The following is a 70,902-nucleotide window of genomic DNA, read 5'->3' on the forward strand; positions in this document are numbered from 1 at the left end:
GGCAGAATTTATGCAGTGAAGATTATACAGAAATTATAGTAGAAATTCCTCATCACCCATTGCCCATTGCCCCTCTGAACTCACCATTTCTATTGAACCACTGCTATTGCTTCCCCCTCTTCAATTATTGCCCCAAACCCCACATCCTCACTTTTTGTGCCCTTTTTTCATTTCACCCTCCACACAGCAAAAACACCTCTGCTGAAGCCCTGAAGGGTCAATATAGCTGACCATTTTGGCTTCAGATCCCTGTGAAGAAATGAGGTCTCCAAGTTGGAGGGAGGAGGGAACACAGGCCTGAGGAAGAAAGCTCAAGGCCACAAAAAAAGACAAAGAACCCCAGAAAGGGGGCCAAGCTGCTAGCCTGTGAAGGAGAAAAAAGGACCCTCACTACAAGAGATTCACTGGGTCTCAGGGAACAGGTGCAGGAACTGATGAGGATTTATTATCTATATGCACAGACTTTCATAGCTATTACAGCTGAGGGAGATGGTTGTGGGCAGAAGGTGGACATGTACATTCATTGAGGAGGGAGAAAAAGAGTGACAGAGATGTGAAAGTGAGAGAAATGGAAACCTGGGCAGTTGCAGTTTCAACACCCTGTTCAGGATTGGATGTGTTGTGTCGAGAGAAAAACCCATGAGTCTACATTGCTCCTCCCTGACCGCCTCTTCAGCACTCCATACTCCAAAAGTGGAGTTTGTACACCCCAACTCTCAACACCCCCCCTCAAACTCCACACAACTAACAACAAGATTCTAAAAAACATGATATAAAAGAAAAAAAACATAACAGAAGATAATTGGAGTTGGTAAAAAGATGAAAGAAAACATAGACAAGTGAGGGAACAAAGTCGGAAGATTACGGAAACAATTTTTTCATTGAGTTTGAGTGAATTGTTGCCTTGACCGGTTTTGTTAAGAAATCCGCGATGTTGATGTCGGTAGAAACCCAGTCAAGCTTGATGTGATGTTTGCGGACAGTGTTGTTAACAAAGAAAAAATTACGTTCAAGGCTTTTCATTCTTCCCTTCGATGCGTTATCATCTGAGATTAAGACTGCCGCTCTGTTGTTGCATTTTATCGATAATTTGGGGTCGATATCAAGAGATTTGATGATTGGTAATAAAAAAAGAAGAAAATCCACTGATTGACCTAGAGATATGAATTCAGCTGCGCATGTCGATGTTGCCACCACCTTTTGCCTCCGGGAGCCCCAGGCCACCGGAGCACCGAACAAAGTGATTACGAAACCCAATGTCAATCGTTGAAACTCTCCACCCCAGTTCGCATCCACCCAAGTCGTCATTTCATCTCCCGATGCCGATAGCTTCAAACGTTTCGATTGTGTCGTGTAGATATATTGTACGAGATGTGACAAAGCCTCCCAGTGTGAGCCGTTAGGATTCGTACTGAACCTGGCAAGGTAATTAACCGCGAAGCTTATGTCTGGTCTAGTTCCCAACGCCAGGTAATTTATCGAGCCTATTAGTGATTGATATAGTGTTGCTGAAACCGGTTCCCCCCACGAAGTTGTAAGATTGTTGCCAGTCAGCGGGGTATGAGTAGTTATCAAGAGTTTTTTCACTTCCTTCCTGTACTTTTCTACTAGCTGGTCGATAAGCATGTGTTGACTGAGAAATATCGCATCATCTTCGTACTCAAGTCAAATGCCAACGAGTTTTTCAGGCTTTGAATCCCACTTGAGGCGCAGGCTTCGGTCCATGTTCTGTCTTAGAAGTTCAATATCCGGTTCGTTGTTGCCAAACACAATCCCATCATCCACATGAATCCATACTATAATGATGGAGTTACCCTTCTTGTACCTGTACAGACACTCCTCCACTTCGTTGCATTCAAATCCCCAGCCGTGGAGTAAACTCTTGAAATGTTTCCACCAGCAACGGCTGGCCTGACAAGTGCCGTATAGAGCCTTCTTGAGTTTGAGTACCTTCCCATTCAGATGAGGAAATAGCTCGACGGGTGGATCGACGTAAATAGTCTCTTCGATTGGACTGTGGACAAAAGCCCCGGTAATGTCAAAAGAATTGATTATCCAATTATTCCTTACCGCCAGAGTGAGCAGTATTTGTAATGTCGATAAAGAAGCTGTTGGAGCAAACGTTGAACGAACGTCCTTTCCAAGACGTTGTTTGAAACCTCGTACAACGAAACAGGCCTTCAGTTTGTTGATTGAGCCATCCGTGTTACGCTTGATGTCAAAAACAAAACAAGTGCCGATGGAGTGTCGATTTTCTTTTTCCATGATGTTAGAGATGGCAAACGGGTACCTGCGCGGTGGTACCCGGCACCCGCCGGCGGGTACTCATCAGGGTGGCGGGTACCGCCGCCGCGGGTGCCAAGTACGGGTACGGGTGTCCGTTTTTGTGCAATTTTTAGGCGGGTACCCGGGTACCGCCGTTTGATACCCGCCATGTGGATTTCCCCGCCCCCCTGTCCTATGTGATATCCCCGTGGCCAAGAGAGTTCCCTCTTGGAGAGCTGGTGCATGTATATCAGCCCAGCCTCTTGGCGAGCTGGTAAATACATGTACACATGCTTGCCAAGAGGGAAAACTGGTATGCACACACCAGCTCGCCGAGAGGGATTCCTCTCGGCGAGCAGCCTCTTGGCGAGCAGGTATTCACACACCAGCTCGCCGGGAGGAATCCCTCTCGGCGAGCAGGTATACACACACCAGCTCGCCGAGAGGGATTCCTCTCGGCGAGCAGGTATACATATACCAGCCCAAGAGGGATCCCTCTCGGCGAGCAGGTATACATATACCAGCTCGCAGCCCCCGAGAGGAATCCCTCTGGGCAAGCTAGTGAATGTACCTGCTCGCCAAGAGGGATCCCTCTTGGGCACCGGCGAGCTGGTATATGTATACCTGCTCGCCAAGAGGAATCCCTCTCGGCGAGCTGGTGTGTGTATACCTGCTTGCCGAGAGGAATCCCTCTTGGCGAGCTGGTGTGTGTATACCAGTGCTCGCCGAGAGGAATCCCTCTTGGCGAACCGGTGTTGTGTATACCAGTGCTCGCCGAGAGGAATCTCTCTTGGCGAGCTGGTATGTATACTTGCTCACCGAGATGAATCCCCTCTCGGCGGCAGGTATACGGATACCAGCTCGCCGAGGCCCAAGAGAGATTCCTCTCGGTGAGCAGGTACATACCTACAAAAAATAACTTGGCAGGTACCGCCGGTACCCGCCAAAAATACCCGGGTACCGCCGCCGCGGGTGCCAAGTACGGGTACGGGTATCTGTTTTGGGCCAAAAAAGCAGGCGGTACCCGGACACGCGGCGGGTACCCGGGTACCGATTGTCATCTCTACATGATGTCAAATGTGTCGATTTCCGTTAATTGATCCCATTCTTTGATGCACGCTTTACGCCACTCGACCCCTGCCGGCGAGCTTAGAGCCTGTCGTAGGGTGGATGGAATATCTGCGTCGGACGTAGCTTGTGAAAGATTGAGTTGATTATCTTGTTCCTCACATATTTCCGCTGTTCGTTCTTGTCCCAAAGTCAGAACTCTACGGGCAATCGGGTTATCAGCCAAAGACGTGGGAGAAGGAAAGAGAATTTTCCCTTGGAAATCCAGAAAAAAGGCACACTCAGAGTTTATTACTTTCTGAGTAATGGGATTCCAGAATAGCCATCCCCTCTCATCATCCTGGTAGCCAACTAAATATCCCGTCCAGCCGCGTTGATCGAGTTTACGGCGCCGGTCTTTTGGAATGTGAACGCTGGCACGAGAACCGAAAGGATAGAACGTGTCGGCACAAGGTTGACGACCGGACCATAGTTCCAACGGAGTTGATTTACAGCGCTGGTTGGGAATTCTGTTGACGAGGTAGCATGCGCATCGGTAAGCGTACGACCAGAGTTTCGAAGGTAGCTCAGAGTGGGCTAATGTTGTTTGGGCAATGTCCCCCAATGTGCGATTTAGACGTTCAGCTTCCCCATTCTGCTCTGGTGTGTAAGGGGATGTAAAGATTATCTGTGATCCAACAGATTCGAGGTAGTCCGAAAGAGGTTTTACACCATATTCTTTGGCATTGTCGGAACGAATGAACTTTGGCGCCATCTTGAAGTGATTGACCATTTTCTTGACAAGAGATATTAGAATTTGAGGGACCTCAGACCGAGATTTCATGGGAAAAACAAAACTGTAGGTAGTTGCATGATCGCGGATTGTGAGAAGAAATCGATTACCGGAGACATCGGGATCGAAAGGACCCATGACGTCGGTGACAAGGAGATCAAGTCGATTTTCCCGGGGAATTACCTCGGGTAGAGAATGGCGGCGTCTTTTGCTTTTAGTCTGTTTACAAGTTTCACAGATGAAAGGAGTCCAATTTTTCAAGTCAAAAGACGGTACGAAACGTTTCAGGAAATCTTTCACAATCGTGTCGGAGATGTGGCCCAATCTACAATGCCACTCATACGCCGGAGATATGGATTGACTGGAAGATCGAGTCGAGACAGCGCGAATGTCGGAAGTAAAAAATTTGAAAGAACCCGGAGTGATAACCCAGGACCAATGAATGAATTTAGCGGTGATAGAAGCGAAGTTTGAAATTAAATGAATGTCGTGGTTGGGGAGAAAAAATGGTTTGAAGCCGGATTCAATCAACTGGCCAAGACTAAGGAGTGTGCCGGTCATCTCCGGACTGTACAATACTTTCGGGATTGTGAGGGTACCATCCCCATTGACCATCTTGAGGTATCCACTATGTGTCGCCAACATAGATCCGTCGGACGAAGCCAGCTTCAGCTTCATGGGCGGGATAATCGGAGATAGAGAGAAAAAGGATTGGAAAGAGCCGCTCACGTGGTGGGTCGCCCCTGAATCCAAAACCGTGCCATCGCCGGTAGCACCCTTCGCATCCACGCCCACAGCCAATCGAACCGCCACATTTGGATCCTGTCCTGTGGGTGGGTCGTTTGGGGGTGCCACCTGGCGGGCGAAACCGGAGACGGGGCAACCATTGATGGGGGTATCAGGGGGCGGCAGGTTGGCATCCCTGCGGAGTGTCGGACACGACAACCTCCAATGCCCCGACGCCCTGCAGTACGAGCAAGGTTTACCGTCAAAAACTGCCGGATTGCTCGGGCTGGTGTTGCCCTTTCGGATGTTATTGATAGCAGCTGATATGTCGTCGACCGTGGGATGTCCGGGCCGTCCCACATTTTGTTGTCTTTGCTGATTGGGAAAGTTGGTCTGGTTTCTCGGTTGGCCTGGCAGCCCGCTCCGAGGGCTAGATCGACCAAGCTGATTTCCTGGGTTGTTCCAGACTGGTTGTGATGAATTACCCCACGCCAAACTTCTGGGAGCTGACAAGTTCGGGAACGTTCGGAAGACTGAAACATTGGGATGTTGATCGGAATCGAACCGTACGCTCTCGCCGTACGCGGAAGTAATGATTGTTTGTATGTCTCTGGCAGTAACGTCCTTTTTGGAGCCGAGTTGCAGTGATATATTCTGGAAGAGTTGAGAACGGGACATTGAGGGAGGGGTAGGGGCGATGGCCTGTAGAACAAGGCTTTCGACGAGGGAAGGTAGACCTGCTCCCACCTTCTTAAGATCTGAAAAAATATCAAAGGTTTTGTTGAAAAGACCCTGGAGTTGTGACGGTTCAGTCGCTGGGCCGGTAATCCGTAGTTCCAAAAGTTTATCGACCAGTTCGATCTGTCGAAAACGAACCGTTCCTTGGAAGTTCGCCTGAACTGCCTCATACGCGTCTGTCCCTGAAGTACACCGATCGACCAAAGACGATAGCTCATCGTGGACCGTAATTTGGATGAAATACAGAAGGCTGTTGTTCTCTTGTACCAATAATTTCTTGTAGTTTTCTTGATCGTCGAAGAAGCTAGAATGCCCGAGTGTAAGTAGGATAACCCTGGTGAGTCCCCGCTTCCATTTGGTGAAGTTGCTGCCGTCGGCGGCCAACGGTTCGACATCTTGTTTATAGATGCTTGGCTGTTGAAGGAATTTGTTCTTAGGGGAGACGTCGGTTGTGCTGGCTTGTGACATGTAGAAAATGGGAGATTCTGGTATCGAAATGTTCTCGGGGGAAGTCGGTGACGTGTCAGAAGAAGTTTGGGGTGTGAATCGTTCTTGAGGTATGTTGATAAGTGGGCGGTATTCGGGTGTTGGGATTACAATTGCGATGGGTAAGCCGAAAGGTTGTACGACGATTCGTTTGCCTGATGAAATCGGGGCCGATGGTGATTTGTTGATGTGCCGGGTGATAACTTTAGAAAAGATATAAGATACTTCCGAGATGAATGGTGAAGGGGGTCGATCTTCTTCCAAAGGGTTTGGTTTTTCTTCAACGGGAGACGGTGGTAAAGGGGGAAGTGCGAGTAAAGCCTTGTACGCTTTTGTTTGTTTCGGCCGTTTTGCTCGAGTTGGCGGCGGCAGTGGTCCAGAGATCTGAGGTTTTTCACGTCGAGTACTGACCATGCACCTATTAGAGCCTGGAGAGATTCCTGGTCGTATCGGCTATCAAGATGTTGAGCAATTGAGTCTTAATCTGTTGTGTCGAGAGAAAAACCCATGAGTCTACATTGCTCCTCCCCGACCGCCTCTTCAGCACTCCATACTCCAAAAGTGGAGTTTGTACACCCCAACTCTCAACAGGATGCATAAGCTGGATTGGACAAGGCATATTAGCCAGAGCTCAGAGAGCTTGGATCCTGTGGAGTTGAATTGAATGAGCATACTGTTTTCCAAGGTCAGTTCAAACTTCAATCCACAGCACATGTCATACAGCCCAGAATACCCCAAAAACCATAAGTTTGGAGGGTCATGTGAGGAGAATGCTTGGACTTCCAGAGATGTGTCACTGCCAGCATATTTGGCTGGGATGATATCATCCCAGTTCAACTTGGATAAATTTAACCCAGCTAATTATGCTGGCAGTGTGTGTGGCGGCAAAAGACAGGGAAGAGTGGGACAAGTCTCATGGTCCAAAAGGCATGTGCAGGGCCCTTTGGAAACACAGTCAAAATTGGAAAGGCACAACATCTCCAGCAAAATGTTTTGGAAGATTGGAATCTCTCAGGCCAACATGTGGACATCGTTGGTCGCGCTTCGCGCGAGGGCGCTTTGCGCCAGCCCAGGATGTACCAGGGCCCTCCGAAGTGGGGGACTTGTGTTAAGTTAGGGCAAACCCTCGGATGGCAAACACCAGACAAACTCAATCATACCTAAAATTGATGAGAAAAGCAAGACGAAGGCCAATGTCATCATGGTTTCCATGCCATCAAAAGTTATTCGACTGTTTAAGTTTCCCCTACCAAAATTGAAAAACCTGTCACGGCCAAAAATTCATAACGTTTCACAAGTGCCTTCTTTGGAGGCGGGCTCTTCGCGCCCAGGGGGGACAGCTACATAGGCTTGGTGTTCAGCAGGTTGGTTGGGGTTGGGTGGTGACTGGTGGACGATGGTAGAAGGAAGTAGTTATGGTTTTATCCTGCTGCGAGTTTTCGAAGAAACTCACACGGTTTATGGCTTTGTCGAATATTTCCATCAACAAATTGATTGGGGTGGCGGATAAATCCATAACTTCTTCCAAATCCCCCAACCGTTATGTAGGGAGGAGGATTGAATGTACACCATAGGGGTTATTGTCAATCACTCGCTTGTTTAGCTGTTCTCAAATATCTCATTGCTGTTTCATTATCTTCAAGTATCTATACTCTCTCACTTGGTTCCCAATCAAGGAGATCAAAAAGGAAAGATGCCCTACACTTCCGACCGCCCAGAAGATTTCAGCAATCTTGCGAACGGTCTCAGTGGTATGAATTCCAATCATGAGGAACTCGAGTTCAAGCAAGACCACTCCAAAGTTCAAGAGTTTATCGGTTAGTTTTTTTTTGCTTGCTTCAGGAAGGACTCTTCTAGCTTCCTGTATCTTCTCCGAAACCAATTCCATCATGTTTGAGTGTTTTGAGAGATTGGTTTCATTTTCGACTAACACATTTAACCGTCTTCCATCCAATACTCAGGTGGGAACGCCATAGATGTTGCTGCTCCTTCACCTGTGACAGATTTCGTTCGAAGAAAGGGTGGGCATACCGTCATCACTAAGGTAAGTTCGATCTCCTCCAGACTCAACCGGCGCATCACTTTGAAGCTAAAAAGCGTTTCTCTCAAATTCCCGCTTTCGTAGATCTTGATCGCGAACAACGGTATTGCAGCCGTCAAAGAAATCCGATCAGTTCGAAAATGGGCCTACGAAACGTTTGGCCGGGAAAGGGTAATCGACTTCGTGGTCATGGCTACCCCCGAAGACTTAAAGGTCAATGCCGATTACATTCGAATGGCTGATCGATACGTCGAAGTACCCGGTGGCTCTAACAACAACAATTACGCCAACGTCGATGTTATCGTTGACGTTGCGGAACGTGCGGGTGTCCATGCTGTTTGGGCTGGATGGTGGGTGCTATTTTCACTCCCCTCTTCCTATTATCGTCCGAAAGTATTGCTTTGGCAGCTTGATTGTAAACTGACTTATCCTTGTCGATTGTGCCATGATTCAGGGGACATGCATCTGAGAACCCAAGACTCCCGGACGCCTTGGCGGCTTCGAAGCAAAAAATCATTTTCATCGGTCCTCCCGGCTCAGCGATGCGATCCTTAGGTGACAAGATTTCCTCCACAATTGTTGCCCAATCTGCCCAGGTTCCCACAATGGCATGGTCCGGTTCGTCACTCTCGGAAACCGAAACTTCTGCTCAAGGTTATCTCACCGTCGCCGACGAAGTCTACAAAAAAGCCTGTGTGACTGATGTCGAGGTCGGTTTGAGGATGGCGGAAGAAATCGGATATCCCGTGATGATTAAGGCCTCTGAAGGTGGCGGTGGCAAAGGTATCCGAAAAGTCGAAAAGGCCGAGAATTTCACCATGTCTTTCAACGCGGTTCTCGGTGAGGTCCCCGGCTCACCCATTTTCATCATGAAGCTCGCAGGCGCCGCCCGTCATTTGGAGGTCCAGGTCTTGGCCGATCAGTACGGCAATGCGATTAGTCTTTTCGGGCGCGACTGCTCTGTTCAACGTCGTCACCAGAAGATCATCGAGGAGGCTCCTGTGACCATCGCTCGCCCTGAAACCTTTGAAAAGATGGAAAAAGCAGCTGTTAGGCTGGCCAAGCTGGTTGGTTATGTCTCGGCAGGCACGACCGAGTTTCTTTATGAAGCCTCAACCGATTGTTTCTACTTTCTAGAACTTAATCCCCGACTTCAGGTCAGAAACACTTCTCACAATCTATCTATCCCGTTTCTGGTTTCTGACATTTCTCAAACATACTCCCTAGGTTGAGCATCCCACCACCGAAATGGTATCCGGTGTCAATCTCCCTGCCGCCCAGCTCCAAATCGCCATGGGAATCCCACTTCATCAAATCCGGGACATCCGAACTCTCTACGGCACCAACCCCCACGGAAACTCGCAAATCGACTTTGATTTCAACCTGCCGCAATCATCAGATACCCAGCGGAAACCCATGCCCAAGGGACATGTCGTTGCTGTCCGAATCACTGCTGAAAATCCTGACCAAGGATTCAAGCCATCCTCTGGTACTCTCCAGGAGTTGAACTTCAGAAGTAGTACCAACGTGTGGGGTTATTTCTCCGTGGGGACAGCCGGTGGTCTTCATGAGTTTGCAGATTCCCAAGTAAGTGTTTTCCTATAGGGGTTCTGCTCTGCTCTAGCCAACAGCTTTCAAACAGAGTCTAGAGTAACTCAGTTCTAATCATCGCGACGATCATCCGCAATGATTTGTTCTTGAACAGTTCGGTCATATTTTTGCGTACGGTGCTGATCGTAGCGAAAGTCGAAAGGCCATGATTGTGGCGCTCAAAGAGTTGTCTATCCGTGGAGATTTCCGAACAACTGTCGAATATCTGATCAAGTGAGTATTTCCTTCAGCAGCGATTTGTGCAACAGCGCTCATTCCTGGTTTTTGCGCGACTTCTCTCTTAGGCTGCTTGAGACCGAGGCATTCGAGTCGAATACGATTACTACAGGCTGGCTCGATACCCTTATCTCGGCTAATATGACTGCTGAGCGGCCGGACAACACCCTCGCTGTGATCTGTGGGGCTGTGACCAAAGCTCACTTACAGGCTGTAGCCGCGTCTGATGAGTACAAGCGAATCCTCGACAAAGGTCAGGTCCCCGACAAGAACTTGTTGAGGACAGCATTCACACTTGATTTCATCTACGAGAACATCAAGTACCAAGTTCTTGCAACCCGCTCTGCCGCCGGTCTCTACACCCTGTTCTGTAACGGTGGAAAGGTCAGCGTGGGATTGCGCACGTTAGCTGATGGTGGCCTACTCGTATTGCTCGATGGCCGATCTCACACTGTTTATTGGCGTGAGGAGGTTGGGTCAGTGCTCCTTGGAAACTGATCAATCAGGAATATAGACTTAACTTACCTGTCTTCCATCGATGTCCGATTGTCTAGTGCTCTTCGTCTGATGGTCAATTCCAAGACGTGTTTGATCGAGCAAGAGAGCGATCCAACCCAATTGAGGTCGCCCAGCCCCGGGAAATTGGTGAGATTTTTGGTCGAGAGTGGCGATCATGTTAAAGCGGGTCAAGCTTACGCTGAAATCGAGGTGTAAGCGCAAGAAAACATTTTTCTGTTGCGTGCGAGCACATTCCTGACTTTGCAACTATCCAACGCCCGCCAACAGCATGAAAATGTACATGCCCTTGGTAGCTTCTGAAGATGGGGTACCACAATTTGTCAAACAGCCTGGAACGAGTCTAGAAGCCGGTGACATATTGGGTGTATTGACTTTGGATGACCCCAGCCGTGTCAAACATGCCCAACCTTTTGCAGGCCAATTGCCACCGATGGGACTACCCAGCATCGTTGGCTCCAAACCTCACCAGCAGTACGACAGCCTTCTGAAGATTCTCTACGACATTCTTGACGGCTATGACAACGTTTCCGTTATGCAAAGTACACTGAAAGATCTCATGATAGTCCTCCAAGATCCCGAACTTCCTTACGGACGTGCGACCGCCATTCTGTCCACACTGTCGGGCAGAATGCCTGCAAAACTTGAAGCATCTATCCGAACAACGTTAGACGCTGCTCACAGCAAAGGCTCTGAATTCCCATCCCCTCGCTTGAGGAAAGTTATCGACTCGTTCTTAGATGACGGAGTTCGCCCGCAAGATCGCCAAACCGTTCTCAATACTTTAGCACCGTTGTCGGATGTGATCAACCGATTCAAGGGTGGTCTTAAGTCGCATGGCTATTTGACTCTGTCTGAGCTGATGGGAGCTTACCACGGCGTCGAGAGCATCTTCAGCTCCAACCAGGAGGACGACATCATACTGCAACTTAGGGATCAAAATAGAGACTCGTTGGACGAAGTTGTTAGATTGGTCTTGTCACACTCTAAGTGCAGCTCCAAGAACCAATTGATTCTTGCTGTCCTAGATATCGTTAGTAAGACCGCTTCCCAAGCAGCAGTCGAAACGACTTTCCACGATAGTTTGAGCCAGTTGGCTCAGTTGGATTCCAAGGCCGCCTCCAAAGTTGCTCTTAAGGCCAAAGAGGTCTTGATTCACTGTCAGCTGCCCTCGCTGGAAGAAAGACTAGGACAAATGGAATCGATTCTCAAGACGTCTCTCCAACCAACCGTTTACGGTGAGGCCAACCGTGGCCAGCCTCAACCTTCCTATGACGTCCTTCGTGAACTCGTCGACTCTAAATACACCGTCTTTGATGTACTCCCGACCTTTTACGATCATCCGGATCCGTGGGTAGCCTTGGCCGCCTTGGAAGTCTACGTTCGCCGCGCCTACCGATCCTACTCAATCGTCAATTTTGAATATGAAGAAGGGGACGTTAATGAGAATGAGCCGGTTATGGTTTCGTGGTTGTTCCGAATTCGCAAAGGGGCTTCACCACCTTCGACCCCGCGCAAAGGACTGACAGGCCGTTTGGCCTCTTTCTCAGACCTGACCTATGTTGTCAAGCATTTGCAAGATGAACCAATGCGATCAGGCGTCATGTTTAGCATCAAGAACCTCGAAGATCTCGATAAATTCATGCCGAACGTACTCATGAAGTTCCCGGATGTTCAACCAAAGCTACTCAATCCTGACCCCGAAGGAGAACCTCATCACAACGTGCTCAACATTGCTTACAGGCTGGATGACTTGAAGTCCGACCAAACAGATGCCGAGTGGCACGTCAAGTTTCAAAACGTGTGCGAGAAGTTTGACCAAAGTTTGACCAAACGTGGAGTTACCAGAGTGACTTTCAAAATTTGTCGAAAGGAACAATACCCATCATACTTCACTCTCAGGAAGGACGCCGAAACCAAGAACTGGGAAGAAGTAGTTGCCATCAGAGACATTGAGCCGGCCTTAGCATTCCAATTGGAATTATCTCGATTGTCCAACTTCCACGTTACTCCCTGCCCCACTGAAAATAGGCAGATTCACATTTACTATGCCGAAGGTAAAGAAAACTCGGCCGATTCGAGATTTTTCGTGAGAACCATGTCAGTTGTATTCTTTTCTATTATTCGTCTCTTTAAACACATGGTCTGCTTTTGAGTGAGGATCAAACAAGCTGACTCTCGGCTCCATTTCATCGCTTGGTGTTGTCTCACAGTGTTCGGCCTGGACGCATCAAAGGTTCGATCAAAGTGGCCGATTATCTGGTTGCTGAAGCGGAAAGACTTTTGAATGATGCCCTGAATGCGTTAGAAGTCGTTTCAGCAACTAGAAGGGGTGTGGATGTCAATCATGTGACCCTGAACTTCGTCTATGGAATCCCGATCGGATTTGAAGAGCTACAGGCGGCGTTGGCTGGGTTCCTTGAGCGTCATGTTGGTCCATTCTTCGCGCATATGTCAATATTTTCTTTCGCCTGCTAACCCCGCCCGACACTCCCATGTAACAGGGTAAACGCTTGTGGAGGTTGCGTGTCACTGCTGCCGAAGTCCGTCTGGTCATTGAAGATGAAAGTGGCTCCCCTCAAGCCATCCGAGTGATGATCGATAACTTATCCGGTTTCGTCGTCAAATTCGAAGCATACAAGGAAGTCACGACTGAAAAAGGCAAAACGATCTTGAAGTCCATCGGTCCGGTTGGTGCTTACCACCTCCAACCTGTCAATTTCCCTTACCCAACAAAGGAATGGCTCCAACCTAAACGATTCAAGGCTCACGTAGTTGGAACAACGTACTGTTACGACTTCCCCGATCTATTCAGACAAGCAGCCCGTCGTGAATGGAAACGTCGATCCGAAGAAATTCCTTTCCTGAAGCCACCAACTGATCCTCTCGTCGCCACCGAGCTTGTCCAAGACGAATACGGAACTCCTCAGGAAGTATCGAGACCTCCAGGCAGGAACACAGTTGGAATGGTTGCCTGGATGTTTGTCATCAAAACCCCTCAGTTCCCCAACGGCAGGCGAATGATCGTGATTGCTAACGATATCACCTTCAAGATCGGATCGTTTGGTCCAGCCGAAGACGACTTTTTCTACCGGGTAACTGAGCTTGCCCAGAAGCTAGGTGTTCCGCGTATCTACCTTTCCGCTAACTCTGGTGCTAGACTGGGAATTGCGGATGAAGTCACCGATCAGTTCTGTGCCGCTTGGAACGAGCCTGAGAATCCAAGTAAGGGATTCAAATTCCTATACCTGACTCAAGATTCCGTCAAGAGACTCAAGGAGAAGGGTGAAGAGAATGTGGTGACGGAAGAGGTTGAGCATGAGGGTCAAATCGTCCATCAGATCAAAGCTGTCATTGGCTCGCAGGACGGTCTCGGAGTCGAATCCTTGCGGGGTTCCGGCTTGATTGCCGGTGGCACTTCTCGTGCATACAACGATATTTTTACAATCACTCTTGTTACCGCTCGGTCAGTGGGAATAGGTGCATACCTGGTTCGATTAGGTCAACGTGCTGTTCAAGTCGAAGGCCAGCCGATTATCCTCACCGGAGCCAGCGCTTTGAACAAAGTTCTGGGCAGAGAGGTTTACTCTTCGAACTTGCAACTCGGCGGGACTCAAATTATGCACAGAAATGGAGTCTCTCATCTAACGGCCAGTAACGACCTCGAAGGCGTTTCGCACATTTTGGACTGGATGTCATACATCCCCGAATGCCGTGGTGGACCATTGCCAATCACAAGTGCTAAAGATTCTTGGGACCGGGCGATCGATTATGTTCCCATCAAAGGTTCCTACGATCCCAGGTGGTTCCTCGCCGGCAAAGAGGACATCACTGAAGATGCCGGGACCGGTGAATCTCGATTCCTCTCCGGATTCTTTGACAAAGGATCGTTTCAAGAGACTCTATCTGGATGGGCTCAGACCGTTGTTGTCGGCCGAGCACGACTAGGCGGGATTCCAATGGGCTGTATTGCCGTTGAAACCCGCACAATCGAAAAAGTCATACCGGCCGACCCAGCCAACCCTTCATCTGTTGAACAAAAAATTATGGAGGCTGGCCAGGTTAGTCGTCGAGTCTCATCAATCGCTCCACGAACCGTCTGAAATTGATCTCGTACATTAACATTCCTCACAGGTTTGGTACCCTAACTCATCACATAAGACGGCCCAGGCCATCGAGGACTTCAACCGAGAAGAACTGCCTCTCATTATCTTTGCCAACTGGCGTGGATTCTCTGGTGGTCAACAGGATATGTTTGATGAAGTTTTGAAACGGTCAGTATCAAATTCTCTGGATTAGATTTCTTCCTGTACAAATTCCTACAGCGTTGAAGACTAATTAACTGTTTATTATGATTCAGTGGGTCTATGATTGTGGATGGATTATCGAGCTACAAACAGCCCGTGTTTGTTTACATCATCCCCAACGGTGAACTTCGTGGAGGAGCATGGGTTGTATTAGATCCTTCCATTAACCCTAATGGAATGATGGAAATGTAAGTTGCAAATTTCGCAAACGGAGTCCGATGAATGAACCATGGCTGTTTGCTTAATTACACGACTGACCAGGTACGCCGACAAGACTTCTCGTGCTGGTGTACTGGAGCCAGAAGGTATTGTGGAAATCAAATTCAGAAAGGCTAAAATCCTCGAGATGATGAATCGCTTGGATCCCCGATATGCCGAGCTGAAGACCGCCACTTCCGACATGTCCAAAACCTCGGAGGAACTGAGTGCGATCAAGAATGAATTGGCCGCTCGTGAAAAACAGTTGAGCGGAACCTACACAGCCATGGCTCTCCAATTCGCAGACCTACACGACCGAACTGAGCGAATGAAGGCCAAGGGCACGATCCGAGAGGCTTTAGACTGGAGCGAAAGTCGAAGATACTTTTACTGGAGACTCAGGAGAAGGTTGCTCGAGGAAGAGATCTTGAAGAAACTTGACAAGGCCGAACAGATCTTACCATCCGTCGTTGACCGAGCTTCAAATCGGGTGGAAAGAATGAAGATTATCGAAGAACGGTTTCTACATGATCTGAGCTTGGAAGAAATCCAAACAAATGATCAAGCAGTTTGCTCGAAGATCGAGGAGAGGAAAAAACTCGTCGATGCCTTGATCACTGAGACTGAGAGGGCTAGTTTGGAAAGTCAAATCCAGGGCCTGATTAACACCAAATCGAACTTGGTCTTCGAGTCGATTAAGAAAGTGTTGGGTGACCGATTGAGTTCGGATGAGATCTCGGTATGTTCCTACATCTCAAGATTTTTCTTCTTCTTTTGTTTCAATTCTATCTGATTAGTCCGAACTCACTAGCTTATTGACGCGCTCTCTTTCGCTACTTGCTTGAATTAACATTAGGTTTTATCTAAACTCAGCAAGAACAATTGAACAAGGAAAACCTACTGATGAGAAAAAAGGTCGAGTGTTTCCGGTAGTTTTAGTAATCTTGTAGTCTTCTAGGATGTAGGATTTTGTCTCGTGTCTCTGATTGTTGGCTTGACTGATGGGATTAAGATGGACCAACAACTTCTTATTTATTATTATGTCTTGCTGCTCCACCTCACTTCTCTTTTTCTTCTTGAATACTACCCTTGCAAAAATTTGAATGAATGTATATTTCTTTTTGCTCTCTTTTCTCCAAAGGAGCTTGTGCACTTGACTCTGAGGACAAGCCAGATAACACTGTTTTTGAGACAATACTCCAGGAAAAACAATGGTCACTTCCTGATAAGTGACATTGGGACTTCAGTCGACTCGAACTTGTGGAAGTCCTTCTGCAGGGGGGGGGCCTGGTCGCGGAGCGACCCCTCCCATGGAGGACTCGAGTCTAACACCAACTTACAACTGCGTCACGGTTGGCCAGTTTTGGTGTAGCCGACTTTTGGATGGCTACACGGCACCTCCTTCACATCCACCTCCCCACAGTTAAAAGATTGGGTAGGACTTGGTTCAAGACGAGTATGGATGTACCTTTAACGGCTTTCAGCACAGGTCCACCGTCTCAATTAGCGGCAGCAGCCCCAACCTCACACGCGTGTTGTTTGGTGCTGTGTTTCTGAGGATCTTGGCTTGCATGAAGTGCGCGTGGTAGCAGAGGAGGAGACTTGAAGCTCCTCTAAATCATCCGCTTTTCAGCATCAATCATCCTACTCGAATAAAAACCCTCCCTCCACACACAAACACACACACCAAAAAAAAAAAAAAAAAAAAAAAAAAAAAAAAGACCAAAGAAGAAAGAAAAGCGGGGTTTATTTCTTGCGCCGGGAAGGTTGATTCGACCTGATTTTTCTGCGCTCCTTGAGATCCCTCGACTTGCGGATCTGGTCGACGGATTTCAAGCCGGCAGAAGAGTTACTACTGTTCTTGTGCTTTTTCTTCGCCGCCGGATGGGCGGAGTTTTTGTGGTGGTTGTTGTGTCTTGGATTGCCCGAGAAGGAGGATTTGGAGGAGGAGGAGCCTCGGGTGACGGTATGGGAAGGGCCGAGGAACTTCTTCTGCCCGTCGATTGTCTTCCCGAACGTTTTCTGGCCTTTCCTCGGATGCTCTCCGCCAGGCTTGTGACGTTGGTGGGGCTCGCGGGAATGGGGGCCGGTAGGGGCCCCGCTGGAGTGGCGGAACTTGCGGTGGAGGTGGTTGAATGCATTCGAGTGCTCGAGCTCCTGCTCGCCGACATTCGGGATCCGGATCTTCTGGGCCTTCTTCCAGGTGTCGAAAGAGCCCGTCTTGAACGAGGCCGGGAGCTTGACACCGCTCTCGGTCTTCACCAGCTTGATGTTGTCCTGGCCCATCTGGCCCACCTTGACAAACTTCTTCGTCTTCCGGTCCCACTTCACCTGCGAGGCTTTCTGCGTGTTCGACAGACTCGACAGCTTGCCCTCGTCGTTCGTGCCCAAATCAAAAAGTGCCGCTTTACTCTGCGTCACGAACTCCGCCGACGTGCCTTCGTTCAGATTGTACCCCTTCTCCTCTGCTGCCCCACTCTGCTCATACGTCAGGTATGCTTCCGGATCCCGGAAAGCTTCCTTGACTTTGGGCTTCTTGCGCGGCATCTCGAATGTTTCCTAAGTGTGACAAACAGTAAGTTAAAGGAAAATAAAAAAAATATGTGTGCTAATGAAGATATCTTTATTTACCTCCAGTTCTCCTTCGGTAGCAGCGATCACGGGTTCAGAAGTCTGAGTGCGTTTGACGCGAGATGTGGTGGGATCAAAGGTCTGTTCTTCTGCACGTTGTTTGTCCTCTCGGAGTTTAGCGGCCTCCTTGGATCCAGCGATCTTCTTTCCCATCGACTTCCGCCGGTCTCTCATCAGCTGTGCAGCGAGGCCTTTGCCGCGTGTACCGATCTCAAAGACGGTCTCGTTGGGCGTGAACTGGTTGACTTTGGCCAACAGCTGGTCTCTCAATTGGTTCGCCTGCGCATCCTTCTTGGCCCGCTTGACGCTCCGTTGAGCCGAGGGCATTCCGACGGGCTCTCCTTGTTGTTTCCGATCGCTGAAGATGAGATGGATCGATGCCTCCTCGTTCTTGGCCCCACTGAACCCTTTGCCGTTCAGCACAAATTCTTTAGCCCGGCGATGGCTCTCATTACTCGCCGTACTCTGGCTCTTCTCGTACATCTTCTGGGCCCGCTTGACGACGCCGGCGAGGGCGATGAGGGCCGAGTTGGGCGAGACTAGTGTTTCGCGAACGTATTCGGTCTCGGCGTCAAGTAGTTCCCGAGGGATCGTTCCGATCACCAAGCTGGATGAGAAATCAACCTGGCTCGGGTCCTCGGTGGCTGGTGTGGGACAGGCGAGTAGGGGTCGGGAAAGGAAGAGTTGGAGGTCCATGAGGAAGGGCAGTTCGGATTGGGTGACCAGTGAGTACGCCCAGCCCTTCCGGCCGGCCCGAGCGGTCCGTCCGACTCGGTGGACAAACGCACGGGCAGAGCTTGGGAAGTCATAGTTGATGACGTTCTCGAGGATCGGGATATCGATCCCACGGGCGGCCAGATCGGTGACGACGAGGATGTTGGTCTGGCCGAGTCGGAAGGAGTCAAGCTGTTCCCGACGGGCCGTCTGGTCGAGTGCTCCGTAGATTAACGATACTCGGTAGCCAGCGGCAATCAGCAGTCCACCGAGGTACTCGACGTGATGTTTGGTGGCGGTGAAGACGATGGTCTGGTGGGCTGCCAGTTCCTGAGTGGGTTTGCTTCTGGGCTTGGATAGGTTCGATCCGGATCCTCGTGAGAAGTTAGACTCGATTGATTGTTGGTTGATGTCGGGCTTGGGTACGTTGAGGATGTTGGAGATCAAGACCAGCAGGGCGGCCTCCTTTTCGATCGGCTTGACGCTCAGGAAGGCCATCTGTAAGTCCGAGCTGATCTTGGATTCGCTGTCCAGTCGGATCAGTTTTGGGTTCTGTAGGCCAGCCTTGGCAAACTCGACCAGCGTCTTGGGTAAGGTGGCTGAAAAGAGCAGGGTTTGTCTGTTGGCTGGCAGTCGATGGAGGGTTTCTTCTAGTTGGGTGGCAAAGCCCATCTCGAATAATCTGTCGGCTTCGTCAAAGACCACAAAGGAGACCGATTTGAGGTCGAGGTTCATCTCGACTACCAGATGAAGCAAACGGCCTGGAGTGGCGATGATTCTATGTATGGTGTGAGGTAGGATAGCAGGTCAACGATCTTTTCTTCTTCTTCTTCTTTTTTTTGGTAAGATGATATGCTCACACGTCGGGATTGGTAGAGAACATTGTAAACTGATCCTCGAGTGAGTCTCCGCCGACGATGAGGCCCCATCTGAGGCCTTCAGCTTTGCTATGGGGCTGATCGGCAGTGGATGAAGATTTGTTGCGGTGATCGCCTTGGATGAAGCCCTTTGCGAGATCTTTGCCGACTTTGAGGACCTGGAGGGCGAGTTCACGGGTGGGTACGAGGATGAGGGCTCTGATTCCGAACTGGACGGAGTGTATGCCTCCAAGCGCTTGGATGAGTGGGATGAGGTAGGCGAGGGTCTTTCCGGATCCGGTGCGGGCCATGCCGACGACATCGCGTGGGGGGCTGGCGAGGATGTGGGGCAGGGCTGCGCGTTGGATGGGGGTTGGCGAGTTGAATCCGCGGAGGAGGATGGCGCGGAGGAGGGATGGGTGGAGTCCGAGTGACTGGAAGGATCCTCCGCCGGTGATGTTCTTCTTGCTGCTGGTCGCCGTCGACTTGAGCAGTTTTGCGCCTGCCTTGAAGTTGGCCCTGCGAGCGGATGTTCTGATGAACTGGTCCTCCTCGTCGTCGTCGTCATCGGATGTGGCCAGGTTTGCTGTGGCGTTTGCTTTGCTTGGGATGGTTGCGAGTGTCTCTGTGAGGTCGATTTCGTTTTCTGAGTGGCCATCGGAGTCGTCCATCGTGGATGTTTAGTTGGAAATAGTTTGTTTGGAGTCAAGTGCTTGTCCAGTGGTGGGCAGTCAGATTGCATATATGCATGCACTCGCCAGCCACACTGCGGACTGCGCATAACATCACAGCACATCACACCACATCACACCACACCCTACCCCACCCCACCCCACCCCACCACACTATGTATTAGAGGAAGCACGATCGCACGGCCATGGTCCATCGATTCGACCCAGAAACCACCCAGACAGTTGGTAAGCAAGCAGCACAACCATCCAGCAGAGGAGAACTAACAAACTGAAGTCGGAATCCACAGATGTCGTCGTCGATGCCCTCCACAGCTTGGCCTGCAAGCTCACCCGCACATACTCCAACAAGGCCGCCGAGTACAGCCAGGGAGGGATATCCCCCGAGGAATCCGCCAGGCGCAAGACGGCACTCGTCGAGATATCCACGAACCTCCTCCCCTGTCTGCGCCAGCAGCTGACCGACCTGCTGGCCTCACTAGACATCGCCGATCTCGAAAGAGTCCCTAACCCAAGACTGCTGGCTACCCTCCACATCCTCAAAAAAGCCGGCGTCACCCTCGACCAAATCAGCCATGCAACGCGCTCCGTCACCCTCTCCCCTCCCCCCGCACCATCCCGCTTCGAAGACCACGACTGCGGGATCCTCAAATCCTACCGGTCGGCTCTTCTCAAATCGGCAATCAGCGAGCTCATCGACACTCATCTCTGCTCATTATTCAACCAGACCGTCCTGTTCCTTGAGCACTGGAAATCCGCCAACAACCCCGGCTTATCCGCCGATCCCCCTCCAGCGGAACACGACGCGATCGAACAACGAAAAAAGATCATCTCCCTCATCGCCCTATCCAACAAGTCAATCGAACACCTCATCGCATGGCTCCAGCTAGGAAATGACTCGGAGGTCCTTCGATACATCTATAAACCCCAAATCGGACAGCTCAACTCCAACCTCGCCGAACTAACCCAACGAATCGGTCTGCCTCTACCCCCTGTACCCAAGAAAAAACGGAACTCGGGCGATTCGGATGATGATTCTCAGTCTGATGATGATCATGCTCCCTCAGATCACCAATCCAAAAATCAAAACAACTCCTCTCAATCCAAACCCGATCAAGCTGAAAGAGGCAGTGGTGGTGGCGGCGGTGGTCCTGATGATGATGAGGAGGAGGAGGAGGAGGAGGAGGATGATGATGATGAGAGCGAGTTTGACAGTGATTATTCTGAAAGTAATACGTCGAGTGGCCAGTCCGAGGACATGCCCGTCAGACGGGCGACCGTCGAACTGGCCAAGGAGTCCTTGCCGATGATCAAACTGATCCGGATCTTCTTCAACAAAATCCTCCGTACACGATCCAACAAGGCCCCGTTCGTGCTGGACGAGCGGATCAGCTCGGGCGAGCTGCAGGCCCTGATGGACAGACTGCTGACCCTGATCGAGACCCTCAACGAGTTCGTCAGCATACTGCTATCGATCTACGATGAGGACGATCTCGGCGAGGAGGAGTTCGACCGGCTCTGGAGAAAGAGCAGCTCGCTCCCCGACGCCGTCGATACCTCCTTACTCCACCTCGCCTTCCATCTCGTCCCCGTAGATGATCAGCATCTGACCGCCCAGGACCCACTCGCGCCTAATCCGTTCAACACCTGCTTCTTCGAACTCAGAGAACGCCTCGGCTGTGCGGCTGCAAGCATCAGATGGGGGCTAAGCTTCTTCAGTCAAACTGTCTTCGACTAATACCTACATACATACACAGGCATATACCCTACAGACCCAACATACCTACACTTTTCTTTTTTGGACAATCTATCTTGCATGTATCCACACGTGTACTCCTTAGTAATCCCAGATAATACATAAAGAAAATACCTCCTTCTGGCTCTTCACTTTCTTGACTATCCTCCCTGAACAAACTTGTGCTTCCTACATCATGGCCCGAACTCCACACACACACACAAAACAAGTAATCTTGAAAAGAATTTTTTATTATTCACTGTGAGGATGTCCTGGAAAGTTTTTACGTGTGACGACATTTTAAAAAGACGAGCATGGTACATAAGTAAAGCCATCATACTGACCACAAGATAGCCTCGAGAGTGTGGATACACAGTGTCAGAAGACGAATAATTCTGATCGAAGACGCAGGAAAAAGTGTCTGCCTTGTGCGCCAGGACCCCCCTCCGGGGAACTTGAAGGTGGAGTGCTTTAACCTGGTTTACCCGTGAACTCAAAGGGAACAAAAGAAAGCGCGAGCAAGCCATCAAAACAAAATTCGCCGGGTATCGAGTCGTGCTCGAGCTGTTTATGGCAAGTTGAGAAGAGCCAGAGACGGTTGAAGGCAACACTTTCGGGTTGGTGCATGATCCAGATAAATTTCAATGTCCCCCCGAGCCGAGTGATCCTAACCCGGGTGCCCTCGTCCGAAAACTGGAGTGGAATGAGATCTTGTTTGCTTGATCGTCTTTTGATGTTATATGTTTCTCTTTGTTTTAGCCTTCTGAGTGTTGACTAAACGCGGCGAGGAGCTGTGAGCTCCGCCTCTTGCATCCCCCCCTCTTGCTTATTGTTCTCACTCAAGTATAACAAAGAATCGGCCTTGCACACAGTTTGCCTCGGCAAGCAACAAAAATTGAGGCCACAACTGAGTGCTTCCGGAATCAAGCATTCCAAACCCGGGGTGAAATCGCCGATAACCTGGTTTAAATTCACTTTTAGGAGATGGCCAGAGGACCCACACCCCACTCTTATCACCCATTTAACTTTTCTCAGTCATCCAATCATCGCCGCAATTCTTTTTGAGACTTATTCTATCTCAGCAAATCCACCCCACCAACCGAGCTACCCCTACCTACAGCTTGCGGCAAATACTAGTCCAAGTTCTTGCATACCTATCTTTCTGCTACTATGTCGACTGAAACAACCGGTACATCAGTACTTTTCGTCCTCTTCAGAGTCAGACGCGCTTCGTAAACTCACATTCTCCTGACTCAAAATTTGTTTGTTTTTACATTTAGGCCTTATTGCTGAGCAGTTTGAAAGCTTGCTCGGAAGATGCTTGCTAATAGATCATGACCAGATGCACAAGCGGGCCGCCAGAAGTTTGACAGCTGATCAAATCGATGTTGGCACAAATCTCCTGGCAGAACTACAAACCAGTTTTCTGCCCTCACTGCGACAGCAGCTCGCTGGTATATTGGCATCCCTAGACCTGGGCGCTTTGGAGAAGGATCCCAGGCCGAAATTCACCGACACCCAAGAGATCGCTGGCCAACTCGATAACACCTTGAGTCAAATCAGCACATCCATCAATTCACTCGCTCCGCTGATTCCCCATCAATCCCTATACTCCCGTGACCGGCATTATGGCATCATGAAAGGATTCAGATCCCGTCATATTCTGAATCAAATTGTAGGTTTGATGAGCAGGGAGCTCCGGCTATTATTTGACCATCATGCCCTATTCATCCGGTGTTGGACGTTCTCAGATGATAATCGACCAACGATCGATGGAGAAGAATCCTACGCCCTCACACTCAAGAACAAGTTAACTGAGCTGACAGCTCTATCATACCAGGCTATCGATAACATATCTCGATGGTGCCAGCGATCTGACTTCGATCTTCTCCAAGACACATGGATTGCACAAGTAAATTATCTCAGTGGTAATCTTACGAGATTAACCCGAAGAATCAACTTGACAGTGCACTGGAACCACGAAGAACGTAGCCTAATCGCTGGGGAGCCATCCGGGTCTGGCCCTGCAGGTACACCCGACAACAACACTGGCGAAAATCAGGCTGACGGCGATAATGGATCCCAGGGTAGCGTCTCCAGTCATGACGAACATGGCCTGCCAAGAGATGGCACTCCTGGCGGATCATCACTAAACACCCCTTTTACCCCATATCAACTTGAACTTGCCCAGCGGATGATCCCGATTATCAAGTTGGGCAGGATATTCTTTAACAAGCTCATTAGCACTGGAAAAAGCAAACCGCCATTTACGCTCGGCAGTGGAATGAATTCCGCTGACATCGAGTGCTTACAAGAGGAGATGCTGCAAACTTCAAACGGGATCGCCGAAATCCTCAGCCTCTTCCACAACACTGACAGCGACATGAGCCATGGTTTGCGCTGGTTACAGGAACTGTCGGGCCACTTCGACTCTTCTCTGCTCTTGCTGGGCTTCTATCTCATGCCCATAACCTCTCGGCTTGATCCTCCTCCACAGGAAAACTGTTTCAAAACGTGGTTCTTTGAATTGCGCTTTCAATTCCGTGTGGCTCTGAACAACCTTAGAAGATCTATTTATGGGATGAGATTGGATTAGCTGATTGAAGCTCCTGTTGAGTTGTCTATCTTGCTGTTGTCTTTTGTTGAGTATTGTATACCTCTCAGCTTTCATATCATATTAGTGTCACCTTCTTGTACATACTTTACCTGGGTCAGAAGCGGTGGAAGTTCTCATCTCCTCATCCTACCACCGCATCATACCTTCTGTTCCCAGCCTCAGGCTCAGGTATGTCACTCTCTTCTCTGCATTCTTGTAATTTTCTCGATCCTTTTTCTGTTTCATCCTGCATTCTCACGCGTGATGCAATGATCAACAAATATTCTAGTAGCTTATGAATTTATTTAGACCTTAATTGGCAGAAGAATCAAAATTCGGTGCCATCCAGGCTAGGATTATAATGTGTATGCGCATTGTGGTAGTACATCCTTATTTCTGTGTTTGTACCCAGCTGGAATAGTAAAAAATTAGCTTTTATTCTATGTAAAACACGTGAAATAGTGTTCAAGCTCAAGTCAGAACTTGCCTCCATGGTTCTCACCCATGGGTACATCTTACAGCAAATGCTGCAAAGTCTGTTCATGAAGGACCACGCTCAGCCACTGGCCTCAGGCTCAAGGTATAGAAGAGTCCCACTCTTTTCTCAAAAAAGAAATCAAAATGGCGCTACTGACTTTTAGATATGCGAGCTCTGCAGAATCAATCTAGAGTGGCTAGATTTCCCTGCAAAACTTTTGACTAATTGGTCTCAATCAGCATCTGTCATGGCTGCGGATGAGTGTGAAGTGTTTCAGGTCTGGGGTGTTTCACAAATCATTTTGAAGGCAATTTGAAGGTCTTTGCATCTTATATTTGGCAAGATGTACCGACGTCGATTAAATTTGGGGCGGGCGATTCCCGCGATGCATATGTAGATGATATGCATTATGTATTTAGATATCAAACCCATGAAACGGCCATGGCGATGCTATCGACTCCCAAGAATCATGCTGGAGCCAGTAGACGACCTTGTCCTCCCCGCTGAGAGCGATACCGTGGAAGGCGAAGCCGTAGAAAGTGAGGCCGAGGATGATGACGAAAGTGAGGACGATGGCGAATCGGGCTCCGAAACGGAATCGAGCGAAGACGAGACGCCGAGTGGCCCAAGTGGTATGTACGCCTTGCTGATCAGGATGTTGTGAAAGGGCGAACATGCTAAATCAAGCTGCTCAAGGCTAACACCCGCAAGCCCTTGATCATCCACAGGTGTCGCAATCAAGGCCTTCAGCAAGTTGACGCGAAGATATGCCTTCTCCTTGAATCAGGTATTCTGCAGCTCTCAGACGGATTTGACAATCGGTGAACTCGAAGAGAAAGCAGAGCTCGTCAATGGCCTCCGAACCAGACTCTTACCTTCGATGAGAACCCAGCTTTCCGCGCTTCTGCAATCGCTAGATCTCTCCGAATACCCGATACATCCATGTCCAAACCCAGAATCAACCGCCGAAATCCTATCAGCACTCGGTGATCTCCTCAAGGAAACTCAAGACGCCGTCGAGGAGATCGCCCTCGAACCTCCTCTGCCGTCCGCTGAGCATGACCATCACCTGAAAGATTTAAAAATATTCAGGTCAAATCACCTCCTATGGAAAACTAAAGACATCATCCAAAACCATTTATGCGAAATATTAAGCATCTGTGATCAATACATCGTAATGTGGGAGGCTGAAGGAATTGATCGCGAAGACTCGGATCATCAAGCGAGACTATCAAACTGCAGAAAAGAAATCGTGGAGATGTCAGCCACCTGCAAGGATCTAATGGATGACCTAATTGAATGGATCAGCCTATCTGATTTCGGCATGCTTCAAAAAGACTGGCGGGTGTCCTCAAAAAAGCTAGATAGGCTGCTGGCCGCCTTAGTTGAGATGAACAATGGGACGTTTGGGAAACCGGAGCGAGGAGATACTCAGACTGACGGCGAAGATATTCGAGCGGCGGACGAGGAGAACAGGGCACGCTCGATTCAACTGGCTCGCTCGGCGATGCCAATCATAAAACTAGGTCGAATATTTTATGACAAGCTATCTAAAACGACGGGCAAGAAGATACCGTTCAAGCTGAATGCCGGGATTTGTTCGAAGGAGATCGATGCTCTGCGCAACAAGATGGATTCGCTTGACACGCAGATCGATCATATCCTGGGTCTTGTATGTGCAATCTATCAAACCGATGAACACATTGGATCAAGGATCAAGTCCCTCAAGAGCGTGACTTTTCAGGCTTGGCGCTGCCTCCAAGCGGCCTTGCTCACATTAGCTTTTCACCTCCAACCTTCCGATCCGGACGGCCGGAATGATGATGCTCATAATAACTTCAAGACTTGGTTTCTTGTTCTCGAAAACCAGTTCCGCTTGGCTGGTTCCAATCTGAAGGACACTGTCGACTCCTGCTTTGGAGAGCACGAAGAGGAGGACGAGAGTGATCGTGATTAGGGCTAGTCGCGGTAGATCAAGATGTGGTCCAACTACTAGCAATCAGCTTATCAAGTCCGATTCATCCATCTACATTTCTGTCTATCCACAAGATACCCACAAACACATTATTGTCACCCTCTGTTTTCGTCACTCATATTATCGTTTTCGGATACTTCAAATAGCTTGTATAAAACCGGCGATATTTCTGTGAACACCTGTTTATGACATTATAATTATACAGTGTATAAAGATACCATAATTTCTTTCCATTTCTAGACCAAGCAGCGGTGTCGTAGAAGTCCTAGCATGGCTTGTGCCAAGTAAGCCCTATGTCATTATGCAATGCGGATATTGTACCAGGTCAGTTATACCATTCTGATGGAACAAAAAGAAAACCAGTGGGAGTGCGCATCATGACGTCCGGTGCCGTTTGGCGGGTTGGAGGAGGTTGCATGAAGATGGACTTGAGTCCCTCCTTGCGGCCCAATGCGGGCTCCGCTGACAGATGAGAGCCGGCATTGTGGCTATACAAGACGCAGTCCCTCGCGGCTGTCCCGACTGAGCCCAAGTCCCGGCTCTCCTGGAGACGCTTTGTTCAGCTCGGCGGCGACTGGGCCGATGGCTTGGCCGGCGTTCCAATACCGCAGGGAAGCCATCGGCGTGTGCCTTGGGTCAAGGTCAAGAACCTGCTCGTCGGTGCGCGCACAGGATCGGTCATCTCGGGACAAGAGCGACAGCCAGACGAGCACAAAAAAGCACCGCACACTCAGCTGAGCGTCAAAGGATGCTTTCCGGGGCACGGGCGACTCCGGGATGGAAGATGCCCCAATCCGGCGGAGAACCCTTGAGCCGAAACAAGAACCCTATGAGCGAAGCCTGTCCTCTTTGTCTAGTTTTTTTTTTTTTTTTTTGCTATACCCGGAGCTTGCCAGCCCCGCTGGCTCGTGCATTTCCTGCTCATTGTCTCCTTACCGGTATTGTTCGAAGCCTGGCTCGCCGATGCTTTTGAGTACAAAGGCCATCGAGCCTGGCCGAGCCACCAGCTCTCCCTCAGCTTCCTTGCCCAAACTCATTCTGAATCCACCACCATAGGTCGTCCCTCAGTCATACCATCCCCCGTAGATTCTATAAGTAGCCGTCCCTCTCAGTCGTTTGGGCTGGATTTCTATCTTCTATACATATATATATATTGCCGTTCATATTCTTACATTCACCGCTTCAGGAACTCGTGCGCTCCAGAGTTATAAGCCACCAGTTTCCTGCAAACAGAATTAGAAACGCTCCTTCGTAACAAACCCCGACAAGAAAGAATGCCCAGGGAAAGCACAGCTGGTAAATTGGTTTCGTTTTCATCGAGTGCCCACGAGATTTGTCTAAACTCGACTTGCTTGGTTCTTTTTAGATCTCCTCGCCGACGCGTTTCGAGGCCTGGCAGACGAGCGCTGGAGGACGGTGGGGGCGGATATCATCGAGGGGCCGAAGGATGAGAAGGTGCTGACGGCGGAAGAGATCGGGGCCAGACAGGCGCACCTGGCGGGGCTCCAGACCGGTCTGCTGCCCTCGCTGGGCCAGCAGCTGGGCGAGCTGATGGGGATATTGGACATCGAAGCGCTGGGGAAGGACCCGGGGCCGAGGCCGAGGCTCGCGGAGGCCGTGGAACTCGTAGCGAAGCTTGGCCGGACCCTAGACCAGCTCAACATCTCCGCCCACGCCCTCGCCCCTCTCTCGCTCGAAGCCATGGCTGCGCCGAGCAGGATCGACCATGATTACGGGGCGCTGAAGTCGTTCCGATGCCGGCCCCTGCTGGGCAAGATCCAGGGGATGGTGATCAGCAAGGTGCGCGGCTTGGCGCGCCACTACGGCCGTCTTCTCGAGACGTGGAGGGTCTTCGAGGCGCCTCTTCCGGCCACCCCAGGGCCCAGCGATAGTGATAGTGATGAGGATGATGATCACTGCTTCGCACTGCAAATCCGAGACAAGATCGTCGACGGCACTGCGGCGGTCTCTGGAAACATCGCCGACATCATCCGCTGGTCCCAGCGCTCGGACTTTGCGCTTCTTCAGGACGAGTGGCAGGCGCAGGTGGGCCTGCTCACGTTCACGCTCGACCGACTGGCCGCGCGGATCGATGCGACTGTCCGGCCGAGGGAAGAGGGCGAGGGAAGCCGGCGGGATAGTGGAGGTGAGGTGGCTGGAGATGATGGGGCTGCTGCTGCTGCTGAAGATGATCAGGTGTCGGTTGGTGTAGAGTTCGGATATTCGTCCCGACCGGTGCCGGTGAGCCGGGAGCTCCTCCCGCTGAGCCAGCGGACGGTTGCGCTGGTGAAGCTGGGGCGGATCTTCCTTTGCAAGCTGGTGGGCCGGCCGGCGTTCGAGCTGGATGGGCGGCTGAGCTCGGCGGAGCTTGCGGGGCTGGAGGGTGCGACGGGCAGCATCGACGGCTGTCTGCTGAGCATCGCCGAGTGCGTGGCCGACGCCGCCGGGCCCGCCGAGCTGCGCGCCCAGCTGGCCGATGTCCTCCGCTGGGCCGACGAGCTCGCCGGGCGCCTCGACTCCGCCGTCCTCCTCCTCGCCTTCCACCTCGTCCCCCGACCCACCCGCCCTCTCCACCATCTGTTCCGGGAGTGGTTCTTTGATCTGCGCTCCCAGTTCCGCATGGCTCTGGACAGCTTCATTGTGCATCTTAGTAGTGTTTAGCCTTCTTTGCAGCTGTTTTGTAAATATATGTAAATATCTTCTCGAGCGAGTTGTTTGGATGGGTGTGTGTTGTCTGGTTCCTGATTCGGAATCCAGTGAGTGTGTTTGGACCCTGCGCTGGGCTCTGGGTTTATTTTTTTTATTTTTTATTTTTTTTATTTTTTTTATTTTTTCTATTATTTTCTGGGCACAACCACGATGGTGGCCGGCAGCAGCAGCACCAGCCTCAAGAAGCCGCTCAAGCAGGCACCCTCGAGCTCCACCCTCGCCCACCCAGAACTCGAAGACTCGCTGCTCGAGGAGCGCCTCCGCATCGCAAACTTCGTCCTCCCCGAAGACAACCTCGAAGACCTCCTCAGGCAAGCAGCACCCAACCCACTCACCCAGCTCAACTGCCGGCTCCCAGCTGACCAGCCCTCCCCTCCCCCTCCCCCCCTCCCAGGCTGCCCATCGCCCCAGAACTCATCTCGAGGAAACTCAGGCAGCACCAGCTGCTCAAGCACCACCACCCACCTCCCGAGCAGGAAGCCATACCCCCACCAACACCCGCCCCGCGCCCGCCACCCGCAAAGTCCACCATACCGGTCTCCGCCAAGCCCAAAGCACCCCATGCCCAGCGCTCCTTCTCCTCCCAGACCGCCGCCCAACGGCACCGCGAACGCTCCAAGTCCACCGCCAACCAGCTCTCGATCCCCCCCACCACCAAAGCCATCCTCCGCCGGCCCATCCTCGCCGCCGAGGCCCCCCGGCACACCGCCATGAAGGACAAGGCCACCACCGTCCCCGCCCGCAACGCCCACCCCAAGGGCTTCAAGCTCCGGCCCCGGAGCATGTCCGCCAGCTCCCTGCGCGACCCCGGGCCCTCCATCCCCGGCGCACTCCCCCCATGGACCACAGACCCGTCCCCGCGGATCTACAGGGTCGACCCGGCGGCCAACAACTCCCCCCTCAACGGCTCAGACTTCAAGCCCCCCAGCCACGACGACCTCATCCTGCCCACCGTCGCCCGGCAGATCGAGAAACAGACCAAGCTGCTCACACCCACCGACCACCCCACCTTCTCCTCCGTCTCCTCCAACTTCTCCCAGTGGGAGGCCCTCGGCCCCCAGCTCCTGCTCCGCAAGGCCAGCCTCAAGCGCCTCGAAGGCGCCTTCGCCCACCCCTCCACCCTCTCCGTCCACGAGCCGCTCTCCTCGCCCACCCCCGACGAAGAACTGGTCAGTCCACACCTCCCACCTAAACCCGGCGATCCAATCCTCCCAACTGATCAAATGAAAACCCTCTTCTATCACAGATCGACCCCATCACCCCAGACTCAGGACGATCGAGGGCGCCGGGCGACGACGGCCCGGCGGGGCGCCGGATGAGCCGCCGGATGAGCGGCAGCCAGGGCGCGGGCCCGGCCGACGACCGGCGCGCCTCGCGCCGCCTGAGCGCCTATCTGAGTGCGAGCCCGGGCGGCCGGCGGGGCTCCCAGACCTCGGCCTCCTCCGCCTCCCACCCGAGCCCCTCCGCCGCCCGCCGCGTCCTCGGCAACGCCCCCTCCTCCCACCAGCCCCTGGCCTCCGACGACGGCTGCGCAGAAGAAACACGCCACGCCAGCCCCCCCGCGCCCCCGCCCGCCGACTCCTTCCCCCCCGCCCAGCCTACCCACCTCGACGACCCTCTCCAGTTCGAGCAGGCCAGACACCTCGACCCCGAGCCCGAGGGCGGCTGCTGTAAATGTGTCATCGTCTGATCCGCTTGCCCTCCATCTGTGTCTCCGCCCCTCATTGTCTAACACCCCACCTCCCATCCGCTAATTTCTTCTTCTATACTGCCACCGTTATCTCGCTCTTCTTCTTCTTCCTTCATCGCTCCTGCTATCGCTTCCTCCTCTTCATCAAGAACGATGTCTCCCCGTCCACACTCAAAACCAAAACCCCCCATCCATGTTGTGTCCACCCTGATCCCTGACCATCTCCCTGTTTTTTCACATACATACAATTGTCCTTGTTTGGTGTACATTCTGTCTTGCTTCCCTATTTATTTAATCCTCATCATATAAACACCTCACATTGAATATGACATCTAAGTCTTTTTTTTTTTTTGGCTTTCCTTGAGTAGCAAAACATTGCACTGTGTAATACATAACTTATATGCGACCCCTTCCCCCCTTCCGGGTCTATTCTGCTGGTAAAATCTGAACTGGCCTCAAGCAAGGCATTCAGAACCATATGAACAGGTGGAATTGGCTGGGTCTCATTTGGGCACCATTTTGTTTCACAGCAGTCCATGTAGCCCCAAAACAAGCTCAAAACCTGCTCTTTTTGGATGTCTTGTACCTGCAGTTCTACGTCTGAATGTGATGGTATAAAATGAACACAGGTTCTGAGAGAGCATGTCTTGAAGACCATGGTGGCACTATTGATTCTGTGCCTCAGAGTCACATCATACTTTTTTTGTTTTCTTTTGAGACCCCAGCCTGCATCATTGACAGGACAAACCAGATTGGATCTTTGTAACCACCAAACTGTAGTTTTGATGAAATTGGATACACTCCATCAATTGTGCAGAAAGGTTCCTGTGGGGTAGTTGATAGATAGCCTTGGTCTGAATGGTCTCTTGAACCAGGGAAGATTTTTGGATTTCTGATATTTCTCCTTACTTAATATCACTTGATCATGTTATCCTAAAACAATCTCCTTAATGTCTAGAATCATCAGGAAGCATAATAATGAACCATCTCACACCCAGAATAGAACCTTAAGCAGTAGAGATTGTATCAGTCAGTCCTGTCTTCATGTGTTGGCTGGTGATAGTCTTCTTATCCATTTTAGTTCTTTATATTTCACTCTTACTCAACCACAGATTGATCTTTGTATGTAGTCTATTTGAGATAACAAATTATCAGACTTATTGAACTCTCTTCTCATGTCTCTGCACCAATCCTTGAGCCGCATCTGGTGATCCTCACTTGGCCCTTTTCCTCAGTCTCTTGAGACCATCTTTGGACCACCCATGAGAGAATTGGCAATATTTAACCAGTCTGAAAACAAGAGTTTTAACAAGAAAAAAAAAAAAAAAACAGGAGAATCATGGTCCCGCTTTAAGTGTAGTGGAAAAGCTGCCTTTGACTCTGGTCCAGGACTATCAAGAATTTTAACAAGCCTGAAAGTAATGAGGGGAAGAATGGATCAAGAGAAAAAATATAACATCAAGAGAAAGAGTATGTTGTGAGAGAGAATCTAGAGCAGCAGACACAAGGCCCTGGTGGGGAAGAGTGATGATGCTTTTAGAGGGAGGAGGAGATCTTATGGTATGATCTGTGGAGAGGAAGATGGACTCTGGGTTCTGGGGTTCTGGATAATGTGATGGTGGATTGCAGGATGAGGAAGCTGTCCGGATCTCCAGCCTCTCAAACTATGAGTGTGTGTCCTATGATATTTACATGACAGCCTACCCCTGCTACAGCTCATAATAGTAAGAAATCCTTCTGCAGTGACTCCTCTAGAACTACACTGCAATAGAAACAGACAAAAGAAGACTTATTTGAAAGCAAAATGAACAAAGAACAATTAACATTCAAAATACCACAAAAGATAGGAGGGCAAAATCAAACCAAAATCATACAAGCTTTACAAAATTATTCCATGAATCAAGAATTTTCCTTGCTTTCTCAGCTTGGCCGTCTATGTTTTATCAAAATTCACAATGAAGCATTTGATCATCATTAGAGGTGGCACTTGGGGTACCCAGCACCCGCCAGCAGGTACCTGGAACACCCGCTCAGCACCTGCCGGTGGGTGCAGGTGTTCAGTTTTTGGGCAGGAAAAAAATAGGTACCCATCCTGGTGGGCCAGATGGATTGGAGGGATCTCTCCGTTGGAAGAGGTGGGGTGTGTACATACCACCTCAAGCGGAGCAATCCCTCCGCCCAGAGGTGCGTACACCTCCTCAACCAGAGGGATCCCTCCAGTCATGGAGGTACAGACACCCCTTTGACTGGGATCCTTGGTCAGAGAGGTTTGCACACCTCTGTGACCGGGGGGTTCCCTCTGGCTGAGGAGGTGTACACTCAAGGGATCCCGGCCCAAGATGTGTACATCCTCCTCAACCAGAGGGATCCGCCCTGTTGAAGTGGTGTACAACCTCCTTGGCCAGAGGGATCCCTCCAGTGTAAGACTCAAAAGTGGTAATGAAACCCTTTTGCTGAATTTCAAAGGTTATCACCAGGGAAGAAAGTGTTGCACTCTCTAGAGAGTGCCAGGCCGTAATTTTGTATGTAAGTTAGTCTGATGTGAGTTCAATGTTAAATTGAAGTCTTTGTTCACTTTCTTCCCAATACCAGTGTAACTGTAGATCAAGTGTTTGTGAAATGATCTATAGCTCAATGCCAACCCACAAGGATCTCTCTGTTGAAGTTTTGTGTTTGTTTCATCATTATTACAATTGCAGAAGCAATCTTCATTGCACACAAGGTTTGCCAAGAATGTATGAATCTTATCCTCAAACATATCCTTAGCCGACTGCCAGGTAATTATTTTGAATTCCAGATTTTTTCATTCAAAACACACATAGAATCACATGATGGAACATACTTGTGAGATATAACAAATTCAGAGGATCTGCACATTGGTGGATGAATCCTTGTGGCATATTTCTGACATGTCAATTCCCATATCAAATTGGGAGGAAATTGGTTTGGCATAATATTTCTGTTCTTCAAGTATCAAACCCTTACCCCGCCAAAGCTAAGAAGACCGTTTTCATATGCAATTGTACTCCAAGCAATATGAAATGTGAAAATAGTGGATTCAGTTTTTCCTACCATTTTTACCAAGGGATGAAACAAAATTTTGTAATTTTTCAGTGCCAATAGCTGTTCATTTTGGAATATGCATCTTGCCTAGTACATGACTAAAAATTGTACAATTTTGTAAATTTAACTACAACTGACCAAAAAATGCTGTCTAGAATCTTAAATAAAGCTTCTGAAGGTAAAAGGGGTAGATTGGTGGATATTAATAGGTGCACCAATATTCCCTTGCTTCTGGAACAAGCTGGAAAAATAATTCAAAAGCTGGTCTTAGAACTCCAAAGGGAACAGTGGAGGACTTCCTGTCACATCTGGAACCTTCACAGATTTTGATTTAGACCCAAAAAGTCTGAATTTTTGCAGGAGAAACTCTAGATTTTTGGGCTCTAGATCACTTCTGGGAGACCTGCAGATATCGACAGGAAGTCATCCAATAAATGCTTAAATCCCCACACATATCCCAGTGTGGTTAGAGCCATTTGTCTTGTAGATTGATCATCTTGTATCTTTTCTTCACCAACCATTTTCCATTAATTTTCTTTGGTGCAGCATTATTTCATCACAGGTATCCATGTCTATGGTGCAACAACATGGTGCCATTTATCTCATAACATGGTGCTGATGTAGCACCTGCTGTCAGTTGAGACTTCTGCACTGTGGTCAGGCTGTATCCAGACCACTGAAAATGATTGGTCATGGGCCAGCAGGAGTGCCACGAGCTTTGTGAGGAAAAGTGTTAAAAAAATTTGTGTATGTGGGTTTGAAGGTTGGCACAATTGAACTATGGACGTGTGGGGAAACACAGATTGGCTTAGCATTGCCCTGTTTCCCTGGTGAGGGTTTTTTTTCTGTTTTAATGCCCACCCTCATATTTGGGCAAATTTTGGGGTGGAAATTGGCAAAAATATCACACATTTACCCAGACTCGATGAACAGTGGGTGCTGTTCATCGCGCTGGAAAATTTGCCTCTCAATGGCCACCACATGCTGGCCATCCATTTGGGCTTTTCTGAGCTTGACGGGAAGCGTGTACTGCCTCAAAAGATCAGAAATGCTGGCGCGATGATCAGTACTTGCTGGTCATCACAATAGGGCTCCCCCGACTTGGGGACCCCTTTCATTTGTCCCCTGCATCGTTCGGCCGTACGTTACGGCGGACAAGTGCAGTGTACATTAATCTGCTGCGTCCCCGAACCCAAATCAGTGCTGGTCATTGCAATAGGGCTCCCCCGACTCAGGGACCCCTGTAATTTGTCCACTGCAAGGTTCGGCCGTACGTTATGGTGGACAATTGAAGTGGACATCAATCTGCAGCCTCGCCAAACCCAAATCTGATGACCAGTACCTGATGGTCATCACATGGAGGCCCTAGCACAATGAACAGCACATACTGGTCATTGAGCAGGCCTTCCCAAGCTTGCGAAGCAGTATATAATGGCCACCCAGTCTCTAAAGCCCAGCTGGATGGCCAGCATCAGCATGTACTGAGCATTGATCCGGGACTTCCCCAGTGCAATGTATAATTCTTCCTGGTTCATCAAGATGAGAAAGGCCCTTCTTGATGAACATCATGTACTGTTCATTTAGCTGGGTGTTTCAAAGCACATTAATGTGTAATCAAGTGGAGGACATCTCCACTCAATGGCCAGTATACACCAGTTATTGATATGAGAATCCATTAACTCAATGGCCATAAACAACAGTCATTGGGTGGAGGATGTCTCCGCTCAAATGCTGGGATACATGTTCATCAACTGGAGGATGGATGCACTTCATGGCCATTACACAGCATCATGGAGTTGGGAATCACTCCACCTGATGGCCATCTAAACCAGTCATTACATGGAGGTTTTCTCCACTTGATGGCCATACAACACAGTAATCAATTGGAGGTTGTCTCAAATTCCTGGCCAGTACACACCAGTCAGTGGAGAATACGTCTTTGTAATGGCAGTGGAGTGGAGAAAGCCATTATACAAGTCTAACTCACCAAATCCAACAAGATTTGATACAGATAAGATCAGTATGAGTTGAGTATAAACACATGGCCAACCCACAACTCATTTACACATGAGGAAATGCTTCATATCTGGCAGACTTCTAGACAAAAATTACGGTCTGGCACTCTCTAGAGAGTGCCACACTTTCTTCCCTGGTGTATGATGGAGTTGCAAGCTCTGCCCTTCTGTTATCAGTCAACAAGACCCACCAAGATCAGCTTGGCAAGTTTTATTAAGTGATAGGTCTGGTCTGTTCCAGATGAAATCTGTTTGACTGGCAACGTGTAAGTGTTTTAATTACTTTGTTATAAGGGTTGAATTCCTTTATTATAAGGGTTTAATTTCTGCTATAAGGGTTTTAGGATTTGAGTGTGGATGAGTGTTAGGTGACTTGTGAGTTCTGGGTGAGGAACTGGGGCGCAGACCACTGAGGGTGGAGAGAGCTCCTTTTATAGAAAAAAGTGGGGACCCAGAGGGCTTGTGGGTTAGGGTTTCAGCTAATCTAGACAACAGGGTGTGGGATTTTCGCTGCTGGGATTAGATAAAAATGATGTCATAACCCCTCAGGGGCGCATGAATGATGTCAGAATATACAGCAAAACATTCTAAACATGCCAGGGGTGCATACATGATGTCAGAATATACAACAGAACATTCCAACACATGCATAAGGTGACAGTACACAGCGGGGCAGATCAGGAAAAGCCAATGCGTCCAGCTGGCGTCCCAGCACTCCATGTGCCACGGTGGCGTGACAGGGACCCAGAGCCGTACAGGCGCCACTCTGTCATGCAAGGGGGCGCCACCGGGACTGTGGGCATAGGTGGAGCCACTGAGATGCCACCAACCTGGGCGCCAGATGGCCGCCCCAGTGAGATGCCTGCGTGACACACCGGTAGGGGAGGCGTCACCGCCGGCTGTCACGGGGGTGTCCATGCCGGTTGCCTGGCTGACGCAGGGGTCCAGATGGCGCCACTGCTTATGGGGGGCCGCCACTGTGTCCTGGGGTCGCCGGTGTAAGACTCAAAAGTGTTCCTGAGAACCTTTTGCTGAATGGAGAAGGGGATGATGGAGGTGCAAACTCTGCCCTTCTATACTATCAGATAACAAGACCCACCAAGCTAAGCTTGGCAAGTTTTAATCAAGTGATAGGTCTGGTCTAGTTCCAGATGAAGTTGTTTGACAACAGGTATGTGAGAGTTGAGAGTGAGTTCAGTGGTTATTTGCAAATATGAGGGTTGTGGTGAGGTATAGATGTGATGGTAAGTGTGAAGGTGGTATGTAAATAACTGGGGAGTACTGAGCTGAGGGAAAAACAACTGGGGGGGAGAGAGCTCCTTATATAGACAAATGTGAGGGATTTTAGCTACAAGGGGGACCCTGGATGAGGGATTTTAGCTGGTGGGCTGCCTACAAGTGGTGTCAGAAGATACTAAATACAGGCAAAAAGTGGGGTAAGAAATGAAAGATGATGTCATACTAATTCAAGGAGTGAATAAACAAAGTGGGGAAATGTCAAATACATGGGTACTTCATGCAAGGGGTGCATGAGTGGTGTCAGAATAATGCAAGGAGTGCAGAAATGGGGTCAGAAGACTGCATGCAGCTGCAAGGGCTGCATAAATGAAGCGGGGACATGTCAAATACAGAAGAAATGGGGTTGGTCCCCTGCATATGCAGTGAAGATAAGAGGGATGGAAAAGAGTATGTGTTTGGCTGGGGCTGATTATGTGTATACCTGGGAAAGGTGACTTGAGGGGTGTGAAAGGTTGATGACTGGGGCTGGCCGTGTCCATGAGGGTCCAAGAGGGTGTAACTTCCAATCCTGCGGGGTTCCAGTGACACTTCCAGTGGTGACTAGGGGTAAAATTGGCCGTAGAATCCATTTAAGAGGTCTATTTGGTGGTATCATGAGGCCTAGGGTGAGTAAATATATGTATGAGAAAAAACTTTTGATTTTTCACTTTTCCGTCTGAAGAAATTACAACCAGAGGCAAGCGGAGCGGGCAAAGAAAAAGATTGGCTTAGCCAATAGCAGACAAATAGTCTGAAAAAAGGGACCAAATAACTTACTCGAAGGGGCTAATGTGCCTTTGCAGATAAGACAGTGGGCGGGCTCAAGTGCGCACACAGGAACAGATGGTCAAGACTGATGATTTTCTTTGCTTCTAGTCTAAGGTGTTTTAAATAGACTAGATACAAAGTGTTTGACTTGTGGGTGCAAATTATTCAAGCATAATGAATAAGAAAAAAGTCAAACAGAATCAAGGAGACATGAAAAATGTGTTATGACATAGAAAAAGGAAATGGTTAGGAGAGCTGAAACGAGTGAAATTCCAACACGCCTCCCGAACTCGTTGCCGATTGACTTTGATTCATAGGTGAAGATCTGGATACTTCTGCTGGAGATATTCAAGGGTTTCTTCATCTTCTTGGGTGTATCGAGTGAGATTTGTTTGTGGGGGCAGGAGTCTTCTGGTGTTTCTCATCCGGATGTTTTTGATAACAGTTGTTTTTGGTGTGGCCGCTCTTGAAGCAGTGAGAACAGGCTCGGAATCCGCTCTTGCAGTGGGGGCAGGTGATTTCAGGGTTGGTAGAGTGAGTGTAAAGAGACTGCATTGGGGTCAAAGTCTTCTTGTTGTTGTCCAACTGATTTTGAGCGGCAAAATCTTCGAGTTTCTTCAGGACCTTGTCGAAGGGTTTGGTTTCAAAGTTCATGGAGATGTTTGTCTTGAAGGAATGGAATTTGCGAGGGAGCTTTTCAAGCATGAGGATGGTCTTCACTTGATCGTCAAGATTGAGGCTTGAGAGCACGATCTTCTGGTTGGCCGATCAAACAAGCAGCAAGAACGATCCAAAGGAATCATATTCAACAGCTAAGAACTTCTTGAGGGCGGTGGTCTTTGCAGTGAGATCGTCACCTGCATACTTCGCCTTGAGGAGTTGCCAAAGCTTGTAGCCATCAAATTTATTGGTTACTGGAAGGGCCGAACTGACATAGGCGAGAACCTCTTGACTAAGATGTTGAACAATGTCAGAGTAGGCATCTTTGTTCAGTTTCACAAATAGCTTTGCATTATCTTTGTCTTTCTCGGGATCAGGACAAAAGACAGCACCGGTAACAATATTGAGAGTTTTGGCTTTGTGGAGTTTTGCTTCGATAGGAAGAAGCCAAAGGGTGTAATTTTTGTTTGTGAGAAGGATTTTGGTTTTGCGGACAACTTCGGAAGTCATGATAAGAGATCAGGGTGTTTGAGCCGACAAAAGAATCCGATGGGAGATGGAGAAGGTTGAAGAGAGAAGGTGAGGATGGTAGTCGCGTTTGACTGTTAATCGTGAAGAAATTACAACCAGAGGCAAGCGGAGCGGGCAAAGAAAAAGATTGGCTTAGCCAATAGCAGACAAATAGTCTGAAAAAAGGGACCAAATAACTTACTCGAAGGGGCTAATGTGCCTTTGCAGATAAGACAGTGGGCGGGCTCAAGTGCGCACACAGGAACAGATGGTCAAGACTGATGATTTTCTTTGCTTCTAGTCTAAGGTGTTTTAAATAGACTAGATACAAAGTGTTTGACTTGTGGGTGCAAATTATTCAAGCATAATGAATAAGAAAAAAGTCAAACAGAATCAAGGAGACATGAAAAATGTGTTATGACATAGAAAAAGGAAATGGTTAGGAGAGCTGAAACGAGTGAAATTCCAACACCGTCTACCACACCAGAGCGGCTAGGACACCCGATGGGCTCCCCGTCCAGGTGCAGGCAATCAAAGGGCCCATGAGTCGTGATCCGGCCGGCTCGCGTCATGGAGGTGGGCTGTGTGAGATGTGCATGGTGGTCCTCAACCCGGCTCCTCCTTGTGGCCTCAGATAAATATGTATCTATCACAGCCCCTTGGTTTCACATTAAGGTATGGTGAGAGCATGAGACTTATGAAGTGAACCAGAGCCAACAAAACATCCCTTCTCAAGGACCCATCAACAATCAATACCAGCCGACAAAACATCCCTGCTCAAAGACTCATCAACAATCAATACCAACATATATCTTGCAATCCACGCGCCCCCAGGCCACACCAATATCTGTGGCTCTATTGACGAGCCCTTCCACAGGAGACAGACACCTGATATTTGAAATGTGAGTAAATTAGCACCTATGATTGTGGCCTGGGACACAACCTTTCCTCATATGCAGCAAAAGTTGAATTTGCTTTAAAGTGTAGCGTCATTTTGTAGCTTAGACACCTAAAGCTAAGTAAACTAAGTTAAGTAATATGTACAACATGCTGGGGCAAGGTCAGGGGGAGGTCTCACATGTGAATGTTGGGAACTTGGTTTGGCGACTCTGCTATCTCAAGGCATGCAATCATGGTCTCTGTGCTTTTGATTGTGGCCCCGGCAGTATTATTGTTGAGCTCATTCAAATCATGGCAGCATGACCACATTTCCTCTGAGCCGTCTGGCCTGGGTGCGCAGGGAACCCCCAATCCCGAGGGGCACAACCTGCATCCCCCAACCCTCTGATGGCCCGCCCCACTGATGCGGCAAAGTGGGTGTTTGTCCTACTGTGTCCCAGACCTAACCCTGACCTGGTGATATACGGTATCACCCTGCTTTAGGTCAACACGTCTCTTGTCTGCCCATCTCTTCCGTCTCCGCCCCCATATGTACCAGCAACTTATCAAATATCACAAATCAAGCCAACACACCCTCTAGGTAAGTCAGACCTAGTAACCATCCTCTCCTCAGCCTGCTCCTGCCTTGCCAAGTATTAACTAAGTTTTAAACCTCCTGCCTCTCCAGTTGGTTGTAATTTCCAGCTCCTGTCAACCCAACTGGTCGCCTTCAAATGGAACCCAGTCAAGCACTGGTATGGTTCAAGTTCTTCGCTCAGACAAGGTTAGTCATCCTCCATGCCAATAACCTTTTACCGCATTCATCATTCATGACATTGACCCCCCCTTCCCTCTCAGGAGATCATGTGTGTAGCTGCCCTCAAGGCACCTCGATGTCACTGGTGGTGTTGCCTGATATGTGAGAAGAAGGACGGGGAAATTTTTGGCGAGTAGGACTTGAATACATCCGCGTTTTTGTGCCCAACTGCCCACCATTGTGTAGTTCTTGTGATTATCTTGCCTATGTCAGCTCCCCCTTCCCCCCCCCCCCCCCCCCCCCCTCCATGTGTGTCCCTGCCATTATAAATTAGATGTCCCAGATATGCTGTTGCTTGTTGTTGAGGAACATAAGATATCTCCCAAAGTTTTACCTGTCCCAGTGCACCATTGCCCCATGCGACCTACTGCATGCCCCGTGCCTCCGTCCACATTTTCTCACCACTAGCCTCCAGGCTGACCCGGACGCCACCCCAGTCAGCTCCTGTGATTGTTGTTGGGATCATGCCCAGACGGCCCTCTGGGGCCCAGCCTGCCACCTGAGGTCAGCCTTGCCACAGCAGGGCATCAAAAGACACCCCTCTTTTGCAACCAATTGCTACCTCCTGGCGACCCCCGAGGCCTCTCAAGGCCTGTCATCCCGGTGACCCCAGAGGCGAGAGCCTGCCGTCCTCGAGCCCGTCTCCCTTGCGTTGCTGTAGGCCCCATGAGGCCATCCTCCATAACAATCTCAAGAGGATGTCAGGATGGACGCCCGCGGGATATCCAGCCATTGCGTCATAGGGTCGCCCCCCCTGCGCCCTGGGCAGGTTGGCGCCACCCTGGGCTGCCCTAGGTGCGCCACCCAAGATGGCGGCAGGGCGTGGCTGGATGACGCCCTGGCAGTGTGTGGCAGAACGGCGCCATCAGGGCGTCCGACTACTGCAGGGCCCTGCTGGTGTCCAGTCGGACACCCTCCTGACATCCCACTTGTCCCGTTGTGTAGACTGCATGAGCTTTCATACAGGGGTAATTAGTGTATACACAAATTCTTAGGCTGCAGAAACAGTGTAAATGATGTCATACTATGTATATAAAGGAGTGTATTTAGCTAATATGTAATGATTGTAGCCTGACAGGGAGATGTATGTTTGTATACTGTGATATGTATAAGTGTACTACTGTGAAACTTGGGTTGAGGCAGGTGACAGCTGGGTTACTGGGGCTGGCCGTGTGATAGGTGTCCATGAGGTGTAACTTCCACACTAGAGGGGGCCCAGGGGTGCTTCCAGTGGTGACTAGGGGTGAGATTGGCCATAGAATCCATTTCTGGGGTCAATTTGGTGTTATCTTGAGGCCTATTATGATTAATTATGTGGCATAGAAAAAAACTTTTTATTTTTCCACTTTTCACCAGGAAAAAAAAGTAGTCAGTTGATGACAACTGACATAACACAGCTCTGGTTTCAGCTCCAAAGCTACTCCATCTGCTAGTTCAGGGCTGGCTGGCACACAGCTCAGTGCCCATTTTGGCACAGCTGAAGCCTCTAGCTTGCATTTTTCACAAGCTGCTCCTCAGCTTTGTCCCAGGCACAGCTGCTGCTCAGCCTTGGCCCAGGCCCAGCTGCCCCTCAGTCTTGGCACAGGACAAGCCACTGCTCAGCCTTTGCCTGAGCAATAACGGGTGTTAATAAATGCACATCCGTCCCCCGGGGGCACGCCCTTGCCCACGCCCTTTGAAAAGGGCGTGTGGCGCTGGTTGGGTGTAACACACCCTTGAGGGATGTCTCCCGCGCGCGCGGGAACAATCCTTCAAGGGGGGAACATGAGGACCGCACGCCTTTTATCAAGGGCGTTGTGGAACTCCGTCCGTGCCAGGCGGCGGCAGTTGTTGGAGGGATAAGGTTGGGGAATGCCCTCCGGGGATTGGTCGCGGAAAGAAGAGGGGGATCTGTAAGCGATGAGGTAGGGGAGTGTTTGATTTACGACGGCGTTGAGCGCGCGTCGGCGGGGTTTTGGGTTGAGAAGAGAAAGAAAAGGGAAAAATCGGGAAGGATGAGGAAAGTTGAGGATCTGGGGATCGTCGAAAGGGCGCCGGAAGGCGGAGTCAGACAGGAAGATGATCGACAAAGCTACGCCACGTGCGTGATAAGGGTCCCGCGAGTCAGCGGGATGGATAAAGCTCGGAGAAAATGCTCAGGATCGCGATCAATACTGAAGATCAATAAAATTCTGATGGAAAAATACGGTTCAGAGTGTCTCCCATGCCGTCCCATCGTCTAAGTTCGAACAGAACTTAGACTCCGGGCGCAGCACGCAGCGGGACCTTCATCATACACCCACGCGCGCAACAAACACAAAAGAGAGGAAACAGACAAAAGGAAACAAAACACAAAACCAAACCAACCCAGCACATAGCACAACCATCCAACACGCGCATATGAGAAATGAAACAACAACTGAGAGCGAAAAAAATAAAAATAAAAGAAAGCAAGGAAACAAAAGAAAAGATCCAAAAGCAATTGTAGAAAGGGAACCAGCGCGCCAAAGATCCGGAAAAATTGAGTCCTGAAACGGGTTACATCCGGGAAAATTGATCCTCCACGCGTCTTGAAAGCTCCCGCGCGCCGTCGCGAGTTCTAAAGTTGACCCCGCGTGTACAAGATTGAACACCACATCTCCTCCCCAAATGCAGTCTGTCCCTAGACTGCTGCGCGCCTGTCGCCGAAAATTGAACTGAAATCCGCGCCTAAGAGGTCCAGAAAGAGAAGGAAAAGAAACCAAGGGCCGCCGCGGTGCTCACAAATGTGGCGTAGAGTAGAGTTTTCGAAAATACTTAAGAGCATCTAGCCCGGAGGTGCACAACTGGAGAGAACTTACTTTTGTTCTCCAGTGCCTCCACGCGAAAAGTAGCGCTTCACCTGATCCGCCGAAAATCGTCGTTTAAGTTCCGTCCCATCCAACTCCGCCAGGACATAGGATCCACCCTGGACCTGTTTCACGACGCAATAGGGACCGTTCCACCTATGCGCGAAAAGTTGGCCCCACTGAACCTCGAGAGATCGATTGTACGCCAAAACTAGCTCGCCCGTCTTGAGAGGTTCCCGCTGATGACCCGCGCGCCTTTCCTCCCAGTACCGGACTGACTCGCCCCTCGATTCCATCATCTTCTGGTACGCCTTGCCACGCGTTTCCTTGCTGCGCTCCAATTGAAGGGAACGCGCCGCCAGCAGATCGGTAGTATTTGTCACCGACTCCCAATCGACGCCTAAGAAAGATTCCATCTCTAGATCTAAGGGAAGAACGGCCCGCTGGCCAAAAACCAGCTCGAATGGGGAATAGCCGGTGGTCCGTTTGGTCGAGATTCTATCCGCAAAGAGCACCAAGGGAAGAAATTTCCGGCAGTTCTTGCCGCTCTCGCCAGCCAATTTCACCAGGGCGGCTTTGAGTGGCCCGTGCCCGCGCTCAACCATACCCTGACTTTCAGGGTAGTAAGGAGTAGAAACACGATGGTGCCCGGGAAGTGCCCGCAACATGTCGGCCAACGCGCCGCCGAATTCCGATCCACCGTCAGTCGAATATGATTGTGCTAGCCCGTAACGCATCGTCCAATGTTCTTGTAGGAATGTAGCCACAGCCTCTGAGGTCAAATTATTGAGAATTTTGGCTTCCACCCAGCCAGAGAAGTCGTCCCGTGCGACAATGAGATATTTGGCGCCGCTAGCTTTCAAATGAACTGCGTCCATCGAGACGCAACCAAAGACCGTGGACTCTCCAGTCGGGTAATGAACTTCTTGAGGCCGACGGAGGTCCCTCTTTTGACATGCGTCACAACTCTGACACCATTTCACTACGGCCTGCTTGAGCGAAGGCCACCAAAAGCGCTCCGCCACACGGCGATAAGTTTCCGTAGTGCCTCGGTGGCCCAGGCTTTCATGGAGCTGATTGAGGATCTCGTCCTGTTTTGCGGGAATGGTTACGACAATCTTTGGCAGGGGGCTTCCTCTCTTCATGAGACGCCCGGACTGTAAGAAGAACTCCGCTGATCTGCGCTTCAAAGCACGAAAGTCTTTAGCATTCATCTCCTTAGGCTTAGATAACGTGGCCAGAAAACTCTCCATCATCCGCCAATAGCCCTCCTGAAACCCAGTATACTCTCCTTGAGCACCAGACGCGCCGACGTATCGAGGATGAATGAGAGGTGCGTCTTCATCGAACTCAGCATCTGGGATGGACTCATCGTCCTCCATCGGTCGTCGAGACAGCCCGTCCGGCATGGTAAAAGATTTACCCGGACGGTGAACGATGTCGAAGGAAAAAAGCTGAATAAAAGCCACCCAGCGCGTCATCGGGGCGTTGGGTAAGCTGGGGGAGTTAATCATCTGGATCAAAGAGATAGCGTCGACTTGGAGCTCAAAATGCTGCCCCCAAAGAACGGTCTGCAGCTTCTTGAGTATCCGCGCTACACCGCACAATTCGAGCTTTGGCTGAGAGTAACGCGACTCGACATCCGAAAACAAAAGAGACTCGTAGAGAGCGGGGCGATCAAGGCCATTTGAATCTTGCTGGGTGAGAACCGCACCCGCCGCGTGGAAGCTGGAATCCACCGCCAGTTTGATCTTGCCTGCATCCGGGCCGTATTCGATTTTGACCAGCACAATGTCCTTGCCTACAATCAACTTGAGCTTTTCAAACGCCGCGTCGCACTCCGCCGACCAAATCCAATCCACGTCCTTCCGCGTAAGGTGTCGCAGCGGAAGACATATTTCCGAAAGTGCCGGAATAAAAATGCGAACGTAGACCACAACCCCCAGGAAACCTCGAATTTCCGTCGCGTTAGCCGGAGTTGGCCAAGAGAGAATTTTATTAACTTTAGTCTTCGCCATTCTCCGGCCCTCCTTGCATACTACATGGCCCACGATCTCGAGAGCCGGCACGCAAGCTGCCAATTTAGCCGCAGAAACCGTGAGTCCGCTTTCTTCGATTCGAAAAAGAATCCGTTCAAGGGTTGTCGCGTACTCCCAAATGAAACGCCGAATACCAGAGTGCCAAGTGAGAACTTCATTGTTGTAGTCGGACGCTGGCCCCTTGATGCCGCCGTCGTCGATGAAAATACCAGCATGATCAGGGATCTCCTCTTGGAGGATCCACATCATCTGAGCCTGGTACACGGCCACAGAATTCGTGGCTCCTTGAGGGAGGCGAGTGAGCTGAAAACGCCCCAACGGAGTATCGAAAGTGGTTAAAGGACGAGAGATAGGGTCGAGCGCGCGCTCATCATATCCTCCCATTATGTCTCCCAAACCGTAACAAGCACGGCCGGCGAAGGATTCGACGAAGTCTTCTGTAGCAGGGGGAACTCCGGCATCTTTAATAGTCACCTTGTTTAGCGGCTGAAGGTCGTGAACTATACGCAGTTTACCGTTACTCTTAAGCACGCAGAAGACCGGAGATGAGTAGCTTGAGGTAGACTGCTCGTACAAGCCCGTAGTAACCCGCTCACGGACACGGCTGATGAATTCGTCTAACATAGCGGCCAGGATTGGTATCTTTTTCTTCTGCCACGGCTCGTGTTCGACAACGGGAATGATGTAGGGTAACCCGTATGAATCCTTCAAGAGGCCACGCTCTGACTCGTCAAAGGCTATGGCTAGATTACGTTCGGCTAAGACATTCTTGATAACATTCAACTCATCAGGCCATAGCCACCCGTCCGGTCCGAAATTCACGACTTCAAGCCGGTCTGCAGTGACGCGTCCGCGCGGTACGAAAGAGCCGGCTAGAGAACGCGGGAGGGGCCGATAAGGATCGCGTGATAGAGGAGGTCGACGCAAAGGAGGATTTAGACCTTGAGGCATGGCCTGATTGACCGGCTTAACCTTCCTCGAAACCGGCTTATACTTCGCCGCAAACGTGAGGAACTCGCCCCGTGACCACGCATCCACCAGCGCAAGTTGCTCTTGGAACTTCAAACCGCACTCCATCAGTGTCCACGTGCGGTGTTCGGCGCGATCTTCGAAGGGTGCCTTGTCTGAAAACAAAAAACGAGGCGAATGTCCTTTGCTCACGACTGTGGCACGCGGTAGGGTACAACAACTTGGTATAGCATCACGCTCCGGAGGTGCACTTTGGTTGGAACTTACTTTCAGTCCAAAGTCCCTCCGCGGTGCCCCAAATTCCACTTCACCTCCCTCGCAAAATAAAGAAAATCGTAGATTCACCTCATTGCGGAGGATCTTTAGTTTTTCCTCGTTGCGGAGGCTCGGGAGTTTAGACTCATCGCGGAGTCTAGTTTTACCCTCATTGCGGAGGACGCCATAGGACGTATCTAGTTTGTTCTCTTCGCAGAGAGGGGATTGAGACGCTAGTTTATTCTCGTCGCGGAGACGAGTTTGAGAAGATGGGAAGTCGCCTAAAACGGGAGATAGAGGCGAACAACCGGCGAGGCTCACAGATGTGGCATGTAATGCTAATGACGACGTAGTAGAACCCTGGGAGGTGCATAACTGGGAGGAACTTACTTCCTGTCTCCCAAACCTCCGCGAATTTCCCATATCCTCCATTCCACCCTGCTCCAATAAACCATCGCCGAAAGAAAACGCGCCAAGAGCCGCGCCAGAGAAAGAAAAAAGACCGTGAGAAAGAACGCCAATAGAGCCGGAAAAAAGAAGTGACCTGAGATCTGAAGATATGTTTTTGAGAGGTTTAGTGTTTTCTTCATGTTTTTTCGATTTGATATTTTGATTATTGGACGAGAAAATGGAACAAAGCCGGTGAATCTCTTGATGATGAGTTGATCCAGCGGCGCGTGGGCGAGATCCTAGATTAACACGGCCACTTGACAGATCAACTTTACTCATAAAAAATGACGCCCTTCGACAGGGTCGTCGCGCGCCGTGTTTGAGCGCGTCAGGATCGCCTTCTTCCCATTGCTAGGGAATTCGCGCTCCCACCGTCCCGAATCCGTCGCGCAGAGGGAAACCTCTATCCTCCTCCCATTTGAGTCCGGGAGCAAGATCCTCTCGCCTACTTCTGCCGAAAAGTTGAGAGTGGCGTCGAAATCCATGAGAAAGGGCCGCCCCAAGATCATGGGCCCGGCCATTCGAGTGATCCAGAAGTGACACGTGCCCACGATGGATTTGCCAATGCGGAGCGGAACGTCCTCAGCGACACCAACCAGTTCACAGGCTTGATTGCCAATTCCGTAGACTGCTGAACTAAAGTTGACGCGCGGGCTAATATTGAACTTGTTAGCCATCGCATCCGAGATAAGGTTAAGCTGGGATCCAGAATCCACCAAAGGAGATGCATTACTCTCCTCGTCTCCCACCAAGCACGGCAAATAGCCCAACGGGCACGAGTAGAGCCGCGGCTCAAATCCGTTCGCCTTGAAATCCACGCCCTCAGCCAGAGTACCCGAAGAGACCTTCAGCTCCTCCGCTCCAACCTCTACGCGCTTGCGCGATACCCATCGCTTCATGCCTTCAGCGACAGACGGTGCCACCGCTAAAAGCTCCGAAACCGACAAATCCGGAACCTTGAGACCGGAGATCTTCTTGAGCACGCCTTCGACGGCGTTTGGATGATCCTTGGAGATACCGCGCTCGAAGCGCACCTTGGGCGCAGCGCTAGCAGGCTTGGCTGGCTGCTCGGAAGAAGACTGCTCGGGAGAAGAAGGGCCCGCGGTCGGAGAAGCAGGAACCCTCTCAAACAATTCAGCTTCCATATCTGAGTCATCTACTTCAGAATTGGGAGCACGCGCCGTAGACTTTTTAACCGGCTTCCGCACGGCTGAAGGAGGAACCGCAGGCGCCTTGTAAGGATTTGGAGCCTCGTGCTTCTTTCGCGCAGGATCCGCCTCGTAGGATCCAGAAAAAGACTGCGAAGTGACAGCCGGGGGGTACCAGGGATCGAGGGAGCCACACGTAGCGCGGAATTCCGGCGTGACTACGCTAGCGGTAGGGGGAGGTTGGAAAGAGGCGACCACATGACGAATGGGCCGCGAGGAATCGAAAGGGATAAGTGCCCCGTTGGGCAAGAAGAAATTGTTGCCCTTCTGCTCGACCAGATTGGCTTCTTTGTCTTTCTTGAGCTCGAAACAGCGTCCGGTACCGTGCCCTTCACGGTGACAGTAGTAGCAAACCAAAGGACCGCGCTCCGCCGGCGGTACCTTGCCAGAGGACTGAGGAGGCTGAGCACCGTATTTCTTCTCCAAGCGCTGCTCAAAAGATTGCAGCATCTGGGAGATGTCGTCGATGGTAGCGGGTGGCTTCTCTGACGCGGCGGGAGCTTTAGGGCGACGATCTTGCTCAATCTTCCGCATGACGTCGTTGGCCTGCTGAAAAGGACCTGCGGGAACAGGTGAAGAAGTCCTTGCGTCTTCAAAAGTCAAAGCCGTTTGGCCTTTCATCACCTCCGCGACCGCGGTCTTCAAGATCTCGAAAGCGGGAAGCTTAAATCGGTTATCAAGAGTAGTGATCATAGTGTTAGCCTTGATCAGGTGATCTCTAACGCGCTCCTGAACTCCACTTGACAGCGATCGATAATAGAGAGTCCGAATTTCCTCCACTGAGTCAATATGGGCTTTGCGAAGAAGATAGGATTGTATCGGCTCCCAGACGCGCCGAAAGTCTTGATAATCCACCACAGACGAGACCCCACCCTTAGCAATCCACGATTGAGCCAAGGCCTCTAAATTCGGCAAGGTGAAACGCGCCGTGTCGACCTGGCCCCAGTACGCGAGCATGGCAGCCTTGAGCGAAGTCCAATTCGGCGGGTCGTACCCGTCAAGAGTCTCCAACACGTCCTTGACCTCAACCTTGCGCACAAAGAAACGCACTTGCTGCGCCATATCAAACTCTGACGCGCCGTCCAAGTCCGCGGCCAGCTGGTAATCCGCTAGAAACCGCTCGACATGCGTACCGTCGAAACCCAAGCCTTTGTCCTGAGGCTTGATCTTCACGCGCCTTGCGCCTTCTACTGGGTCGGCCATCGCAAGCAAGGAAAAGAGACCTGATTGGAAAAGAGTATGCGAAAAATTCGAGTGGCTCACAGCGGTGGCTAAAGTAATGCTTTGACTTGTGTAGCAGACGCCCTGGAGGTGCACAAACTGGGAGGACTTACTTCTAAGCTCCTATGCCTCCGCCGCTGAACACTAAAAAAAGAAAGAAAGAAAGAAAAGAAAGAAGAAAGAGGACCGCCAAGCGTCTCGAGACCGTGAAAAATCGGCGAGACTGTAAATCTTGAGGTCGCTGGTTCGATCCCGGCTCGGGGGACCAAATGTGGAACTCCGTCCGTGCCAGGCGGCGGCAGTTGTTGGAGGGATAAGGTTGGGGAATGCCCTCCGGGGATTGGTCGCGGAAAGAAGAGGGGGATCTGTAAGCGATGAGGTAGGGGAGTGTTTGATTTACGACGGCGTTGAGCGCGCGTCGGCGGGGTTTTGGGTTGAGAAGAGAAAGAAAAGGGAAAAATCGGGAAGGATGAGGAAAGTTGAGGATCTGGGGATCGTCGAAAGGGCGCCGGAAGGCGGAGTCAGACAGGAAGATGATCGACAAAGCTACGCCACGTGCGTGATAAGGGTCCCGCGAGTCAGCGGGATGGATAAAGCTTGGAGAAAATGCTCAGGATCGCGATCAATACTGAAGATCAATAAAATTCTGATGGAAAAATACGGTTCAGAGTGTCTCCCATGCCGTCCCATCGTCTAAGTTCGAACAGAACTTAGACTCCGGGCGCAGCACGCAGCGGGACCTTCATCATACACCCACGCGCGCAACAAACACAAAAGAGAGGAAACAGACAAAAGGAAACAAAACACAAAACCAAACCAACCCAGCACATAGCACAACCATCCAACACGCGCATATGAGAAATGAAACAACAACTGAGAGCGAAAAAAATAAAAATAAAAGAAAGCAAGGAAACAAAAGAAAAGATCCAAAAGCAATTGTAGAAAGGGAACCAGCGCGCCAAAGATCCGGAAAGATTGAGTCCTGAAACGGGTTACATCCGGGAAAATTGATCCTCCACGCGTCTTGAAAGCTCCCGCGCGCCGTCGCGAGTTCTAAAGTTGACCCCGCGTGTACAAGATTGAACACCACAGCGTGCAAGTTGAAGGGCATGCACGCCCCTGCATGGGCGTGCAAGGGTGTGCACGCCCCCACATGGGCGTTCACGGGCGTGCACCATGGCTCGTTGGGAGCCCCTTGGCGGGCAGGTGCAAGTATACCTGCTCGCCAAGAGCCCCTTGGCGGGCAGGTGCAAGTATACCTGCTCGCCAAGAGCCCCTTGGCGGGCAGGTACAGATCCCATCTCGCCAAGAGCCTCTCAGAGAGCAGGTATACATGCACCTGCTTGCCAAGCAGGTGCATGTATACCTGCTCACCGAGAGCCCCTCGGCGGGCAGGTGCATGTATACCTGCTTGCTAAGAGAAATCCTCGGCGAGCAGGCATACAGATCCCGCCTTGCCGAGAGCCTCTTGGCGAGCAGGTATACACACACCTGCCCACCAAGCCTGCTCACCAAGAGCCCTTTGGCGGGCAGGTGCATTTATACCTGCTCGCCAAGAGAAATCCTTGGCAAGCAGGCATACAGCTCCCACCTCGCCAAGAGCCTCTCGGCGAGCAGGTATACATACGCCTGCCTGCCAAGCCTGCTCACTGAGAGCCCCTCGGCGGGCAGGTGCATTTATACCTCCTCGGCGAGCAGGCGTACATATCCCACCTCGCCAAGAGCCTCTTGGCGAGCAGGTATACTTGCACCTGCCCGCCGAGGGGCTCTTGGCCGGCAGGTGCATGTATACTGTTAAAACTAACAATGCATTTTGCAGACGCTTAGCAGAAAATGATTGACTTGGGCAGGATTTGAACCAGCGACCTTAGCTTGAAGCTAAGACACTATACTAGAAGTGCTGCCTTTACCAACTAGGCTACCAAGTCCATGCCTGATGTGTTGATTTTGACCACTGAGGATTACAACATTTCAACATATACCTGCTCGCCAAGGGAAATCCTTGGCGAGCAGGCATACATATCCCGGCTTGCTGAGAGCCTTGCCTGCTCGCCAAGAAGGATAACTCTTGGCGAGCAGGTATACAAACACCTGCCCGCCGAGCCTGCTCGCCAAGAGCCCCTCAGCGGGCAGGTTCAAGTATACCTGCTTGTCGAGAGGCTCTTGGTGAGGTGGGATCTGTATGCCTGCTTGCCAAGGATTTCTCTTGGCGAGGTGGGATCTGTATGCCTGCTCGCCGAGGATTTCTCTTGGCGAGCAGGTATGCATGCATCTGCCCGCCGAGGGGCTCTTGGTGAGCAGGTATACATGCACCTGCTCGCCAAGAGTTATCCTTCTCGGCGAGCAGGTGCATGTATACCTGCTCTCCAAAGGCTCTCCGAGAGGCTCTCAGCGAGGTGGGATCTGTACCTGCCCGCCGAGGGGCTCTTGGTGAGCAGGTATACTTGTGCACCTGCCCGTTGAGGGGCTCCCGACGAGCCATGGTGCACGCCCTCGCACGCCCGTACAGGGGCGTTGTGGTAAATGGAAAAGTGGAAAAATAAAAAGTTTTTTCTATGCCACATAATTACTCATACTAGGCCTCAAGATACCATCAAATGGACCCCAGAAATGGATTCTAAAGCCAATTTCACCCCTAGTCCCAACTGGAACGGTCATCACAACCCCGCTGGATAAGAAGTTACACCTTTGTGGACCCCACCAAACACCTATCACACAGCCAGCCCCAGTAACCCAGCTGTCACCTGCCTCAACCCAAGTTTCACAATAGTACACATATACAGCTAGCCCAGAAGAGCTTGCGACTTTGACCGCGAGCTCCGCAAGTTTGTGCCGCAGCGGCGAAAGTTTTGCGCAGCTGCAGAGGCCCGTGCGCGCGGCCCGTGCTCGGGGAATCCCCGGGGAGCCCGCAGGTACATAGCGCCACCGATCCCCTGCCACCCACCCCCATCACCGCCGTCGCATCCACCACCATCCAGCCACCACCGCCGTCGAATCCACCACCGCTGTCGAATCCACCACCGCCGTCGAATCCACCTCAGCCATTGAATCCACCACAGCCGTCAAATCCACCACAGCCGTCGAATCCACCACAGCCGTGAATCAAGGACGTTTGAAACTGTAAGTTCTTTCTCATATCATCCCATATCTCATCTTACCCTCAATGAGCACTGCAATCTGACAATATTTACCCCCCTTCAAGAACTATGTATGTCAGGTATACTGCCGCATTCAAATACATCGTCGTTGTGGTACTCGAAAATGTGAAAAATCAAAAGTTTTTCTCATGTACATATAGAAGGCCTCAAGATACCATCCATTGGACACCTTAAATGGACACCACGGCTAAAGTAACCCCTATTCCCCACTGGAAGCATCACTGGAGCCCCACTACACTGGAAGTTAGACCCTTTGGACAACCTGTAGCACCCAGTCAACCACCTGTCAGGCGCCTCAAGCCACATTCCTCGCACCATTCTATCTCCACTACATATATTGGTTTGGGTTTGTTTGTTATGTACATGACATCATGCAGCACTGCCCCTGCAGGCTGTGCCCCTTCAACTGAATGGTTCCCCGCATTCTAGTTCCTTCTAACTCCACTTTGTTTGGTCTTATTACATCACCTGATCCTTCCCTGCACAGCTTATGCACCCCTTGCATAAATTGTACACAGCCACTCCCTCTTAACTCCCTCATGTTGTACAGCCCAGGCCAGCTAAAATACCTCACTCAGGGGCTGCCCTGGAGCCAAAATCCCTCACATTTGTCTATATAAGGAGCTCTCTCCCCCCCCATTTGTAGTTCCTCAGTTTATTACTCATCAAGTTTTATACTCACCCATCACCCAAAAACACTTACGTACCCACTCAACCCTCTTACTTACATATAACAACTCTTACATACTGAATAACAACCTTTTTTATACTGTGTCACGAGAAACTTATCTTGAGCTAACCACTCCTATCACTTATTAAAACTTGCCAAGCTTACCTTGGTGGGTCTTGTAGCTGGTAGTATAGAAGGGCAGAGCTTGCACCTCCTTCATCCCCTTCTCCATTCAGCAAAAGGGTTTCACAACCACTTTTGAGTCTTACATCGTTCGGGCGGCCCTTGATGGACAACCCCTTGCCAATATCAATATGTCAAATGGATCCGAGGTCAGCTCCGATTCCCTCAGACGCTGGCGTAGTCTCTACGAAGCAACTCGCTCCGTTGTCAACAACCCGGAAACCTATCAAAGAAGAGGTCGACCGTTAGCCCTCAGCGAAGAAGAACGTGCATTCCTCTCGGAGTTGGTCACCGATGATCTGACCATCTATCTTCAAGAGATCCAGCAGTCATTATTCGAACAATGTAACCTCCAAATCTCCCTACAAACTATATCAAACGAGCTTCACGGACGCCTCCACCTCAGTCAAAAAACCATGAGAAAGGTAAATGCAAATCAAGACCCAACTCAACGAGCAAAGTACGTTCTCCTGATGGCCAACTTTGACCCTGAATGGCTTGTCTTCACTGGTGGGTCATCATTTTTATCCTTTTTTCTTCTCTCTGGGTGATCCCTCCCAATCCCTTACTAACACTTCTCTTTCAAAGACGAGAGCGGGGTTTGTCTGGACGCAGTGATACACACTCGGGGCTGGGCTCCGGTGGGCGAGAGGACCTCCCGGCTGGTTGTAACCCGAGCCACCCATTGATTCAACCTCATTCCCGCCGTGGACCTTGGCGGCCTCGTTGCAGTGATGGTGCAGCCCGAAAACGTCAGGCGCATTGATTTTGAGTGTTACTTGGAGCACGTGTTGGTGAGTCAGATATTCCTTGATCCTAACCTCAGCTTCCATCCAACACTGACCATTTGATCTTTGAAGCTTCCCAATATGAACCCATACCCAGGACCCCGAAGCATCCTAGTCATGGACAACGCCCAGATACATCACAACGGCAACATCAAACAGCTCGTCGACGACCATGGCTGTCTCCTTGTGTATCTCCCGGCCTATTCCCCCGACAAGAACCTGATCAAGAAAGCCTTCAGCGTCCTGAAGGATTCCTTACGGCGACATGGTGTGCTTGATGGAGGTGAAAATGACGGGGAGGCCATTGAGGTATTCACCCGACTTGTCTTCACACCCAAACTTATGAGAGGCCTGTTCAAAGGCTGTGGTTACACTGAATGACCGTTTGTGCTCATCTTTTCTTTTTTCGATTGAGCTCTTCTCTTGCTTTCTTTTTCAATTGTCTTCTTTCCTTCTTTTTCTTTCTTTTTCAAATGATTTCCTTTTTCTCTTTCATCTTCACCACTCTCTTTTTATTCAGTTTCAGATAAATGTCTGTTTGTTTTACTTTCTTCTTTAACTTTCTCTTTGTATTTTAATCCTCTTCTTTCAATGACTCAAGTAAATTCAAATACATAATTTCAATTCACTGGAATTGCTTTCCATACACAAGATGGAGATGAGAAGTGATTACAAAATCAATAAGTATAACTTGAGTGAAATAACAAAAAAAAAAAAGAACTTATGATTACACAGTAAGCAAGTGTGAGTGAGTGAAATAACTTATAATTACAAAGTAAGCGAGTGGAGTGTGAAAATAAAAACTAAAAACCAATTGGTGATTACAAAGAGTGTGAGGATCAGAGAGAAAACAAAAAAAATTAACTTATGATTAAAAAAATAACTTATGATTACATACAATAAGTGATTCTACTTATTGGTCGGTGATTCTACTTATTGGTCGCAACCCTCATCAAGTGATGGGAGTATTTCTTCGCAGAGGAAGCGATCGATCGAGCCGGGCCTTCGGGAATCCCTTTGCTTGCGAGCTCTTCTGCCTTGAACCATTTGAACATGGTCCAATGGGTGATGCCAAGGGCGCTCATCCCCTCGCGGACTTTGGGCGATTCCGGGTTGACGTAGGCGAATCGGAGGAATTCTTCAATGCTGCTGTCGTCGTGGGTAGGGGTTGATGGGGATAAGGCTCGGGTTGGATGATCTGGGGTGCCGGGGATGTTCTGCCTGGTGGCCATCGAGCTTGCAGGCGCCATGTGCATTGGGTTGAAAATCATGCCGTGGGGCATTGCGACTCCAAACGAGTTTGGGAATTGGAGGGCGGCCGCCGAAACGGGAGTCGGTGGTTGCGCTGGAACTGGAGGCGGCGGCGGCGGCGGCGGCATGTCGTCCTTGGTCTTGAATTGAAAGCTATCCGATTTTGGGGGAACCCTGAGGGTCACTTCGCCGGGGTTGTTCCTCTGTTACATGGGATCGGAGGCAGTAATGGTCAGTATAGAGAGCTTGAATAGTTAATAGTCTCGAATAGTCCCGATAACTTACAATAGCTTTGGCCCACAGGGCGGTTCTTTTTGGGGTCATTTGGAAGAACTCGTTGGGGTTCTCAGGATTGATGAAAACCCCCGTCTCGTGACTTCCAGTGAGGTGTTGAGCGGGTTCGTGGATACAGCTGAGCTCGGTGACCAAATTGGTGAGGGTAGCCGCTGCCTGTGCACCCGCAGAGGGCCCTTCGGATGGGTCTTCCGCCGCGCTGGGACCTGTGTGCATTAATCGGAGGTGCTTATAAGCAGACTCTTTCTGAAATTTAACACAAAATGTGGTTGATGAGCCATTCCGACTTCGTTGAGATTGAGATAGATCAGAAAAAATCACGTACCTGAGCCAAGATGGTTGGATCTTTGCGGACCAAGCGGCATATGATTTGACGGGATTCCGGAGTGCCCTCAGCAGTTAGGAGGAACTGTGTAAATGTTTTGGCCGAATCCAGTCGCTTCTTTTGGGCTGCTGCGAATGCGCGTCCATTCGGGATGATAGCATTCCAAACAATGCTGCCCTTGGATTCCAGTTCTCGGGCATATACTCCAAGACCCTTGTCTTCATCGTGTTCGATTAAGAGGATTGCGTCCACCTTGAACCTTTCAAGATCGTAGTTGTGTGTGTCCCAGCTGAGTGTCAGCTTTCCAGGCTCTGATTCAGCCTTTTGGTACTGGGTGCCAACAGGTGCGGCTGAGGTTCGGCGTTTGCGGGAGTTGATCGGAGGTGGGCTGGGTCTGGGGACAAATAGGAGGAATTCGATTGAAATCAGAACCTCGGGGCGGCCAAAGGTGGAGACTTGACGATTGGAAGGAACCTGGCTGTGTTGTCGAGACTGAGTCGCAGTTGATTGAGAGGGAGAGGAGCCCGAATGGCTGGATTGGCTGGTGGCCGGGGAAGCTGCGAGTAAGCCAAAGAGGGATGGGTCCAGTTGCGACGCTCTTCGCTGACTTCTGATGAAGGCGTCACGGCGGCGGTTGCGCTCCGTGACCAGTTGAGCAGTCCCATCGAACAGCAGGGGTACGTGTCGGTCCGCAGGTGGCGTCAGTGGGTGGTGGAGCCATTCGCTGTAATCGGAGGGAGAAAGGGATCGTTCATTGTTATCCATCCTCAAGCTAGATAATTCACGGACGTTATCAGTAAGGCTTGCGTGCTCCCGATAGCATCAATGATAAACAGAAAATACTCACCTGCGTTGAATCGTTCCGATGGCCGGATGATTCTGTCTGGCGGCTGTGGTGGATTCGATGGCTGAGGTGGATTCGACGGCGGTGGTGGATTCGACGGCGGTGGTGGATTCGACGGCGGTGGTGGCTGGATGGTGGTGGATGCGACGGCGGTGATGGGGGTGGGTGGCAGGGGATCGGTGGCGCTATGTACCTGCGGGCTCCCCGGGGATTCCCCGAGCACGGGCCTCTGCAGCTGCGCAAAACTTTTGCCGCTGCGGCACAAACTTGCGGAGCTCGCGGTCAAAGTCGCAAGCTCTTCTGGGCTAGCTGTACACATCATAGGATAAAAACATACATCTCCCTGTCAGGCTACACTCATTACATATTAACTACATACACTCCTTTATATACATAGTATGACATCATCTACACTGTTTCTGCAGCCTCAGAGCCTGTGTATACACTAATTACCCCTGTATGACAGCTCATGAAGTCTAATGTCACCTCATGCATGCGTTAGAATGTTCTGTTTTATATTCTGACATCATGTATGCACCCCTGGCATGTTTAGAATGTTCTGTTGTATATTCTGACACCATTCATGCGCCCCTGAGGGGTTATGACATCATTTGTATCTACTCCCACCAGCTAAAATCCCTCACCCTGTTGTCTAGATTAGCTGAAACCCTAACCCACAAGCCCCTTTGGGGCTCCACTTTTGTCTATAAAAGGAGCTCTCTCCACCCCCAGTGGTCTGCTCCCCAGTTCCTCACCCAGAACTCACAAGTCACCCAACACTCATCCACACTCAAATCCTAAAACCCTTATAACAATAAATCAACCCTTATAACAACAATTCAACCCTTATAACAAAGTAATTAAAACACTTACACGTTGCCAGTCAAACAGATTTCATCTGGAACAGACCAGACCTATCACTTGATAAAACTTGCCAAGCTGAGCTTGGTGGGTCTTGTTGACTGATAACAGAAGGGCAGAGCTTGCAACTCCACCATACCCTTCACCATTCAGCAAAAGGGTTTCATTACCACTTTTGAGTCTTACAGCGTGCATGCCCTTTGACTCGCACACCCTTGATGCATGTATACCTGCTCGCCAAGAGAAATCCTTGGCGAGCAGGTATACATGCACCTGCCCGCCAAGGGGCTCTCGGTGAGCAGGCTCGGCGGACAGGTGTTTGTATACCTGCTCGCCGAGAGTTATCCTTCTCGGCGAGCAGGGATACATACACCTACCTGCCGAGGGGCTCTTGGCAAGCAGGTATGTGTACTTGCACCTGCCCAAGGGGCTCTTGGCGAGCAGGCACGGTGCACGCTTGTGCAGACAGCGCGCCTATGTGGGGGCGTGCACGCCCTTGCATGCCCTAGATAAAGGCCCAAAGGGCGTGCAGTCCCACATGCCCTTTTTGAAGGGTGTGGGCATGGGCGTGCCCCCGGGGGACGGGTGTGCATTTATCAATGCCCGTTCTTGCTCAGGCAAAGGCTGAGCAGCAGCTGGGCCTGGGCCAAGGCTGAGCAGCAGCTGGGCCTGGGCCAAGGCTGAGCAGCAGCTGGGCCTGGGCCAAGGCTGAGCAGCAGCTGGGCCTGGGCCAAGGCTGAGCAGCAGCTGGGCCTGGGCCAAGGCTGAGCAGCAGCTGGGCCTGGGCCAAGGCTGAGCAGCAGCTGGGCCTGGGCCAAGGCTGAGCAGCAGCTGGGCCTGGGCCAAGGCTGAGCAGCAGCTGGGCCTGGGCCAAGGCTGAGCAGCAGCTGGGCCTGGGCCAAGGCTGAGCAGCAGCTGGGCCTGGGCCAAGGCTGAGCAGCAGCTGGGCCTGGGCCAAGGCTGAGCAGCAGCTGGGCCTTGGCCAAGGCTGAGCAGCAGTTGGGCCTGGGCCAAGGCTGAGCAGCAGCTGGGCCTGGGAAAAAGCTGAGGATCAGCTGGTGAAAATTGCACTAGAGGCTGGATAGCCAGCTGGAGCAGGTGTCATGTCAGTTGTCATCTAGTGACTAATGATTTTTCCTGGTGTTTCCATCTACCACACCGGTCAAAGAGGTGTACATTCCTCCTCAATCAGAGGTATTCCTCCGTTCAAAGAGGTACGCACAAGCTTAAAACAAGTCCCTCCCTGTGCTTGCGGGGGGCAAGCACCCTCCCGCTTGCAGGAGGGACTTGTGCCTAATGTCCAACATTTGGCCTGAGGCTGCCCAGCCAAATGGCCAAAAAATCATTCTAATCCACATATCACCGCATACCCCTCAGATTTCTTCACAGCCTCCAGTACCATTTGAATCAGCTCCTTGTTGTACATGTTACCATGTATCCAATCAAAGTTGTATCCTCATCCCTTGGAAGTAATTGCAATGTGAAAAAATGTTGCAAGGGACAAGGGAGAAAAACCTGAAGTTCACAGGATGACAAGACTGTGACACTTGAGGGAGTGAGAAGATGGTTCTGATTCACTGAGGGAGAAAACTCCTGATGCAATCATGTGTAGACTATATACATGATTGACAGTATTTTAGTAGAAGCATAGAGGAACTAAGATATAAGCATACTCCACCTCAACAAAAAACTACCTTGGAAGTTCTGGTGAGCCAAAATTTTGAGAACCTGTCCAATCTTGACCAAAAAGTGGCCCACTGGGTGATCCATCACATTGCTCAGAAACAGCCCTGGCAAGAATGGCTGCTAGTGCTGAGCAGCCAATTTTTGTTGAGAATACTTGAAAAAATATGTACAAGATAGCTGAGATCAAGGGCTACAACATGGTCAGCTGGGATTGGGAGTAAAACCATAGAGCTAATCATAAAATAAATGTAAATACAAAATTGCTCATTTTCTTCAAAAACCCTTGTCAGCCTCAGGCCAAGAATCCAACTTTAGTCCTGACTCCTAAGCCTCTTGTTTGGAGACGCTTTGCACCTCCTGGGAGAGGCTTATTTAAGCTTGTTACACACAACTCTTTGTCTAGAGGGCTGGGACTTCAAGAGTAATCCCTGGGTCAGCAAGTATATTGATGACCAGGAGGTTTCCTTCTACTTGATGGCTGGGAGGATTCCTTCCCAGTCATTGATCTACTCAATGGCTGGGAGGATTCCCTCCCATTCATCAATCTACTCAATGGCTGGGAGGATTCCCTCCCATTCATTGATGAGCTTGCTGACTGTGGGAATTGCTCCCGGTCAGCAAGTGTATGTATTGCTGACTGGGAGGGATTTCTCACGGGCAGTGAGTATATCACAGTGGGTACCCGCCCCTCCACCCAGTACCCACCAGCAGGTACCTGGTGTTGAGTTACCTGCACGTTAGTAACTGTATGCTAGTAGTGTTGTATGCTTCTACCTAGTATCTCATCTCTACTCTTATTACTGGTAGTCTCTCCTCATTGTTCTCCTCACTGAAATCAATATTATCTTCTCACTCAACAACCTCTTGTGAGTATTGGAAGTCACCTGGTTCCCCTCAACACCTGGTATACCCGCCAAGCACACCCCGGTGGGTGCGGGGTGCAGGTGCGGGTGTTGAGAATTTGGGAAATTTCAGGTGGGTACCCGCACCCGTGGTGGGTACCCGCACCCGTGGTGGGTACCCGCACCCGTGGTGGGTACCTGGGTGCAAGAGGCCATCTCTAATCATCATTTATTTTGTAATTTTTTTTCTCTGCAGTAGTCTCTCTGCCCTTTCATGACCATGACCTAGTGGTCATATTTTTACATTCACTGTACAGAGTCCCGTAGATTGTAATTATCCATAAAGTTAATAAAGTTAATAATTGATGTGTTTATTGAATTCTTGATTTTCAGGCCTGCTTCATCAACATCAAATCTTTCAGCTACAGATACATTTATCCTACAAAATAAATGGATCAGATCTTCTGCTATTTGGCTGCATGTTTCAAGCCCTTCTGTCCTGGATATGGCTGCATCAAGTGCCAATCTCAAAAAATTTTGATATGTAAATTTCTTTTCCAATTCTTGGTAAGAGTGGGGATATATTCTCATTGCTGGTTCAATTGAAGGGCCAAGAATAATATGACCCAATGTCTGAATTTCTTGAGTATCTTTTACATCCTCTGTTGAGACATCATTATTGTGAGATTTTACTGGGTTTTTACTTTGAGGAAAAGATCCATAGAAATCCAAGTTTCTTAAATCCACACAAATGTGGAAACCTAGATCTAAGTTTTGGCGTATTTTGGATTTAGAAATTACAAAACAGAAGAGCACACAATTTAGATAATACACACAGCTGTTGAAAATATCCCCAAAGACCCGAAGGCCCTATGGATGACCCTCCAGCTGTGCAAGAGCAACAAGCAAAAAAGGGCCGGTTGTGAAAGACTCTGTGAAAGAGCTGTCAAGGAGGGGCCTAATCAAGCAACTAGGGGGCTTCCAGGGAGGGGGCGGACGAAACCGGAACCCCTGAGGGACACTTCTGCTTGACATGGTTCCCTCCTTATATACCCACTCAATCTTGCCACTGGGTACAATCCAGCCGCACTTCTTGCCATGGCTATGCCTTTGCCAGCTCAATTCAACAGTACAGATAAAACCAGCCCTGCACCGTCTCCACCGCCTCGGAGTTGCCTTGTTGAACTTCACTTGCATCCCGGCGAGACAAAGAAGGCCCTGCCCAAGAGAATCTTCTCACCCCCAAATCAAAATTTTCACTGTTGCCCAGGCCACACCTCTACAACGCGACACCGCTGCCACACGCCCCCGTTTCCACGTTAAATACACGCCTCATCGCTGCCGCCCCGCCATCTCCCTCGCCAAGCTTCCACCCTTTCTGGCCAAACAGCGGTCAGGGCTGTGACGATAAAGTGATGCTCAAAATGACCCCACACACCCACTATGCAACCAGGAGAATCAAACAATCCGGGAGCTTCTGGCGGAGGGAGTTCACCGTTTGTGCGGCAGCCAACAAAAAGTGACCCTTGCCAGTAGTGAGACTGAGGTCATTCACTGTCCGTATGAGTCCGGCCGTATGGCCGATTACTCGGGCACTTTTGTGACACATTCGCCGCACAATTTTGTTGACCTGCCAGACTTGTTAAAGGCTGCGAATAGCCAAAACAAATCCTGCCATTACTGTGACCCTGTCTAGCGGGGACCTGAGCGCCCTCGTCTCTAGCTCTAAGCTTCATAACTGGACGGCCTCAGATGCCCCAACCCATCAAATCCATGACCAAAAGACAAAAAATAGTTGGCGCGGTCAAAACGGCGGCTGAACGTACCCTCATTGATATCCCCCCCCCCAACACCCACTCCTTTCATTGACTCTCCTCTTGATGGCCAGATGTACTGGCCATCAAGGAGAGTATGTACTTCTTTTGCTGAACGCTCTGTTCCAGTCATTGAGGGGAGTACACTCCCCTCGATACCGGAACAATCCAGTTCTCAATGAATGCTCTTTTCCGGTCATCAAGGGGAGTACACTCCTCTCAATGACCGGAACAATGCGGCCATTGAGGGGAGTACACTCCTCTCGATGACTGGAACAATCCAGTCTTTGAGGGGAGTACACTCCTTTTGATGACCGGAAAAATCCGGTTCTCAATGAACGCTCTGTTCCGGTCATGAAGGGGAGTACCCTCCTCTCGATGACCGGAACAATGCAGCCATCAAGGGGAGTACACTCCTCTCGATGACTGGAACAGTCCAGTCTTCGAGGGGAGTACACTCCTCTCAATGACTGGAACAATCCAGTCTTTGAGGGGAGTACACTCCTCTCAATGACCGGAACAATGCGGCCATCGAGGTGAGTACACCTCAATGACTGGAACAATCCAGTCTTCGAGGGGAGTACACTCCTCTCGATGACTGGAACAATCCAGTCTTCGAGGGGAGTACACTCCTCTTGATGACCGGAACAATCCAGTCTTCGAGGGGAGTACACTCCTCTCAATGACCGGAACAATGCGGCCATTGAGGTGAGTACACTCCTCTCGATGACCGGAGCAATCCAGTCTTTGAGGGGAGTGAACTCCTCTCAATGACCGGAACAATGCGGCCATCAAGGGGAGTACACTCCTCTCAATGACAGGAACAATCCACAGTCATTGAGGGGAGGATGTACTTCTCTTGATAAAAGCTCTGTTCCGGTCATCAAGGGGAGCACACTCCCCTTGATAACCGGAACAGAGCGGCCATCAAGGGGAGTGCTTACTCCTCCTGATGACCAGAACAAACCGATGTACTCTTGATGACCGGTTTGCTCCGTTCATTGAGAGGAGTAAAAACTGCACCAATGTCCAAAAAAAATTGGCCATTGAGGTGAGTTTGTACTTCTCTCCATGTCCAGAAGAAACTAGCATGCTCCTCTCAATGCCCGCAACAGAGTGGCCATTTATAACGTGGTTAGTGGCTGTTACAACTTTCCAGCCAACACAAGAGCTGGTCCATCTTGATGGCAGGCTTGTTTTGGCCATCAAGAGGCAAGTACTGCTCCCCCTTGATGTGATGTCTGTTCATTGGGGGAGTGGTTGGGTGTCAAGTGTGATTACTTGTAGTTGATGAAAGTCACTATGGTCATCAAGAAGCTGCATGGTGCAGTCAACATCAATTACTGTAGTGTTTGCATGCTGTGTGGACCTGCTGTTGTTATTTCCCCTGCAGGCTGTCATCCAAACTTCAAATGGTGCCCTGTTGCACAGGTACCCAAACTCTTTTCCTGCTTTAAGACCTAAACTCCATGGTACATGGTTATTGGCCCAAAGTCTTGAAGTGAGATCATGTGGTTTCAAGCATGACTCTTGCAAACACATGATGATATTTTAAGTTCCTAAAAAGTAATGGTTTATCTATTTCCACTTATTGGATGTTTTGTGTGCTTGTTATAAATCTTTGGACTCACGATTTTCTGCATGGTTCAGTTGTGCATGTGTGAGTTTGAAAATTTTCCAGATGTAAGACAAAAAATAATGCTGCAAAATGTGTGCTGTGAACGTGGCAGCCAACAACCTACTTATTCACTTTATGACCTCAGCACCTGAAGCTCTGTCGCTGACCAAGCTAATTTAGCTGGAAAATTATTGATTTTCCAAAAACAACAGACAGCACTCCAGTACATACAAAAACCAGCAGCATTCATAATCACTAGATTTGAACTGTCCTAATAAAAAAAAGAGTGGGACATCTACACCAATGGCATTAGTGTGTCCTAAAGTAGCAAAATTCTGATCTGACTTTGTAGTGTAGCAAATTTCTGCTTGATCTGTGCTAGCACTACATGAACAGGCCACAAAATAACAATAGCTCCCACTAAGCTGTGCTGTAGAGTTATTCAGTGGTTTTTCATCACTAAAGGTGCTTGAGAGTACCACAAAGCAGCTTAGAAGCTCTAACACTACAGACTCACAGGTGGCTATGCTATCACTACATGCCCCTGTAGTCAACAATGGGAGGTTACGCTACCCGTAACGGTAGCGTAACAAAAACGTAACGGAATCCTTGCCGTTATTGTTACCATGACGGCGGCAAAGCTTCCATTACGTTTTCTTTAATTTTCTTCCCTCTCTTCCTAGCCTTGTTACGTTATCCCTTGCAATTATAGGAGGATAACCTGCGCAAAAAAGGGGGGTTTTCCCCCTTTTATGGCATTTTTACCTCTGATAACGCGGTTAACGTGTTATCTCCGTTATTTTTCCGGGTATTGAGGGTGAAAACACCCTCTGTTACGTTACCCACCTGCCCAAGGAGCAATGTTGCTAGATAACGGTAACGCATTATCTGGTAACGGTGGGAAGTTATGTTACAAAAATCCCTCTGGATATCGTAACGTATGTAACTTCCCATTGTTGCCTGTAGCATATTGTGGTGTAGAGACCCAGTGGTGATACAATAAAAGATTCCAGATATTTGTGTGTTTGACTAGGAAATAAAATCCAGGTGTATTGTCTTTTTTATTGGATCAAGTACACCCATGTCAAGTTCTTGTGTATTGGCAAATCAATACAATACCAATAATTGGTCCAATATCTTGTTGTGTTGTGTCAGTTTTACAATTGAGTGTAGCAACTGATCCTAGGATTTGCAGCGGCGAAGCCACCTTGGCCTCTAGTAATAAATGAGTTCAGGAATATCCAGTTTTTGAAACTTATAATTAATGAATGATTCATCTCCACCTAGCTCTTTGACTTTATTTCCCACATGAGTTAATAGAAGATCATGAGCTTTCATCAATTTTTGAAAATCTTTTCCAAATTTATCTAGTGCTTCAGGATTATTTTGTGCTATTCCACTGTTGAAAAACCTTCCTCCATGATGAGCAAGATTGATCCTCAGGTCTTTGAGTTCCTTTACTAGAGCTAATACTTTGGCTTTCCATTATGTATACATTTTGGTTTGTGATTTGTTGAAAATCAAACATAATGTGAACAAGACAGACAAGATCAATTTTTGCACTTCTGGCTTACATGACTTTTTGATTTCATCTGGGTGTGGTTCTTCTTCATACCTCTTAAAAGTAACTTCAGCAGACTTCCAGGCTGTAATTTCCAAATAACAGTAACTATCAACTATTTCAAACAAATTCTTCCTAGAACATATGAAGTAGATCAAGGAAAACAAATACCTTCAATTGCTTCAAAATATTCTTTTTTATTCAAGCCTTTTTTAAAGAATGCCATGAAGTTGTTGGCTATTATTTTCTTATATTGTGCATGGGTGGGAATATTCTGTGTTTCTGATGATCCTATGATTCCTTCATTGAAGTTTGGCTCATATTTACCTTGAATTTCCTCCAGAAATTCAGCATCCATCTTAGCAAGGACACAAGATGGATTTGTCACAGATTTTACAATGACATTTCCACACAAAGAATCTGTTTCCAATCCTATAAGTTGAATGTGTTTTTGAAAAAGCTTTAGTCACTTTAAGATCAATCTTTGGTTTCTTGCAGGACAGCTACATGAAACCACCTTCTTGGATTGAATTTGCAGAAGGAATAGCTTCAAGTGGAGGCAAACTATGAGCTGCTTTCAAGAAACATAGAGCCACTAAAACTATTATTTGCAATTGAGATAAAGGAGACATGGAAAAAATTGTTCAAAAACTGCAGCTGATGTGATTGAATGTTGATCCTTGAAAGGAAGGGGGGGATCAAAGCATAAAAGTTAAAACCCTTGCTGGAGCAAGGCCTGACACAAATTTTAAACTTGCATATTCATTGAGACAAGTACCGCTGGAGATGAATGCTTTGTATTTACAGAACTTGCCAGATGAGAACCCAAATTGTCTGGTATTTCATCATACATCATCTGTAATTTCAAAAAGCTGAAACATAACTTGCAGCTCTTACAAAAAAGATTGAATCAAAACCCAATCAATACTCTAGGGTTGATGCTTGTTATGTTCTAGTCTGTGCAGAGAAAGATAAAGTCTGGGGTTCTGGATCCTAAGATGATAGATTGCAGGATGAAGAGAGAGTCTATAATCCGGATCTTCAGCCTCTCAAACCTTCAGAGTGTGGTCTGTGACATTTACATGTACCAACATATGAGAGCCTGCGCTGCAGAGCCCGTGTTACAGTTCATAACAACTGGCACCAAGTACATACATTCCTCAACAGTATTGACTCTGGGCCATCAAGAATTTTGATTGAGGTAGAAAGGTTGCATGGGCTGTAGCTGGCCAACTGTTAATTTCTACCTCCAACATAAGCATTTTGATTAATACTCTTGATCAAAAATGATTGGTCCCTTGTAGCCCTGACATGAAGATGGGCAGTGGCTTGAGTAGGAGCAGGGGTCAAAAGGTTCAGAATATGAAGCTGGTTTATGCTGAAGTTTGCTACCTAGATGATCCGCTGGAGGAAAATAGTGGTTCTGGGATGAGATTTAGGCTTGGGTCTCATCTTGAACCTATCAAGAAGAAATTTGGAAAAAAGATGAAAGATATGGGATCTGCTCAAACACTTTATTGATAGATTAGCCTCTGACACAGTGCACAATTCCCAGACTTGGAATGAAACAGCACACTGATCACTAGGTTCAACCTTTTTAATATGGGTGAATGAGCTATCATTACCATCATCATCATTTTCAGGAACTGGAGAACGCAGAAGATATTTGAAGACTTTCCAAGTCTTGACTGTAATGGCAAAACAAGCTGACTTTTCTGATGATCAAGCCCTAGATTTTGCCCAATAGCGCCATCTGAAGGTCCCCATAATTATGGTGTACATTGCTAGGCAATAGAATTCCTTCTGGGGGGAGAGGGGTGAGGGAGTTGGCGGCAATGTTGAGTTGGTTTAAGGTGTGGCCAAGTTCCAAGGTGTCTGTGACCTTTGGCTTGAGGGAGGCAATGGTGAAACAGTACAGTACATGTATTGGTATTTTTTTGAGTCCAATACACTGTATTGCTAAAAAGCATTTTGGGAGTCGATTTATTAATTCCCCACTTGAGGATGGGAGTCAATACATTAATTTAACAAAAAATGACGGAATATACAAAAAAAATTATATCTTGTCACTGTTGTACCCAAAAGCCCTAAACTTTTTACAGCAATATAGATACACGCTTTGGAGAATATTGTGAGCTTCACGGCATTAGTACTCCTCAGGGAGACCCTGTGTAGCCGGGGGGCGTATTTGGCAGATTTCCTACCAAGGCAAACCCCCAAAACCTTATCTACAGTGCTCCAAACGGCCCCAAATTATTTTAGCTATAAAAATACACTCTTTAGAGAATATTTTGAGCTTCAATCTACGGTACTGCAAACAGCCCCAAAGTTTCTTAGCTATAAGATTACACTCTTTAAAACATATTTTAAGCCTCAAGGCATTAGTACTCCTCAAGGAGACCCTGTGTAGCTGGGGGGCGGATTTGGCAGATTTCCTACTAAGGCAAACCCCCGAAACCTTATCTACAGTGCTCCAAACAGCCCCAAATTTTTTTGGCTACAAGAATACACTCTTTAGAGAATATTTTGATCTTCACGGCATTAGTACTCCTCAGGGAGACCCTGTGTAGCTGGGGGGCGGATTTGGCAGATTTCCTACTAAGGCAAACCCCCAAAACCTTATCTACGGTGCTCCAAACGGCCCCAAATTTTTTCTGCTATAAGAATACACTCTCTATAAAGCATTATAAGCTCCAAGGAGGTATTATACATCAGGCACACCTTCTATTGACCGTGGTGTAGCGTAGCGCAGCGCAAATGCGCTATTTTTTAGCGTAGCATGAGCGCAATTGCACGCATCTGCGCTAAAGCTACGCGCACAGGGTTAAAATCTAATTTAGCTTATAGTGTAGTGTTAGCGCAGATACCTGTGATTGCCCTAATGCTACACAAAAAAATAGTACATTTGCGCTGCGCTACGCTACACCACGGTCAATAGAAGGTGTGCCTGATGTTTAATACCTCCTTGGAGCTTATAATTTTTTCTAGAGAGTTTATTCTTGTAGCAGAAAAAATTTGGGGCCGTTTGGAGCACCGTAGATAAGGTTTCGGGGGTTTGCCTTAGTAGGAAATCTGCCAAATCCGCCCCCCGGCTACACAGGGTCTCCCTGAGGAGTACTAATGCCGTGAGGCTTAACATATGTTTTAAAGAGTGTAATCTTATAGCTAAGAAACTTTGGGGCTGTTTGGAGTACCGTAGATAAGGTTTTGGGGGTTTGCCTTAGTAGGAAATCCGCCAAATCTGCCCCCGGCTACACAGGGTCTCCCTGAGGAGTACTAATGCCGTGAAGCTCAAATATTCTCTAAAGAGTGTATTCATATTGCTGTAAAACATTTAGGGCTTTTGGGTACAACAGTGACAAGGTATAATTTTTTTTGTATATTCCGTCATTTTTTGTTGAATTAATGTATTGACTCCCATCCTTGAGAGGGGAATTAATAAATCGACTCCCAAAATGCTTTTGGGGCCGCGCGAGGTCGCGCGGACCCGGGGGAGATGTCCCAAGACGTCCCAAGACGGTCCGCGTGACGTAAACAACGTTTGGGAGTCAATCTATTAATTCCTGGGAGTCAATTTTTCAACTCCCTCTTTTTTCATTCTGATGGCATTCCTGATGTACAGGAGCCATACAGGCTTTCAGGCTGAAATCAGTGGTCCAAAAGCTGGCTGCAAGCTTTTCTGACATTGCTGTATCCCCATCAGATTGCGCAGCTGCTGGCCCAATGAGGCTAACAAGCGGGTTTGGAACACCAACAGGTGCACCTTTCTGGCTCCAGTTTCTTTGGCTGCTAGAAAATTCTTGGCTGATGGCACCATGATATTGGCCCCAACTGTCCTCCAAGGTTCTTCTGTCCGGCCTTGAAACGCAGTGGCAAGTAGACCTACATACATCAAGCAAGTCAGCACATTGTCAAGTTCAGTTTGTACTCATTTCCTGAGCACTCAAGAAAAGATACTGACTTACCAGCTGTTTCCCTTGACATGGTATGAAATTCTAAGATGTTGATGTATTCCTTTTGTTATTTTTTGTGAAGAACTGTTTTTAATCCTTGTGGGAAATTATTAGTTTGGCAAGTTCCTGTGGTGTTGAATGTAAGAATATGAAGGGGGATGGACGATAGGAATGCAGCCCAACCTGCTGAGAAGGACGTCTAATCAGCGGAGCTTGCATTTGGCCGCAAGCAATTCAAGTGCTTCTTCATGCAATCTGGTCCAAGTTCAACCTGCACCGGTGTGGTAGACGGAAAAGTGAAAAATCAAAAGTTTTTTCTCATACATATATTTACTCACCCTAGGCCTCATGATACCACCAAATAGACCTCATAAATGGATTCTACGGCCAATTTTACCCCTAGTCACCACTGGAAGCGTCACTGGAACCCCGCAGGATTGGAAGTTACACCCTCTTGGACCCTCATGGACACGGCCAGCCTCAGTCATTAACCTGTCACACCCCTCAAGTCACCTTTCCCAGGTATATGCATACTCAGCCCCAGCCAAACACATACTCTTTGCTATCCCTCTTATCTCCACTGCATATGCAGGGGACCAACCCCATTTCTTCTGTATTTGACATGTCCCCGCTTCATTTATGCACCCCTTGCAGCTGCATGCAGTCTTCTGACCCCATTTCTGCACTCCTTGCATTAGTCTGACACCACTCATGCACCCCTTGCATGAAGTACCTCTGTATTTGACATGTCCCCGCCTTGTTTATGCACTCCTTGCATAGTATGACCTCATCTTTCATTTCTCACCCCACTTTTTGCCTGTATTTAGTATCTTCTGACACCACTTGTATGCAGACCACCAGCTAAAATCCCTCATCCAGGGTCCCCCTTGTAGCTAAAATCCCTCACATTTGTCTATATAAGGAGCTCTCTCCCCCAGTTGTTTTCCCCTCAGTTCAGTACCCACCAGTTATACAGATATCACCCATTAGCCAATATCATCACCCTTACACTTTTTCATAACATACCATATTAACCCTCTCATCTGCAATAACCACTGAGCTCACTCTCATATTCTCATACTCTCATATCACTGGTT

General features: G+C 49.4%; 7 protein-coding genes across 7 annotated transcripts; 4 read left to right on the top strand and 3 right to left on the bottom strand.

Moving 5' to 3' along the window:
- Positions 1-7,748: 7,748 nt before the first annotated feature.
- Positions 7,749-15,830, top strand: PtA15_6A70 (uncharacterized protein; the record flags this gene model as incomplete). Its single annotated transcript, XM_053170444.1, has 15 exons — positions 7,749-7,872; positions 8,017-8,099; positions 8,181-8,446; positions 8,551-9,253; positions 9,324-9,683; positions 9,802-9,920; positions 9,992-10,399; positions 10,478-10,633; positions 10,710-12,539; positions 12,653-12,869; positions 12,944-14,500; positions 14,574-14,713; positions 14,800-14,934; positions 15,008-15,683; positions 15,801-15,830. 15 exons carry the CDS (start codon positions 7,749-7,751, stop codon positions 15,828-15,830), a joined length of 6,804 nt encoding a protein of 2,267 aa, XP_053020997.1.
- Positions 15,831-16,690: 860 nt separating this feature from the next.
- On the bottom strand, positions 16,691-19,817 carry PtA15_6A71 (uncharacterized protein; the record flags this gene model as incomplete). The annotated part of the gene is made up of 3 exons (XM_053170455.1): positions 16,691-17,503; positions 17,576-19,067; positions 19,150-19,817. 3 exons carry the CDS (start codon positions 19,815-19,817, stop codon positions 16,691-16,693), a joined length of 2,973 nt encoding a protein of 990 aa, XP_053020998.1.
- Positions 19,818-20,023: 206 nt separating this feature from the next.
- PtA15_6A72 (uncharacterized protein) lies at positions 20,024-24,166 on the top strand (the record flags this gene model as incomplete). The annotated part of the gene is made up of 5 exons (XM_053170466.1): positions 20,024-20,063; positions 20,126-20,829; positions 20,903-20,971; positions 21,043-21,514; positions 22,851-24,166. 5 exons carry the CDS (start codon positions 20,024-20,026, stop codon positions 24,164-24,166), a joined length of 2,601 nt encoding a protein of 866 aa, XP_053020999.1.
- A 947-nt stretch (positions 24,167-25,113) lies between these two features.
- PtA15_6A73 (uncharacterized protein) lies at positions 25,114-26,601 on the top strand (the record flags this gene model as incomplete). The annotated part of the gene is made up of 2 exons (XM_053170477.1): positions 25,114-25,276; positions 25,373-26,601. The coding sequence occupies 2 exons, from the start codon at positions 25,114-25,116 to the stop codon at positions 26,599-26,601; spliced, it is 1,392 nt and encodes a 463-aa protein (XP_053021000.1).
- A 506-nt stretch (positions 26,602-27,107) lies between these two features.
- Positions 27,108-27,533, bottom strand: PtA15_6A74 (uncharacterized protein; the record flags this gene model as incomplete). The annotated part of the gene is made up of 2 exons (XM_053170488.1): positions 27,108-27,426; positions 27,502-27,533. The coding sequence occupies 2 exons, from the start codon at positions 27,531-27,533 to the stop codon at positions 27,108-27,110; spliced, it is 351 nt and encodes a 116-aa protein (XP_053021001.1).
- Positions 27,534-27,893: 360 nt separating this feature from the next.
- Positions 27,894-31,018, top strand: PtA15_6A75 (uncharacterized protein; the record flags this gene model as incomplete). The annotated part of the gene is made up of 5 exons (XM_053170499.1): positions 27,894-27,915; positions 27,986-29,210; positions 29,723-30,497; positions 30,575-30,859; positions 30,953-31,018. The coding sequence occupies 5 exons, from the start codon at positions 27,894-27,896 to the stop codon at positions 31,016-31,018; spliced, it is 2,373 nt and encodes a 790-aa protein (XP_053021002.1).
- A 36,563-nt stretch (positions 31,019-67,581) lies between these two features.
- Positions 67,582-69,836, bottom strand: PtA15_6A76 (uncharacterized protein; the record flags this gene model as incomplete). Its single annotated transcript, XM_053170510.1, has 2 exons — positions 67,582-67,727; positions 69,818-69,836. 2 exons carry the CDS (start codon positions 69,834-69,836, stop codon positions 67,582-67,584), a joined length of 165 nt encoding a protein of 54 aa, XP_053021003.1.
- Positions 69,837-70,902: the final 1,066 nt, after the last annotated feature.

Source organism: Puccinia triticina, chromosome 6A (assembly GCF_026914185.1).
Source record: "Puccinia triticina chromosome 6A, complete sequence".
Classification (NCBI taxonomy): Eukaryota; Fungi; Basidiomycota; class Pucciniomycetes; order Pucciniales; family Pucciniaceae; genus Puccinia; species Puccinia triticina.